Raw genomic sequence first — 72089 nt, 5'->3', positions numbered from 1 at the left:
GACGCCAGCAGACGATTGCGCCTAACAAAAAATGGTAGATGCGCCCAGTGTTGACGGGGCATAAGCATTATGAATATCCGCTATACGCATGTGACCGCCACACTTTCGAGAGCCGCGTTTTTGTATACGGCCGGGCGCCGGTTTTGTTTTTCGTTCGACAACGCAGTCACCCAAAATGTACAACTTATAACGAGCTTCCCTTGAAAAACGAGCGCGAGCATAGGCTGCCATCAAGGGGCACCGAACGGAGCTCAAGACAGCGTGACGAAGCTTGTCCCTGCAGTTTTCCTGGAGCGGATCAACAGACGAAGCTCGCTGTTAATTTTGCCGAAATCATGTGTGTCAGAAAGGAAGCGTACCATGCGAGGCTTATCGAGGTGCTGATACTGTAACAATATCTGCGTCTGTAACAATATCACCGCTGCCACGTCCATCACAAGGGCAGCAATTAATGCGAGAGATGTAGTGGTTGCGTGTGGAGGGAGGCTAGAAGCAGCAGTCCTAATAAATCTAAGAAGTTGGTGCACACGGTCAGTCTCTGCCACAAATCTGATGGCGCAGTGGCGGAGGGTCAGGCTATTCTCTATGAAATTTGACTGCTCGGTACGCTGAAAACAATTAGCGAGGTTTTGCTCAATATCTGCCCCATCTAGGATTCGCGGAAATAAGACATAACTGAACTTGAAAAGGGGCCCAGACAATATTGCCACGCCCGCTTCTTCTTTTATTTTGATGTATTCGGGTTTGACCAGCAAGGGCGGTTATCAACGCTCGACGCTGACCGCGCTGCAGTGTTCGAGAAGCGTCGCGAGTGTAGTAGATCGTTTTGTTAAGATTGCACGCAGGACGCGAATAGTCTACATTATTCCAGTGCTTGCGCGACAACCAGTGATAAGACTGGAAAGTTTGATGCGTGATGTATAAAAGACGGCGCATCCCAGCCATGAGCAGTTGATCGACGGTCGACGCTCTGTTCGCCGCTATCAGTGTATTGCAGTAGTTTCACTTTCAGTTTCCCGGTCACAAGTTCGGCCACATAAACAGTTTCATTTCAGACGTGCTGACTACTGTCTTCATCGACGTCACGACCACGTGACATTTGGTGGAGGTGCTGCTTCATGATCCGGACGCCACCGCGGGGTGCTGACCCAAGCTCAAGCCACGACGAGGACGACGGCAAGGAAAACTCGGATCGTCGAACAAGCCGCAGGGAGAAGGGACTGCAGCCAGAGCACGGGCTCCTTCCCGAAAAAGCCAGGCAGCCGCAGATCCCAAAATCGACCGCAGCGACGATGACCGACCCTGTGCAGCCTGCGCCGATCCTTCTTCGGCAGCCCAAGGAGCCGCCAACCTTCCGCGGATCGTCGTTCGAAGACCCGGAAACCTGGCTTGAAACATACGACCGTGTTGCCGCCTTTAACTGGAGCAATGAATACAAGCTGCGTCACGTCTACTTCTACCTCGAAGACGCGGCAAGAACCGGTTTGAGAATCGGGAGTCCTCACTGCAGACCTGGGATCTTTTCCGCAGCGCATTCCTGCACACGGTCACAAGCGTCGTCCGCAGGGAAAGGGCCTCTTCTTTGCTGAAGACCCGGGTGCAGCTGCCAAACGAAAACGTCACCATCTTCCGGGAAGAGATCACTCGACTTTTCCTTCAGGCCGACGCTGCGATGGCTGAAGACAAAAAAGTTCGCCTGCTCATGCGGGGTGTAAAACAAGAACTTTTCGTGGGACTTCTCCGCAACCCGCCCACGACGGTTGCCGAATTCCTCACCGAGGCTACGACTCTTGAAAAGACACTGGACATGCGGACGAAACAGTACAACCGCTCGCCGCTGTCGGCAACCTATTCCGAAGTGCACTCACTAGCCACCGACGACTCGTGCGAAACCATACGAGCGATCGTGCGGGAGGAGTTTCGCAAGCTGTTACCTTCGCAGCCTGAAGTGGATTCGATCGACCACATTTTCCGCGAGGAAATCCAACAGTCACTGGGTGTTCCTCAGCCGGCACCGCCACAGCTTCAAGCAATGAGTTATGCTGCTGCAGCCCGACGCAACGGCCCCTCTTCTCGCCCGCGTCAAGACGCCGTGCCGCCCCAGCCGTTCCGCCGCAAGGCACCACCGCCGCCACCACCGACGTCAGACCGCCCGCCAACCGGCCAGCGATACACGCCGAGGAAGACCGACGTTTGGCGTGCCCCCGACCATTGTCCACTCTGCTGCCACTGCGGAGAAGCCGGCCACACCTACCGCCGCTGCCAGTATCGACAGATGGGACTGCGCGGGTTCGCCATCGACGCGCCGCGTCCACAGCAGGGTGAACGACCACGTGACATCGCCGACTATCTGGCAGGAGCACAGTGGACCACCCGAGGACCTTCCCGATCGCCATCGCCAGGCCGCTACACCTCTCCCCAACGCCGACTATACACTGGCCCAACCCGGGGCCGGTCACCTAGCCCGCATCCGGAAAACTAAGGGCAGCAACCAATGGAAGTGCGGTTGCTGTACGACGAAATACCGAAGATCCTCCGCCGCCGACGACGACGACACGACGAAACCTTCAGGACAAGACAAGAACCAGACAGAGCCCTGATGACGAAACATCGCGGACCGAAGTAGACCTGACAACGCAACGCGGAAGCAGCGGAACAAACCGACGTAGCCGTGACCCGACGCCACGACCTAACTGCAACGCAAGACGACGAACTAGCGACCTCGACGTTCTTATCGACGGCCACAGCGTCACAGACCTCGTCGACACCGGAGCCGACTATTCTGTCATCAGTGGTTCGTTCGCCACGAGGCTGAAGAAAGTTAGGACAGCCTGGGAAGGCCCCGAAATCCGGACAGCTGGAGGTCACCTCTTAAGACCGGAGGGAATCTACACAGCGATACTCACCATTAACAACAGGATTTATCCCGCGAGCTTCATGGTGCTACAGCGTTGCTCGACAGATGGCATCCTTGGTATGGACTTCTTAGACCTTCATGGTGCAGTCATCGACCTAAGGTCGAAGTCGATAACACTGTCCACGGAAAAGGCACTACCGCCGCACACTCCGCCAAGAAAGCACGCCTTGAATGTGCTGGAAGACCAGATCACCATTCCGCCTCGCTCCAGCGTCATCATTTCCGTCGGCACTCAGAAATCAGCAGACCTGGAAGGCATCGTTGAAGGCGACCAGCACCACTTGATTAACCGCAAAATTCGCGTCGCAAGAGGAGTAGCCGAGCTGCGGGCAGGGAAAGCAACTGTTATGCTCCCGAATTTCAGCAACGAATACAAGCATGTGAGCAAAGGCACGACGGTCGCCTACATCGAATAAATCGTAGAAGCCAGCAATGCTTTCGGCCTCACCAATTCTCCCGAGCCTACTCCGACGAATAAAGCTCCGCAACCAGCTTTTGACGTCAATCCCAGCCTTCCGAAGCACAAACAAGAACAGCTGAAAACCCTGCTGGTGCAATACAAGGACCGCTTTTTGTCGTCATCAAGCATTCGGCAAACCCCCGTGGCAAAACATCGCATCATAACAGAGGAAAGTGCCAGACCACTCCGTCGGAGCCCGTACATTAGACGAGATAACGCAAGGCCGTGAAGAAACAGGTCGACGAAATGCTACGCGACGACATCATCCAGCCGTCGAAGAGTCCCTGAGCATCCCCCGTGGTGCTAGTAAAGAAGGATGGGACTACGTTTTTGCGTCGATTATCGTCGCCCGAACAAAGTCACGAAGAAGGACGTGTATCCCTTTCCCCGGATAGACGACACCCTGGATTGATTACACAGCGCAAAGTACTTTTCGTCGATGGACCTCAAGACCGGTTACTCGCAAGTAGAAGTCGACGAGAGGGACCGAGAAAAGACTGCCTTTATAACACCAGACGGCCTGTTCGAGTTCAAGGTCATGCCCTTTGGTCTTAGCTCGGCACCTGCGACTTTTCAACGGGATATGGATACAGTACTGGCCGGATTGAAGTGGCAGACGTGCCTCGTGTACGTTTCCTAAAACTTCGACGAACACCTTCGGCGCCTTGAAGCTGTACTTCAAGCAATAATGACCTCCGGACTCACCTTGAAGCTTGAAATGTGCCGCTTCGCGTACGAGGAGCTCTTTTTCTTGGGTCACGTGATCAGAAAGGATGGTGTTCGCCCGGACCCGTGGAAAACAGCTGCCATCGCTGCCTTCCCGCCGCCCACCGACAAGGCCGTACGCCGTTTTCTCAGCTTGTGCGCCGATTACAGACGTTTCGTCAAGGAATTTTCACGGATCGCCGAGCCACTGACGTAAGACACGAAGGCCGACGTCGAATTCAGGTGGGAAACGTCGCAAGTTCAAGCATTTCAAGAATTGAAACGACGCCCGTAGACGCCTCCAATACTTGCGCATTTCGACGAATACGCCGATACGGATATCCACACCGACGCAAGCAGCGTAGGACTCGGCGCCGTCCTTGTGCAGAAGACCGACGGATTGGAAAGGGTCATCACTTATGCTAGCCGGTCCCTATCAAGGGCAGAAATCAACTATTCCGCAACAGAAAAGGAGTGCCTGGCCGTCATATGGGCCTACCTCTACGGCCGGCCATTCAAAGTTGTGAGCGACCACCACGCCTTGTGTTGGCTAGCTAACTTGAAGGATCGTTCAGGTCGCCTTGCACGGCGGAGCTTACGACTTCAAGAATTCGACATAACCGTCGTTTACAAGTCCAGAAGAAAACACTCCGACGCTGACTGCCAGTCGCGCGCCCCCGTCGACCCACCGCCGCAGGATGACCAGGAGGATGACTGCTTCTTGGGAACCATAAGTGCCTACGACTTTGCCGAACGACAGCGAGCGGACCCAGAACTCAGGGGCCTTGTGGAATACCTCGAGGGCAGGACCACTGTTGTTCCGAAGATATTCACGCGGGAACTGACGTCGTTTTTCTTGCGCAATGGTGTTCTCCTTAAGATGAACTTCTCGCCGCTTCGGCGAGAAGTTCTTCTAAAGGTCCGAGAAGTTCTTCTTGGCAGCTGTTTTCCACGGGTCCGGGCGAACTTCTCCCTTCTCGTTGTGCCCTCGACATTGCGACCAGAGGTCCTCCAGGCTCTACACGACGAGCCAATGTCCGGACACCTGGGTGTTTCTCTCCCCAAGAATACAGGAAAAGTACTACTGGACGCGCCTTGCCGCCGACGTCACTCGCTACGTAAAGACTTGCCGGGACTGCCAGCGACGCAAGACACCGCTATCACGTATCTCGGGAGCGCTTGCAACGCGGAGTGGAGTTGGGAGAGTGAGAGAGTCGGGAGACCGTGGTGTCACAGCAAACCAAACTTTATCTCACGCACCACGGCAAATCAAAATAAACACTAAGACGCACTCAAAACTTAAACCAAAAGTAACAAGTGCAAACCTACTGTGGTAATCCCCAATTACCAACATTACAAAAACATTCGAGCTATGTCTAGCTCCTCTCAACTCGAGAGTCTGGCCACTATGGCCTTTCAGTCAGTCGCGCTACTAATGGAACGTTCTTACAGATCGTGGTGTCCGATGACTTGATCCAGTTCCAAAGTCGACGCGCTGTCCCGTCGTCGCAGCTCCTGCCGACGTCTCAGGGCCGTCGTTGGTGATCAGACGCCTCGCTGATCATCTCCGTTGCCGATGCCTCGTTCTCCGTCGAGAACACCGGTCCCTCCCAGCTAGGCCTAACTGTCGGCCTCTCCTCAGTGCCACTGGCTCGAACTGTCGACGCGGCTCTCCGGTGATTGTCGGTGGGTTGCCGTCTCGTCGAGCTGGGGTGGTGCCGCAGGTGCCATGAGAACTGCATGATGAGGCTGCCGCAAGCCCGGGAAGCCTCGCTCGATAGACACCAAGGTCGACGGCCACCCTCCCGGGACATACGCAACGCTGCCTCCAGAACTCGGCCCTGCTGTTCACGTCGCGGACGCGACGCTGGCTTGCACCACCTTCCTCTTGGCCAACTCCACCGAACGATGACTGCTTGTTCCTCTGGGGTTCCGCACCTCAGTTCGGGTCGCTTGGCACGCGCCTTTCTCCGGCCAATGGCTTGCGTCGACGTGGTGGGGGTGCACACCATCGGGTACTTTTCCATTCCCCGCACACAATCGACGCATTGCGCTGTCCGGCACGCGCACCGTGCCCCCTTTACTCATGACAACTGCCGACTAGGCCAGCTGGACTTCTGCAGCCTATCGAGCCACCTGGACGGCCATTCTAGCAAATCGGTATGGACTTAATAGGGCCGTTCCCGACATCCAATACCAGAAACAGATGGATCGTCGTAGCTAACGACTACCTCGCCCGCTACGCCGAGACGGGCCCTACCCAGAGGCAGTGCCGCCGAGGTAGCGAAGTTCTTCGTTGAGAACATCGTCCTGCGTCATGGCGCCCCAGAGATCCTCATCACCGACAGAGGTACCGCGTTTACTGCTGACCTAACTCAGCCAATACTGAGATACAGCCAAACAAGCCACCACCGGACCACAGCGTACCACCCACAGACCAATGGCCTCACCGAGCGGCTAAACAAGACCATCGCCGACATGCTGGCCATGTATGTTGCCGTCGAACACAAGATGTGGGATGCCATCCTCCCGTATGTGACCTTCGCATACAACACGGCCATGCAGGAAACGACGCAAATGACGCCGTACAAGCTGGTCTACGGAAGGAGCCCGGGAACGACACTCGACGCAATGCTACCAACCGCCACCGACGAAGACGATCTCGACGTTGCTGCCTATTTGCAAGGCGCCGAAGACGCTCGACAGCTCGCCCGCCTGCGCATCAAGAACCAGCAGAGGGCCGACAGCCGTCGCTATAATCTTCGATGACGCCACATGGAGTACCAACCCGGTGACCGTGTGTGGGTCTGGACGCCGATACGCCGACGTGGGCTCAGTGAAAAACTTCGGCGATACTTTGGGCCATACAAGGTGCTTCGACGTCTCGGAGCTCTTGACTACGAGGTCGTCCCGGACGGCATTACAAACTCCCAGCGACGCCGCGCACGACCTGAAGTCGTCCATGTCGTGCGCCTTAAGCAGTTTTTTGCGCGTTAACAAGCCCGGGGACTCTACTTTTTCCTTTGCTTTTGTAATTCATTTGTGCATGCCTTTGTTCCTTTTTTTTTCTTTTTTCCCCTGCTATGTTCTGTCGCAAGCATCGGGACGATGCCTTTTGAGAGGGGGGCAATGCCACGCCCGCCTCTTCTTTTATTTTGATGTATTCGGGTTTGACCAGCAAGGGCGGTTATCAATGCTCGACGCTGACCGCGCTGCAGTGTTCGAGAAGCGTCGCGAGTGTAGTAGATCACTCTGTTAAGATTGCACGCAGGACGGGAATAGTCTAGATTATTCCAGTGCTTGCGCGACAACCAGTGATAAGACTGGAAAGTTCGATGCGTGATGTATAAAAGACGGCGCATCCCAGCCATGAGCAGTTGATCGACGGTCGACGCTCTGTTTGCCGCTGTCAGTGTATTGCTGTAGTTTGACCTTCAGTTTCCCGGCCACAAGTTCGGCCAAATAAACAGTTTCATCACGGACGTGCTGACTGCTGCCTTCGTCGACGTCACGATTACGTGACAATATTTAGCTCATACTCGAAAAAGACGTACTTGCGGCGCCTGTCAGATGGAATGATTCGCGGTGAAGTATTCCGGAGTTTTGTCAGTGGTTCAACGCACTTACGCCGCCTTACTTCCCCAACTAGACCTCAACGTCTTCACTGCTAATCCCAGCGAACATCGGTGAGTTCTTCTGACCATCGACAGTCTCGGAAGAGGCTTTCGCTGTATCTAGCCTTGTGGGTGCTTCTGCGTTGAGCTGGTTGCCATGGCCCAATGCATTTGATACAAGCGGTGGCGTGAACAGAGCTACAGGGATGCATTTTCAACTTGAATGGAGAAGTACTCGTAGATAACTCAGTAATTGATCGGCTAAAAGGGCATTCGCTGTTGCTGAGGGATGGCACAGGTTCGCATTTGCCGCATCATTGCAAGGAGTGCTCGTGTAAACCTTTGCTGAATAACGCACGTTTTTTACGGAGAAGGAAAGACAAGTTGGCTCGGGAACTAGCAGACGCGACGTACAACCCCCCCCCCTTAATGTTTGCGGTACGCGAAATGTTCCAGATAGCTACATTACCGCTTCGTCAGAGCACGTAGCTCCCCATTAAATGTTCCAACCTGTACTACTTCTTGCGACCTCTACACCTACCCTGTCATGAGTAAAGGGGCATGACGCACGTGACCAATGATGGAATGTTTCGATCAGTGACGTACCAACTTGTTCACGAGTGGGGGGGGGGGCGCTCGAGTGCGCACGCACACACGCACACAGATATATTATTATATATATATATATATATATATATATATATATATATATATATATATATATATATATATATATATATATATATATATATATATATATATATAGATGTGTGTGTAAAATGTACAGGCGGGTTCACGCCTGTACATTTTGTTTTGTGCGGTTTTAGTCCAGCTAGCGATTCTGTCATGTTATAGTTATTGTTAATATATTCAGTGATATTATCAACTAGCCCAACTTCGTATTTTCTGGAACATTCTCAGTGGATATGGAATTAACCTAAATAGTGCGGCGTTTATTATAAAAAGGCCACTGAAATGCACGACGCATTTCACATTGCATAGACTACGCGGTTTTGAAACGGCGCCACTTGGCGACATTTTTATTGGTGGTTATTGCTCGAGCGAGCAATACGAAATATTTATTTTGTAGAAACGGGCCTTGTACAGAAGCGTGCCGACTGATAAGGTACACAAAATAATTTTTTGGGTATAATACCAATTGTTTTACAGAGTTTACTCATCATACTCGTGACGTGTCTATCACATATCATGTGTTCGTCAAGGTAGATTTGTACCAGTTTGGATCTGTTAACCCTTGTTACTAGCTCTGAACCCTAATTTCTCAGAAAAGATAAAGATGCGCCATCTGCATAGATTACAAATTTAGCTTTGCCATCAATGTTTGGGATATGGTAAATCGAGAGTATAAACAGAAAAGGTCACAAAGCGTTTCCCTGTGAGGTACTGCATCTGAGAATTCACCTGCAAACATTACAATCTGAGTTCCACGTTGTAGATACGATGAGGTTCAAAAACGTGTTATGCCTCCAGTACCATAAAATTCTAACGTTTTTAACGAAACGTTGTGGTTGACGAAGTGAACGGCTTTGGAGAAATCTAAAGATAGGCCGTGTGCCACCTTGTGACATTGAGTTTTGTAAGGTAACCTCATGAGTAAGAAGAGCAAGCTTCGTCGTTATGATCTTACGGAAAATGTTATGAGTGGGAAGTGTAAGAATATAAAGGTCAACAAATGGTGCCTTCGGCGTCACACTTTGACCTTTTATTTCTGAGAGCGGGGGCAAGGAGGGCAATACGTGTGCCCTTACCACTCTTTCTCTCAGTAAATATGGCTATGCAAGCGGCAGAACCTCACACTTGTATTGATCCTCTAGTATTGACTAGAGCTGGACTGGCAATACAACAAAGTTGTCCGTTTTTCTTTTTTCTGTCTCGTATAAGCCAATTGCTTTTTTATGATCGGTCGAAGTCTTCCGCGTCATGTCCTCAGCGAATGTTCGTGACGCGATGCAACGAAAGGAGCAAAAACGTCCCATCTCGCAATGACTCCCCACGTATTGTTACGTAGAATATCAATGTACTAAATTATTTCTGATTCTGCCTTTCCTCGCCATTACTTTTTCGCTCTTGGTTAATAATTGTTGGTCGGTGCTAAAATAGCTTGCCTGCCACACAACGTCACCAAACCGGGAAACTTACGACGTCAGAATTACGAGTACGCACTAACCCGCGCATTCGTGTTAATATATCGAGCAAAACTTTATTTCTTTCGTCTTGTTCCGAACGAAATAGAACATGGCATCACAACGATGGTTTAGCAGATGCTAGTCGTAGCAGGCGGCGAGAACGGATTTATTTGCGCATAATTAATAATTTCAGGGCTTGGATAACGTCGTTGAACCGTTTGTGCGTGTATACAGAATCGCTTTATAAACTCTTCTTTGTTGAGGATGCGTTTTTTTTATCGCCCTAACCTAAGGTACGAAGGTTGTTGCAAGCTACAGTGTGATCAGCCAGACGAATAAAATCAATTCGGAAACACAGGCGGAATCTTCATCCACCGCCGTTCCGCGTCAGCTCTGCCCAAGTAACATTCAGCGCATCTGCGCGCTCATCGACTCACTTCAACCAAGGGGATAGGGCAGGCAATGCTGTACGTTTTCGAAGAAAAAACAGATGCATTTCCTGTGAACTGCAGTAACGTTTTTTGACTGAAATCTTCATAAATGCGTCTGGTTCCCGCCTATTACGTTGTGGTTTTTGGTTTCGGACAACGTGCAGGTTCTTTATTTACATGGAATGTCCGAGGCGTCACCTCAAGACACTCCCCAATTGAACGAGACCGCTTGCAACCCACATTTATTAACATCACCAAAACCAGAACACGCACCACTAACAAAGACAGAAGAGTACACTACAGAAATAACTGACTCTCCGACTGAGGCCACGTCATTCAGAACGCATAAGCTACATGCTTAGTTCCCAATCACTCCGTCCCTAGCCTGCAGCTAGTCGCGGGGAGAAGTGAAGGCACGGTGCTGATCTCACCAAGGTCAGTGGTGAAGATGCCACGGAGCGAAGTACGGCAGCCGATGAGGGACGCCGTTGCCGTCGGCGTCTAGCGGCTCGAAGAACTGTTACATCGGGTAGCCTCCCTAGGCTACAGGTTGACACTGGAGTCGAAGCGCCGACACCGATGCTGTGTTCCGGCCGGACAGCCGCGTCCGAGCTCGAGCCTAAAGCCCGACTGCTCAAATCTGTCCACGGGCACAGGAACGTTGGCCCAGGAGCAGCACACGAGCGACCCACAGCCAAGAACAGCAGCTAGCCATGAGTACCCTCAGGTCACTGGTCGAGAGATGTAGAAGTCTTGGCTCGGGTGCGAAACCCGACGGCCAAGACGCGTGGCCTGTCTTCCTCGCTGCTTCTTTGTTTGTTTGTTTGTTTGTAGCCTATCCATATTGGCACATACCCACTCTGGGGGAATCGCCAAGAGAGAGAGAGAGAAGAAACTTTATTGAAGAATTAGAGTACGTGGCTAATCCCGGGTGGAGCCCTCTTGTAGAGCCCCACTGGCCACGGCGGCTCGCCGGGCCTGGTCTAGGGTCACCAGTTGGCTCCCCAGTGCCAGCTCGGAAAGCCGTGCCTCCCAAGACCACGTTGTGAGTATTTGTAGTGAGCGCAACAACCTAGATAATGCATTGGCTGGCCGCTCGGTACATTGTTAAGTGATGTGTGTAAGTGTGGCTGTGTTCACAACACCAGGGGCATACCCCTGTTGTGTATACCTGTGGAAAAATTGCGTGTAGTTTTGATATAGGGATATGTGTTCGTTTGGAGGGAGCGCCAATCCCGGGCTTGTTGGCTGCTTAAGTTGGGATGTGGAGGGGCGTACTGGCGTCTTGTAAGGCGCTGGAAAAGGAAGAAGGAGTGTAAGCCACTCCTTCTTCCTTTTCGCTTCGCTTCCCTCTCTCTCCGTTTGCTTTGGAACGATCACCGTGGTTTCCTCCAATTGGCGTTTCATTTGTTTGTCCTTTGTTGTTTCACGCCCGTGCCATTTTCTTCGTCTTAATCTCCTCCCATCATTTCACGGCGCGCACTTTAAAATCGGCGCACTTTGCCACACCGCCCTAGCTTGCGTCGGCAGTGATGCAAATTTGATTTCAGGTAGAACTGAATAAACACAGGACGGAAGACTCTGACGCCTGAGAGCCCCTGCTCAGCTGTAGCCTCCTCCGCAATGCAAGAGCGCAAGGTATCAAAGCGTTGCATAGGCGACTCGCACCGCGGAGAACTGACGGTGCGTCGTGGTGCGGCACGGAAGATGATCTTCCCTGCAGAAGCTGGGGATACATCTAAATTACATAATCTAATTTTGGTGACAGTTGTGTCGAACGGCAACTTCGCCATAGTTGTTAGTTTGCCACTGCGCAGTAGGCCGTGAACGCTCACAAAAGTGGGGGGGCTCAGGCCCCCCCGACTCTTGGGAGTGGGAGGGCCAGTGCCCCCCTTGCTCCCCCGGTAGATACACCTATGGTTTCGACGGTCCCTTACAAAAATAGAGTTAGACATTCTATAGACAGTCTAAAGTCATTGTTAGACAGTCCATAGACTGTCTACATACATTTTTGTACGGGGTGTGCGAGGTGCGGAAAATGCCTCCATGGTATGCACCGCTGCCACGTCCACGCACGTGATTGGTCGGAGAAGTGCTCGAGGTACCGCAACCCGAGCCGTGGTGAAGAGTAACCCAGGAGGAAAGAACAGGGTTTGCCTGTGCGGCACCGTTCGAAGCAGCACGAAGAAGGCAGAGGCTGACGGGTGACGAGACCGGCGGGCGCCGGGTCTGGAGGTGCAGCACCATGAGTATATCGACCTCGGCGATGGCCGAGAAAGGTTACCACGGACTTGTGCATCTTCCTCACAGCGCATCCCGGAGCGCCTGCAACGCTCCACCTACGTTGGCTGAACTGCTCGGACCCATAGAACAGTCCCCGGGGCACCACGTCGTCAGATGGGCCGCAGACGCACTGGGAACAAGGGACCGAGGAGGCAGCTAGGCCTAAGCCGTCCGCTTCCATGTTTGCCATCACGACGACCGGGAAACCGGCATCAACTGGTTCGTCCAGTTGCTGCTGAGCATCGACGACCGCAGGACCGGAGCAAGAGCATCGACGGCGAGCGCGACTCAACACGCACGATGAGGGAGTCGTCTTTTACGCCGCGCCGACCGTATAAAAAGTAAGGGGGCTCCACTTTGTACGCTACTGCGGGGCCAGTGTGGCTAGACTGCTAATGCAGCCAGAAAATCATTTTAGCACAATAGCTGTGTTTGGTTAGTTTTTTTTACATGTATTTGTTGAGTGTGTGAATTTTGTGTGAGGTTTGGCCGTGCTGTATAAGATAAAGTGTGTTTGCCGTGCCACCTCAGACTCTAGTCTCTCTCTCAATCCCCATCCCTCGCAAGCACTTCCGAGGTAACGTTACATACCCACTAGGTTACATGCGGCGTGCGCTAACAGAGTCGAAATTCGATTTGCAGTGGTGCCCATGGTCTGTGAAATTTTGCGGGCGGGTGTACACTAAGTAACTCGGAGACCAACGTATCAGCGTCCCGTCTTTTCATATTGCTTTAAGCAACTAGCCCGCCAACGCATTCTGTTGTCCCGTCTTTGCCTGTTTTTGAAAATGCTATGATTGTCTAGCCGATAGGTTGCAATACATTTCGAGTGTTTCTTTTTTTTTTTGAGGGGCGAAGCTCCTCTTTGTCTAACCTTGTCCGGCGTAAGGCGTAACCGGCAGTATACTACGACCCATCACCGATCCATCACTTCACCGACCATAAAGCCGTTATAATGAAGGGGGAACGGAAGCCACGTCTAGCTACCACTTACGATTAATAAAATTTTTTGTATAAAAACATACAGTATTTGTCACGTCTTTGATGATGTACTGGGCTATCGCTTTGATAACTGCTGGGCGAAATCAGTGAAGATTTCACGGTGTAACCATGATTGCTTCAGGAGCTTCGCCCAAGCTCTTCATCATTCACGCGTGGATATGCTGTGATTTTTTTCTTTTGTGTACGCATGCGAATAGGCGTTCGCAGGGTATGGGGGGGCAGGTGGACGGCCACACCCCTAGTCACCTAAGAGGGGGGAGTGGCGCAAAGTCTTCCCCATGCATTGACTGAATAGGAAGGGGGGGGGGGGCGCTGCGATGAACCTTCGCCCGCCTCCGCCCCCGCTGAAGGGGAACCTTGTGCACGCCTATGTGCATGCGTAAGGGTTTCGGAAGCTAAGTCAGGTGTGTGTGTGCGCTTGTACGCATAGGCGTGCGTAGGGTTTCCCTTCAGGAGGGGTGAAGGTTCATCGCAGCGCCTCCCCCACCCTCCCCCCCCTCCCTCGTGCGCACACCTATGCTTGTATGTGACTATTCTATCGTTCGTGGTCCTGGTTTGCGCCGATTAATTCCTTCCTAAGTACTGGAAGATTGAGAGGACTGAGGCTCTGAATAGCACATTCCACCATAGAGCCAGGTTTGGGCGCCCCAACTCTTCAATCGAACGCTTGAAAGCCCAGCACAGGGATGAAGGCGGTGATGATGAGCATGTACAGATGGTGCCTATCCATAACGCGCAAAGTTCCAACGCTTCCCCGGGGTGCTATGACATTTATAGATCAGCGGGAAATTTGACGCACCCGCCGCGGTGGTCGTGCGTTTATGTTGCTTTACTGCTGCGCGAAGCTCGCGGAATTAAATCGCGGCTGCTGCGGCCGCATTTTCGGAGGCGAAATGCTGGAGAGCCGTGCGCTTATAATTAAGAGTACGTTATGGAACCTCTGGTGGTAGACATTTCCGCACCCGTCCACTACATAATTTATGATATAATCATATCGTGGTTTCGGGACACAAAACCTTAAGAATTATTATTATTGTGGCGAAGCAATTGGTACTGTTTAACGGTTGCGCTCTCCAGCGGCTCCTAGTGGGTCGTCCTCTTCTAAAGGCCGCTCGCGCTTGGAGCCCGTGCTTTTGCCTTGACTGTCGCCATAGGGCATTGTCGCCGAGTGCCGTCCAATAAACGGCTTAACAAATTGGTGGAGGTGTGGGGTAGAAGACCAAGTTGCTCAACTTGCCTGCTTCGTCCCATTTATTGGGTACGCTCACGAGTTCGTAAATTGCGAGCCAGGCCTCCACGTCGGTGCTATCGGCGCCAGTGAAGATAGGTGGATCGCCGATACGTAGGACACCGGGACATGTGGTCGGTGTTGGAGGCGGCGTTTGCAGAGCGGCGTCTTGAGGCATGGTAGATGGCAGAGTACGGGAACGAAGCTCCAGGGGCATCGAATGGGAGCACAGCACTCCACCAATTTGTTAAGCCCTTTATTGGACAGCACTCGGCGACAATGAGCTATAGCGGCAGTCAAGGCAGAAGCACGGGCTCCGAGCGCGAGCGGCGTTTAGAAGAGGACGACCCACTAGGAGCCGCTGGAGAGCGAGGGGAATCTCTCGGCAGAGTGGAGCCCCTCGAAGACGCACAAGTTCTGGACGCACCCGATGACTCGCACTGCACCAGTTCCCGTACTATCTGTGCCGTTTCCACGTCTGATTCATCACCCGCGGATGTATTTGGTCCCTCCATTGCTGACAACCTTACGTCGGTCCAGCGTTCCCAGCTTCTGTGCCTGTTGGAAGAATTTCGTTCTTCTTTCGATGGCGGGGCAAACTTCTCTCGGCCGCACGTCCGCTGTTACGCATCGCATCGACACTGACGCCCAACCACCACTGCGGCAACGTCCATATCGCGTGTCTCCCACAGAACGTCAGGTAATTAATGAGCATGTCGACGATATGCTTCGACGCGACGCTATTCGACCCTCCGACAGCCCATGGGCGTCTCCTTTTGTTCTCGTTGCCAGGAAGGACGGTTCTGTGTGGACTACCGAAGGCTCAACAAGATCACTCGGAAGGATGTTTATCCGCTGCCACGAATCGACGACGCGATTGACAGCCTCCAAGGAGCAGAATACTTTTTATCTCTCGATTTGCGCTCGGGGTACTGGCAAGTATCCACGGCTGATGACGCTCGACCGAAGACAGCCTTTGTCACGCCTGACGGCTTGTACGAGTTCAAGGTCATGCCGTTTGGTCTGTGCAATGCGCGCGCGACCTTCGAGCGCAAGATGGACACCGTTCTGCTCAACTTGAAATGGCACACGTGCTTGTGTTACCTGGACGGCGTCGTTGTTTTCGCTCCGGACTTGTCCACGCATCTTCAACGTCTGCGGCATGTTTTACGCATTTGAGCAACACCGGCCTCCAACTGAATCTGAAGAAGTGCCGATTTGCAGCACGGCAGCTGACAATCCTAGGCTACGTCGTGTCCAAGGACGGAATCCTTCCCGATCCGGCCAAGATTCGGGCCGTGGCCGAACTTCCCAAACCTACGTCCGTCAAAGAACTGCGCAGTTTCGTAGGACTGTACTCATATTTTCGACATTTCATACGCAACTTTGCCACCATCATATCGCCGCTGACGAAGCTCCTTGGCAGTAATGGTCCCCTACATTCGTGGTCGTCCGAATGCGACAATGCGTTCGCAAAGCTCCGTCGTTTGTTGACGTCTCCTCCCATACTACGCCACTACGACCGTACGGATCCAACGGAGGTACACACGGACGCCAGCGGTGTAGGCCTCGGCGCTGTTCTTGCACAGCGCAAACCAGGGTTCCCCGAATATGTCGTAGGATACGCAAGTCGTACGCTTACTAGAGCCGAGACCAATTACACCGTCACGGAAAAAGAGTGCCTGGCGATCATCTGGGCCCTTACAAAATTCCGACCTTATTTCTTTGGTCGCCCATTTGATGTCGTCACCGATCATCATGCATTATCTGGCTATCGTCACTGAAGGATCCCTCAGGCTGTCTCGCCCGTTGGGCACTTCGCCTGCAAGACTACGACATCCGCGTGCTGTACCACAACAGAGGCCAGCATGCTGACGCCGACGCACTTCCGCGCTCCCCCTTGCCTGACGACAATGCTCCCTTCACAGTACCTAACATTGTTGTTTCTTCCATCGACGTTCACACCATCGCTACCGAGCAGCGCAAGGATAAATGGATCGCCTCGCTGATAGACTTGCTCAATAATCCGTCGGCAACACCAACCACTCACGCGTTGCGTCGTCAAGCCCACCATTTCGCCATTCGTGACGACATACTGCACCGACGCAATTACAACGCCGACGGCCGCCAGTGGCTACTTGTGATACCCCGAAGTCTGCGTGCTGAAATATGCGAGTCCTTCCACTCTGATCCGCAATGCGCGCACTCTGGGGTATCCAAACCTTACCACCGCATTCGACAACGATACTTCTGGCGAGGGATGTACCGCTACGTGCAGAAGTTCGTCCTCTTGTGCCTCGATTGCCAACGCCGAAAACCTTCAACGCATGTGTCACCAGTCGGTCTACAACAATTACCTTGCCCTAACCGTCCGTTTGGGCGCGTGGGCATCGATTTGTATGGACCACTTCCTCTGACGTCGGCTGGTAACCGTTGGGTCATGGTCGCTGTTGACCATCTAACGCGATACGCCGAAACCGCCCCCCCCCCCCACAGCGGCTACAGCACGCGATGTTGCCTCCTTCCTGCTACACCGATTCATGCTGCGTCACGGTCCGCCCCAGGAGCTTCACAGCAATCGAGGCCGTGTCTTCTTGTCGGAAGTCATGGAAGCCATTCTCAAAGAGTGCCATGCTGTTCACCGCAGAACTACTGCTTACCACCCGCAGGAGAATTGCCTAACCGAACGCTTTAACCGCACGCTCGGCGACATGCTCTCAATGTACGTCGCCGCCGATCACACAAATTGGGATGCCATTCTGCCCTTCGTCACCTACGCCTATAATACCGGCCCTCAGAGCACTACTGGTTTTTCACCCTTCTTCCTGTTGCACGGAAGGCACCCGTCGCACACCATTGACAAGATACTACCCTACAAGCCGGATCAATCTGACTGTGCGCCTATTTCTGACACAGCCAGGCTTGCTGAAGAGTGTCGCGAGATTGCAAAGACCTTTACAACGCACGAACAAGAGCGGCAAAAAAACCTTCGCGGTGGCACCACAACTTCTGAGTCCACGTTCCTCCCCAGAGCGCTCGTATGGCTCTCAGTCCCTACCACTGCAACCGGCCTCTCTTCAAAACTACTACCGAAATACGAAGGCCCCTACCGGGTCGTCGAGCGCACAGCCCCGGTCAACTACCTGATCGAACCAATCGAAGCAGCTTCGGACATGCGCCGTCGAAGGCGCGACAGTCAACGTGGAGCGCCTCAAGGCTTACTATGACCCACTCACATTGACGAGCTGTTAGGTCGCCGGACGGCTTTCTTTTCGTACCCGGGGTAATTGTTGCGAAGCAATTGGTACTTTTTAACGGTTGCGCTCTCCAGCGGCTCCTAGTGGGTCGTCCTCTTCTAAACGCCGCTCGCGCTCGGAGCCCGTGCTTTTGCCTTGACTGTCGCCATAGCGCAGTGTCGCCGAGTGCCGTCCGATAAACGGCTTAACACTATCATTAAATTCGACACGCTGCATAGGTCTCTTACATGAAATTCTCTTCAGATGATTCGATTCTCGTGTCCTCGTTCGGTGGAGTCAGTCCAAAGAAAACGCCGTAGTCGGTGAGCTTCAATTCATGAAGGCGTCTGGCCAGCACCTGCGAATTGACAAAAAAAAAACAAATTATTGCGATGTCGCGCGATAATAGGCTTTTACTAAAAGTAACGCGAAAAAATAACAATGATCATTCACATCATCTCTCTCGCGAGCCCACTGCACAGCAACAGCCTCTCCTATCTTTTGCGAATTATCCCGGCCCTCTGCTTGCGGCGTCCGCGTTATCCCCGCAAGCTTAATCTCATCCGAACACTCTGCCTGCAATTTGCGCACTCGCCTTCTCCTGGAATCCGGTCGATTAGCTTCAACAACCAGCGGTTATCTTGTCTTCGCGCTACATGACATGACCATGGCCATTCCTTCTCAGTTTCGACTAAAATGCCCTTCACTCCGCTTTATTCACTTACCTTTTCTGCACTCTTCTTGTCCTTTAAGGTTACATCTATCATTTTTCTTTTTATGGTTTCCTGCGTCGTCCTCAATTTAAGTTACACCCTTTTCGTAAGCCTCCAGTTTTCTGCCCCGCAAGTAAATACTGGTACACTCTAAGAAACAAGAGAGTCAAAAGAGGGTCATGGAACCGTGACTCTCTTCAGGTGTCCATCTGACCACTTTTGGAAGGTACAGGCAGAGAAAAAGAGTTCGCATTTGGGAAGGAGTCACTGGACCCTCCTGAAGCGCGTTTCGATTGGCTTCGGTATACGGAAGAGCCGCCGTATACGCCATACATATCGCACGCTCGCCCTTTGGCGCCGTTGTGGCGCCTTGCTCGGCAACGTATAGACGGGGTTGGCGCCGGGGTGGCGCGCCGCTCTCCTCTCTCAGTTGCCTCAGTCTCCTGGTCTATTGGAATGCGTTGCGTGGTTGCGCAGGTTGCGCGTCTTCGGTGGTGTTGACGCCGGCTCGAGCCGTGCACGAAGTGACGCTTGGAGGGCGGAATATTCATGGAGCTGCGGACACCGACAACGGGCGCCAGTTAACGGTGAGTGTACTGCTTTCGAAGGTACTAATTATACAGCTTTAGCTGGGCGTCTGCAGCGGCTCTGCGGAACCTGCCAGCCATTTCCAACAGTAGCCTGTATCCGCGGGGCTGTTGCGGATGCCCAACTAAAGCTTTCAGTTAACGAGTTGCCACCGTTATGCGCGTTGCTGTACAAGCTCCCATAAAGTGAGCGATGGAAACAATAATCGAGGGTCATTTCTTGCTGATCGCACGTCGTGTCTGCACTACTGAAGGTGCAAGATGTCGTTTTGAGATGCGCTTTAGTCTACGTCATAATAACATTTCCATCGACCTTGAGTGTGCAGCGTGCTTCCACGCGTGGGAACGTGAAGAAAAAAAAGCCTGTGTACAGAACGCTCAGACGCACTATATGTAATGGTTTTTGTTGGCTTAAAGACGGTAGTTTGAGGTGCAGATATAGTACGGTGGCTTCCAGAACGTACGCGGTAGTCATTCAAGTTGGACACGCCTTGCCGGTAAAGTGAAAAAGCTCTAGGCTTTCGACGGCGCGCGTTGTTGCGGCCGCCGGCGTGCACTCTTTTCCCTCGTTTCTGTTTGCTGTTTTCGTGGTTTGCACACACTGCGATGACGTTGGGCGCTATAACAGAATCGAGTGAGTGTACGTGATTGTGGGAGTTATGTGCGCTAATTCTAGCATATGACATGTCTGATCTCGACGTAGACGGCGTACGCACGCGCTGGGTGTCGTACGGGCCCTAGTACTCGCATCTGTTTATCTGAGTATTTAAGGATGGGTTACGTTTGTAAAACATGCGGTCAATAACCGCTCACGGCATGCCCCTGGCTGCCGGAGGATGTGTTTCGTTGTTAGCCTTTATTATGTCTGTGTGAACCACTTATTGTGCAGGTTTTGCAAACCTTTACTGCAATTTCATTTTCTCATCATAATATCACGTTCTGCTTTTCAGATACCGTTTTTCATGGTGCTCACGCTGGACAGGAGCGACAACCTAGCAAGCCACAAGTCTGATGCCTCAAGCCGTCACCACTTTTTGATTTAGTCTTAATCACAAGTAATAAATATGGAAACATGATGGTGATTTCTGCTGTTCACTTAGCACCATATGACACTGTGCACATCACAGTCACACATTTTAGTTGGCTATACTCATAGAAGCATGTAAATGAGGAATACCCAAACTTCTTCATTGGAAATCACAGACCATCTTTTCGCGCTCTCTATATAACTTTGCTGGAAAATATGTGTTGTTTTGACGAGTTTTATTAAAATAATGCTAAAACTGAACTATTCTTTTTTTTTTGCAGTCGCTGGGCAGAACGGCAAGTATTATTGGACTTGCTTAAAATGAATACTCCACTATTTTCAACAGTAGTCGCGCAAAAGTAGAGCAAGGATCAAATGAGTAGCTTAAGATACTTGTGGAGTCGCTTGATGCTTCGGTGTGGGTCCCTTGACCCCCCAGGAGCGTTACCGGCAAGGGTCGTTTGACTCCCTATAAGTGGTAACGTGATCCTCCCGAAGAGAGTCCTTGCACTCTTCCTAGAGGGTCAGGGGACTCTCCTAGAGCGAGCTGACCCTGACCCACCAAGTGAGTCACCGTGACTATTTAAAGAGAGTCCTATACGTGGCAAGTCAGAACTCCCCGAAAAGAGTCACGCATACTCTTTTTTTTCTTAGAGTGTAATATACAGCTGAATAGAACGCGTTGCTGGGCGACTTGGTGCATTGTCTACAAATAAAAGCAGAGCGCGAAAAAGACGGGACACAAGAGACAAGAAGACGGGACGGGCGCTCACTACTAACTGATTTTATTACGAAAGAATTGGGGAAAAATATAGAGAGCGTACGTCACAAGCGCGCCTGCGCACCAATCACAAAGCTAATCATCAGAAACTCTACTGCATACTTCGGCAAAGCAATTGAAATTCCCGCTCCCGCAAGCACACTGACGTCTGGCTGACGCAATCTGCGCCCTTCTTTTTCATGTAAAACGCCTCCAACAGTTCGCGTAAACCGTTTCTCTGCTTCGTCCCAGTACCTTCAAACGAGCAAACAGAGGCACACATCCACACATTGAGCTGTGGCAAATCTTACATCGGCCAAACGGGCAGGTGTGTCAATCAACGGGCCCGTGAGCATGAGTTGACAGTCACAAATGATAAGGGCGCGCACCTTCCTGCGCACTGTGCAATGTGTGGATGTGTGCCTTTGTTTGCTCGTTTGAAGGTACTGGGACGAAGCAGAGAAACGGTTGCGCGCGAACTGTTGGAGGCGTTCTACATGAAACAGAAGGGCGCAGATTGCGTCAGCCAGACGTCAGTGTGCTTGCGGGAGCGGGAATTTCAATTGCTTTGCCGCAGTATGCAGTAGATTTTCTGATGATTAGCTTTGTGATTGGTGCGCAGGCGCGCTTGTGACGTACGCTCTCTATATTTTCCCCCAATTCTTTCGTAATAAAATCAGTTGGTAGTGAGCGCCCGTCCCGTCTTCTTGTCTCTTGTGTCCCGTCTTTTTCGCGCTCTGCTTTTATTTGTCGAGAATATACAGCTGCTTTATAATTTTCTCTTGAGGGATAGTGGCTAACGGCGACTCATGATCGGAGAATGTTTGCGCTATGCGCTCCATCTCATTCTTATTCTTGAGTTTAGTGTCATGGTTCGGACGTGCGGTAGACGTATTACATTAACATTTCTAGTGGCTCGTTACCGATTGTTCAGCATTACATTTGATTTTTCCAAATTAATTTAGAACCTATCATTCTGCTTTCTCTTGTTAAAGGGACACTAAAGAGAAACAATGAATTGGTTTAGATTGATAAAGTGTGCTCGGAGAACTCTTGTGTAGCTTATTTCACCACTATAGGTTTATTATTAGAGGAGAAAACCAAGTTCAAAGTTTCATTTTCGAATTTCGCGCCGAACTTTGTAATTCATGACGTAAAAGGTTTCAAAGAGCATATAACGTATTTTGGCGCCACTGGCTCGACGAAATTTCCACAGACTCGTTATGTCAAATCTCTGGCCCGCTCAGAGGACAATGTACTTCGATTTAACCGATTAGGAACTACGTAGGGCCAAGCAGGCGCCGTCAAAAATATGTGACGTCACGGCAAATGGTGCGGGAATTCCAAGGTGGCGTCGCCACCTGTATTTTCTTTTTGCGCGTTTTCTCGCTTATTAAGTGCCTTCTCGCAACAAGCGTGGTGTTTTTGGTATCGTGGAAGACTACTTTACTAATGCGAGAAAAATCGTTTTGCTGTTTTGTGTCCCTTTAAATTCAGTAATCATGATTTACCCTGAGTTACTCAGCAAGGCAACGTCATCAGCGGATCGCACGTAACAAAGGTACTCTCCATTAACTCTAATCCCATGCTGTTCCAAATCCAAGGCTCTGAAAGCATCCTTAAGTGCGCGGTGAGTAGCATTGGAGAGATCGTATGTCCCTGCTTTACACCCTTCAATACGGGAACTGTATCGCTTTTTTTTTTATGGAGGACTAACTGTGGTGGCTATGGAGTCGCTGTAGAGTTCTCCTATAGTTTTTATGTAATGTTCGTCCACACCCTGATTAGTGGCTGCATGACTAAGATTTCGACCGAATCAAACGCTTTCGCGTAATCTATGAAGGTTGTATACAGAGGTTGTTATATTAGGCGCATTTTTCTAACTCCTGATTGATTGATGGTCTGAATTCGGTCTATTATCGAGTAACCTGTAGAAACTTCTGCTTGGCCCTTTGGTTCATTGGATGTTAAGGTGACCCTAATTCTATTAACGATTAGCTTTGTGAACATCCTATAGAAACAGACCATAAGCTTCAAGTCATGACGTCCCCTTTCTTGTGACTTCAGTTCACAGATTCCTTCAAAGATTCTGGTACGCTCACGGTGAATAGACACTTCGTATGCACGGTAGCCACATTTCAAACACAACCAGTTCACCATATGTCAGAAGATTTGATGTGACGTGACCCTCTACAGGCTGTCTGAATTCCATTCATTATTTGCGTCCTAAACTTAGTTTCACGAAGGACCACATGTGCTGGATGTATAACCTTAGGACTAAGAAAAGCTTTTTACCGTTTTACAACGCACATTGTAAACTAATCGAGAAAGAAGTAGATATCACGTGCCTCTGTTCGGCTTTAATGAGATCACGGGAGCACCGTCTTTTTACGGGATTCAGTAATCAGATTAGCAGACTGGAAGACGCTCGATTTCCTCCTACCGTTATCACGCGTGTGAGCGAAAGCCCTCTTGCAGAAGTTGAAACGTGGCAATAAAGTGCAGGAGCCAAAAGAAAAAATGAGTACGCACGTAGTACATCACGTTCGTCGCCTCTCGCACAATATAGAGAAGGTCGCAGCCAGATACAGTGTACACACTGTGTTATCCGCTCCATGCAAGCTAGCCAAGATTTGCCATTTGATGGCAATTAAGCAGCCGGCGGCACGCTCCAACAAGTGCGCCATGCGATACACCGTGTATGTCAGCAATGTGGTGTACAATATTGCCCTAAGCTGCGGTAGAGTATCCAGGCCCGTAGCCAGGGGGGGGGGGGGCAGGGGGCCTGGGCTCCCCCCGAAATTTTGATGACACATGGTGTTTTATCGAAAAAAAAATCATGAGAATAGGCGTTTTTCTCAAATAGTCAAGGTTTTCAGCAAGTGGGCCCCCCCGAAAAAAATTCCTGGCTACTGGCCTGGAGTATCCATATTGAACTCCTAAGCAAAAATTGGCCGCGTATCTGCGTGCTTCGCTGCAAATGTCGGCTACAGACGATAGAAGAGGCGCTGCGTCAGATATGGACGCCATCTGGCAATACGTCTGGAAACATGAGTGCTGTGTTGCGGGCTAGTAGTCCCGGCGCAGCAGCAGGCGAAGACCGGCGGTGACCAATCCGACCAGCTGGGACGCCAGCCAGCCCGAACACGCGGTTTGGCGAGAAGCGCTGAAGCAGAAGAAATGTCCGCACTCAACGAGTACTCTCCACACACTCTTCTATTTACACGTCGCCTGGGTAAAACAGGAATGCCAGAGGCAAGTTTCAGCGCAGTCGCAGTTTCAGCGCAGCTTAAACTAGGGTCTTTAGAATTACGTATGTATGCATTTTCTATTAACGGAACACACCACCTAATACTTGCCTACCCAGGTAGCACACATGGTCTAGAAAACGTTTTTTTAGGGATGAAACGGATAAAACGGATTCTAAACCAATTTCGACGTTTTAAAAACGTAATAGAAAATCCGTATTATATCCGTTTTTGATAACGTCTAGAAAACGCATTTTTTAAGACCATTTTGGTGTGGAACGTATATTTGAAGACGTTTGTTCGATTCTAAACCAATTTAGACGTTTTAAAAACGTCACAGAAAATCCGTATTACATCCGTTTTTGATAACCTCTAGAAAACGCATTTGTTAAGACCATTTTGGTCTGCAACGTATATTTGAAGATGTTTGTTCGATTCTAAACCAATTTCGACGTTTTAAAAACGTCACAGAAAATCCGTATTATATCCGTTTTTGACAACGTCTAGAAAACGTATTTTTTAAAACCATTTTGGTCTGGAACGTATATTTCAAGACGTTTGTTCGATCCTAAACCAATCTCGACGCTTTAAGAACGTCTTGTTTGTGACGTCTAGAAGACGCACTTTATAAGACGTTTTGTCGCCCAGCAGCGGACCGCGCGCCACTTGGCCCATGCATGCATGGGCATGCATGAACCACCGCGAATTGAAATTTGAACTCGACCCTGCGCGCGCCATCTCTCATTGCGATAAAGAAAGTAGCGCGCAAAAGGATAAAGGCGTATGGCGTCTACATTGCATCAGCAATAATGAGGACTTCAAAGTTCGTTAACCAGTAAACTTTACGTCATTTACTGTAATTTACTCGCAGCGATAACCGCCTAACTTCCGCACGAAGGCCTTAGCGCTGACTGTATCCATCCGCGCGGCCGTTGCTTCTGCAATGTCGGTTAAGCTCGCCGATTTCGCATGGGCGGTCGAGCTCACCGGTCAAGCACTCTTTTGCTATATTTCGTGCTTGTGTCGTGGTTCGTGGAGGCTATAAACGCAGCTGTGAATAAACTACTTCGCTGCGTGTTAAACTTGTGGACCCGAATGCAAGTATGTCTCTGTGGAGCGACTGTTACGCTGAATGACGGTTAGAGTCCCGTAAGATTCTCTGCGGAAAAATTCACTCATCAGCTTGCGCGCGGAACGCTCTCGCAACTTCCTTTTAGATGCGAAGTATCTTAAGGCGGAGCTCAATCCGGTGGTGGTGGTGGTGTGCGGCGTAACCACCCTTACTGCGCATGCGCATACCCTCCCCACACCTCCTCTCCACTCCCCTCACCATTCCCCCTGTCCTCTACCTCTCTCCCTCTCCTCTCTCCACTCACCCTCTCCCTCTCCAACATTCCCTCTCCCTCCCCATCTCCACTTTCCCTCTCCCCCTCCCCCGCTCCCGTACCTCTCTCCACTTCCCCCTCCCCTCCCCCTTTCCACTCTTCCTCTGAAACGCGGGCTAGACATGCCAAAATTATCTCCTGCGCAACGCTGAGATGAGCTCGAGCGCATGCGCGTCCCCTCCCCTTCTCTCTCCTCTCCTACGCTGCCCCCCTCTCGCCCGCCTGTCGACCGCGTTCCCCGCTCGCCCTGTGAGAATTAACGGCCAGGCTAGATGGAAGATACGACGCGCGTAGCGTCCCTCTTCGCGTTTCCACGACGCGAGGTCGGTAGCATGCCCAACGAACGCCAACGGAACGCAATCGTGCAGGTGCTCTGGCTTCGCATCGGCTCATGGTCCCCTTTAGCGGGAGACGGTGTAATTTTCTTCTATGCTCGAGGGACGGGCGTGGACCGTGGTTACTTTGATGTGCGATTAGTTTTCTGTGGATTTGCGGATACTAAACCACGAGCTTCTGTCATTTTTGAAGGTAAGTTCATTTTTACTGCATTTGCGCTCAGTATTTCAGAACTATGGCAATGAAAAAGCGTGTTCCATTGCATCACGGGCTGCATGTGCGACATGTTTCAGCAGTACGTTACTGCGGAATTTATTAAGCTACATGATAAAGCTGTCTAAACGTAAATGCACGTCGTGGTTGCCGTTCATGCTCGAAAGAACATCCGCGAAAATCATATTTATATTTGTTAACCGAATTTCGGTAAAACGACTGTCTTTTCTTGGCCTCTTGATGAGTTTCAAGATACACATTAGCTTAAGCTACGTGTGCCGCGTAAGAAGCAGTTTTAGAATAGGGTACGCAAAGATAGCGTTCGTTGGGCGCATACGCTATTTCCGCCACTTAACGTGAGTACGCAAGAGGATGGCGTACGACGCATGCGGAGTAGCCAGTTTTACAATGGGATACGCAGATAGCGTTTGTTGTGTACGTAGCGCATAATGCATGCGCAATGGCAATGAGCGAACGCAGAGCTTCGCGCACCCAATTTTAAAACTGCATTGTTGGAAGTTACGGCATGTGTCACCTGTTTTATTGTGTCACTGAAGTTTGTGGATGAGAGAATCTTTGCAGCGACAGCGTACTGGTTCATGGTTCCTTCCACAGTACTGGCTGCATGCAACGAGAGGCTGGGCACGCTTTTCTGTTAGTTGCGAATTTCTGAGGGCATGAGAGTCAAAGACGCGTTTCACGGGGAGGAGTTCGGCATTTTTTCTCAGTGCTGCCTTGACTATCTCGATGCGCTTTCGGACTTGTGATTTGTTTCCCCTACTCTGTTAACCTCCTCCTTTCTCGGTAAAGCCTGCAGCTCTTAGCAGAACCAAGAGGTTCTCTTGCGCGTCTCTTGTGCCTGGTTAAATATAGCAGGCTCGCTCTCTGTCGCCGTACGGTGTTATCGAGTTTTCATCTTTTCACACCGTCTTATAGGATAATAACAAATACTGAAATGATCTTTTCTCCTATTTATTGCAGATGGTATTTGCCCTAGATGTTTAGAAACAAAGGCTACACCAACTAAATTATTACTTTCTTCTTTTGATGGCTGACTGACAGGTTTTAATATGAAAAAAGATGGATGTCTAGAGATTGACATTTTTCTCTTTCCCTTGGAAACTTTCAAAAACAAAAGGTCACAGTTTGTAAAGCAGTTAACCTTTTTGAGCGTCTGTGTTTGTCGGCATCTTCAAGAAACCTCACTAGGGCTGTTGTGCTAAATATCTTTGACGTGGAACGCTGCCCCATGCTGCTAATGGCACAACTTTCGTGTGTATGCTATTTGTAGTGTTCTTTGCAGACTTCCGGATGTGCCTAGTGATTTCCATCAAGCACCTGTCATGAAGCCATGTGTTCAGACTGACTTGCCACACACTGCGATATTTTGACACTGAGCAATGTGATGTACTAAGTGCAATACCCTGATCTGTCTCTGACAATCCTGAGTTTACAGCTGTGTGCTTTTTGAGTTAAAAATGGGGAAGAGTCCCAATTTCCTTAGCTGATGTGTCTTATCATTATATTAATTTGTTCTTTAGCCTGACATTTTCTAATACTGGGCATCATGAAAGAAAGATGTTTTTTTATCAGGCTGGCATTTTCATATTCCTCATTTTTAATTATTCATTTTATTAAGTGGCTCATTCATTGTAATTTTTGTGGTCGTTTCGATTAGTTTTCTGTTCATACATTTGTTTTCGCGCTACAATTGGTTTAGTTGTACTTTTTGGTTATATGTCACTGTAATTTACAGTGTTCATATTTTCTGCTAGCCATGGCACATTTAAGCTTAACAGTGTGCTCTCTAGGGATGTCAGACCATGATTTCTGGGATACGTTTTGTACGCTGCATTCGAAGCCTGAAACCGTTACTTCTTAGTGGGCGCCGTTTGAAACACGGATGCTGCATCCACAAATATTATTAGCTAACGTCTAAAATGGCGCCTTTTGTTCACAACGTCTAGTCTTACTTCTGTAATGATGCCAGAGTTTTTTGCCAACATTTTTTCAGTGAGAAATGTTCCAACAGAGGCATGTTGTAAGAACGTTCCTAAAAGTTTCATTTTGTGAGCAATACACTTCAGCAACAGTGATTTTGCTAGCAATTTACGTTCTAATTTCATTACGCATTCTTGGCTGGGTGGGCCAAATATTATTTTGCAGTTTTGTTTTGCTATTAGTGATTTCAACACATTGGAGTCGATTTCCACTAACTGTGGTCTTAAGTAGCGCTACTGAACGATTGTTTTGAAACAAAAGGAGACACACACCAGGTGCTTGATGCATGCCTCCTTTCCTGCTTAGAATGCTGTGTTGGAGCAAGATGGCGAGTTGGGCCTGTTGGTTTACGTTCATGTTTGGAAAATTAGGTTGAAGCACACTGAAAAAAAAAACGTGGACAGTAGAAGTGGACAGGAGTAAGCGCTGTCCTGTCCAGTTCTACTGTCCACGTCTTTTTGTTGTGTTGCTGTGGCTCGGTGTAGGGTCTTCTAACTCATTCACCTATCAGATTGGTAGGGCAGATTCATCAATGTGCGATAACTGCAACTGTGTAGGGACTTTCGATCATTTGTGCCGCTGTATGCTATTTCAAACACATCGCCGGACTCTCCAGTGTGCCAGTGTGCCTTCAGGAGACTTGACGGTCGGCCTTTTCCCGAAGGAAAGATCTTGGGAGTCTGTCTTCATAGCACAACAGCGCAGAGAACCATACGAGCCCTCCTGCAGTACTTCAAGGCAACAAAACTGAGTGACCACTCGTGATACGCTCCTCTGTGTGTGTGTTTGTGAAATGTGTCTCTTTCTCTCTATTTTTACTCCCTCATTCTCCTCCCATGAGTAGGGTAGCAAACTGGACGCTATTTAACCTCCCTGCCTATCCTCTGTTCCTTCTCTCTCTCCTTCCTACAAGAAAAAAGTTCAGCGGAAGATGAAGCGTTGAGGAAACGTTTCATCATGAATGCTTGTCTTCGTCAGGGCCCTGACGGCAGGGGCGTAGCCAAGGGGGCGGGTGGGGGTGTTCAAACCTCCCTCGAAAATTTTCAATTTTTGCTCGCACGTTTATATACGCGCACACATACAAACGCACGCACGAGCATACATGAAGTATGGTTGAACCCCCCCCCCGAAAAAAATTTCTGGCTACGGCCCTGCCTGACGGAAACTAGTCCCCTTGTCGAGTCGTTGGGTTCAGCGACATTCCCTTTTCGACGGTTTCTCTTCACTTCATCCTTGCGTTTGATTAAGTAAAGCTAATGAGACGACGCTTACATATTGCAGAATGGCTGTGCCAGATCCTAAATTTTGTCATATTGCACTGTTAGTTGTTTGACAACAGTTCTGCGAATGAATTGTGCAACAAAAAGTGTTCTTGAAGGTTGGATACTATATAGCTGCACTTTAATTACCGCGATATATATTGCGTTCTTTTGCCGCTTCTGAATAATGTTATATAGTCGCATGCTATATCTCATTTCGTGGTTTTTACGTTTCTATGATGTACAGGAGTCGTTGCCGTTTTACATAATAAATTATGACACGACCACTTTTGTCTGTGAATCGACTGAGCTCTCACTCTGTAATAGTTATTGCCGAATGAAGTAACTGTAATTACTATAACAGAGAGGGCTTCCTAAAAATGTGCAATAATATAATTGCATGCGCAAAAACAAAACAGCTAAAACAAAAGAGATCCTGCATGACGTCTTAAGAACGTTTAGAAAACGTCTTTTCAAAGATGATGCGATGAGATATTTTTATTTTAAAAAAGGGAAGTTTGCGACGTTTTTAAAACGTTTTTTAGATCGTCTTAAAAACGTTTTCTAGATGGTCTTAAAAACGGATTCTAGCCGGACATTAGACGAGATATAAAACGTTTTCTACACCTTTAGCTTCTTTTCCGTGACGTTTTCTAAACGTTTTTATCGTCTCGGATAAACGTTTATAAACGTCAATTATCCGTTTTGTGCTACCTGGGTAGTGATGTTGCGCCTCAGATATGCGTAATGTTTGCTTTTTGATCGACAATATACACAAGTATTAACCTAGTCAAACGTTCAAGATGGCTGGCTCTTGGGCAAGTGGTTCAACTTTGGCCGAGTGGCTGAATCGAGTGACGTGCCGACAGACAGAAAGACAGACCAAAATTTCTCCGTTTAAGTATCCCAATAAAGACTATCGTCTTTAAAAACCGGAGCGAGAGTGGAGCCATGGGCTGCGTTGCTCCTTCTGAGCAGCGACTTCCTCCTTTGCGGACGCTTCACCCGTCGCGCTTGCTTTCGGCAAGCGCCAGGGGAGAAATGTTCATCCTCAACCACGTGGTCTCGCGCGCGCGCGCATGCGCACGCCGAGTTACGTAGCGATTTCGTGCTGCGGAGAGCGGCGTATATTCGCCCCCTCTCCCCTACGAGTATATTTCCAATCCTTTCGCTCATTCGGCGGTCTGAGACTATCCAGCAGTACCCTACCTCAGCCAGTCGCGTGCGATTACTTGTATTCGCAATGTCCACGAACTATAGGTGGCGCGCCGTGCTTTTCAAAATGGCGCCAGGAGGAGGGTCAATCCGTTTGTTAGCATAGGAACAGATAGTACGTGCGGACGTATGGCCCGTGCCACTTTCACCGGATGAAGTCATGAGCTGTGCTGAATTGGATATGAGACTAAACTACTTTCCCAAACCACGGAAAGTGCTAAGTACTCGCCATCTAATTATTTGCTGTGGCGTGAAAGGTTATATTTCAGCTCCGTTACCGTGCATAACGATGCTTTGCGAAATCCTGTGCGTGCTACATAAAACTGCATGAACTAAAATTGACGTATGAGCAGAACGGCACTCCGAGGTAGCACGTACCGAGCCAACGTTTATAGATACGTTGTACCGAGCCTGCCTTACGGATTTGCCGCAGTAGTAGGCCGCCAGCGAGTAGCGCCATCGCGGCTGCACGGGACCGCACGTTTAACGTGGTGATGGTTTGCAAACATAATACGCCGTCGTCATTACTTGTGCCTTCGGGAACGCGGAGTTACGTCTTCAACGGAACACAAGCATTTAACTTCCCATTCAGTAGCGCTTGTGTCACAGCCATGCTGAGACTCTGGCCGTGTGCAATTCACTTCACTCGTATGTTGCAGGTTCGATCAGCACGATCGAAACGTGAATATCGAAAATAACGCACACGTATGGTTTTCGCAACGTCGAAGAAGTTAGCCGAGAGGCGTGGATTGTGGCTGTGACTGCACGTTCCAACGCTCTAACCATTTCGCTTCTCTGGTCGAGCTCGAGCGTGTTGGCGGCATGCGGCGCTTCATAATATCCACAATAATTCATACATGCAATGCACAAGAGGAACTATGCTTTTATTTTGATCTCGCTCAAAGATATCATACAATAAATACAATATAAGTGACTTACGAGCGTGAAAAAACATTAACGCACGAGGGGACGTGAAGTGCAACTCGCTCCTCGTGAGTTAGCAGCTGATCGTTCACCGTCGCTGTCACTCTCGGTGCCTTCACAGTCTTCTACGTCCAGTGAAAAATCCTCGTCGTCAAGATGGTTTCTTTCAACGTCACTGCTGAAAGCAATCTGAAGAATTTCCTCCGCCGAACAACTTCGACCACTCCGCGTCACCACGTTTACAATTACAGAGAGTCAGAGACGTCTGGGCGCGGAGAGCATTTCGCTCTCAGATCGGTGAACGAGCAAATCGCTTGCAGTGTGCTGCCACCTATCAACAAACGTACAAAAACAAGCGGCGCAGCGCTGGCTATGAAACGAACACACTGGCGAAGGACGGCGTGGAAAGCGTTCGCGCCACCAAAGGCGTGGAGCAGACGCGTCCTCGAATGATTGAAACGTCGCTCGCACGATTAGTAACACCGCTTTGCTGACAAAGGATAGAGGCATATTTTAATGTATTGACAACTTGAGATCGCTCAGTTTTACAAGAGCACATCGCGAGCCGGCGCGACCTCCCGCATACAGTGTTATGGGATTCATGCACTACAAGAAACACTGACCAATGCTATGTGCAAGTAAAACAGGGTGAGCTTCGACTGAATATGTCAGACGATAACATTTAACTAACCTACGTGGCTACAGAAAGCCTCGCGAAGCGGATTGTATGCGTACGCTGTGGGCTAGCATTGAAAGCGCGAGTCGCCACGTATTTTCACGAAAACTTCGCGCCTCGCAAGAACGAATCAGATTTCTCGTGTCACGGAGGGCCCGGTTTGTTCACTGATGCACGGAACATGCCAAGTCGTAGTGTTCCTTCCTTGCCAACGCGTTAACACTGAGGTTAGCACAGCCGAACAAGGGAGCGACTGCGTAGTGCTGCCATATTGTCGTCTACTAAGCCTCCTCGAGAGGACGCTCCTGAATTCCGCTTGGCGGCGCGACAGTCTATGGGCATTGCGAATACTCTCGGCGCCATATGAAACGCGAACAGCGGAGCGCTGCCACAAGCATTAGCGACGGTGTAGTCCACGCCGACCAATCATCACGATTGAAAGGCGCGCACATCCGGTGTGGCAGCACTGCGCGATTGCCCTGTAATGAAATATTTTTGCTTCTGTTCAAGTTCTGGCATTTGAAAAGAAAAAAAAAAAGATATGAGCCAACAAAAAAGTGAAACAGCCAAAAGCGCAGACACGCCCACGCCGGCCGCCTTTATCCCCATATCAGAACTAGAAGAGAAGCGAAAAATCGCACAATCAGGGGATCGCGCAGTGCTGCCAAACTGGTTGTGCGCGCCTGGCAGTGACTGGACGGTGCGCACTAAATCTTTGCTAATGCTTGGGCCACGCGCTCCGCTATTGGCGTTTCATTCGACACGGATTGTACCTAGGATTGATGCGAGCAATGCACGAGTGACGATTGTTCTTTTTTTTTTCACAGTAATGTCTGTGCCGTCTTTCTTTTTTTGATCGCTCGACGTGCGCGCGATGCACCGTATACTTTCGTGGGTCTCGTGTTTTTTATTGTATACGTTAGCGCCTTATCCGTTTCTCATAAATACAATAAGTCCTGCTTCACAAAACAGTCTTGTTTTATTGAACATCTTAGACTGTACACCAATAATGGATTTTTTCGGCTTTAGTATACTTGGCAAGCGAACGCATTTCTAGTTTGGCACGGAAATTATAGCACTTATCAATACAACAAGCAATATAAAGAAGCATCAACGTTAATTTTGTAACACGAAAGTGTTTTATGCCGGGGTCCACCACGGCTCCACTGACGCATTTCCGTCACGGATATGACGTTGTAAAATATAAAGACTAACAGTGGGCACAGCGCGCCGCAGCGCGCCGCGCGAAACGATTCGGCCACGGACGGCACCTTCTTCGCATTGTTAACGGCGAGCTATTTATGTACACCATTTGCCGGCGGCGGTACTCAGAGATTGGTGTTACAGCGTGTTTTCGTTATCACTAGCGAGATGGCGCGAATGGCTCGAAGAGCGAGAAGAGCGCGCCTGAAAGGTCGTCGCCGTTGCGACGAGCGCCCGCGTCTACAGGACGTGGTCGCTTGCGCGTCCGCTTATCTCGTGATCGCGGTGGTTTGTACGTCTCGCGTTGAGAGCACGAAAGTCACTTGGCTCACTGCAGCGGCCGCTTTTGCGAAAGGAGCGCGATGCTCACGCAGAAATAAGTTACAAATGTGACAGTTAGTTCGCTCTCATCCTGTGTATGTTCATTTCGTGCGTCCTTTCTGCTTGAGCAGCACGTTGCAAGTTTCCAGCTGCTTGCCGTTCTTCGCGTGACATTACAATTTGATGCTGCAGCATTCATTCCTTCGCGCTTGGCGCGAAAGAATGCGCAACAAACGCTCAACTACGTCTGTGAAGACACGCTTCACTTTCGTGTTATACCGATTCCTATGACAGAGGGATCAGTCATGTTTTTTTCAACATTTTAGCAAACATGATACCACTGAACAGTGCATGCGTGAAAGTACGATATTGTAGAATTGCTGGTGTTTTACTTGTCAAAACCACCATATTGCCACACAGGCTCCTTTCTTTCTATGTTTTCTGTTACCGGCCCATTGCACGTGTAGCTTCTGCCTTGCGCAAACAGCGCCGGAATGTATGGGAACATTCGAGATTATTTAGGATCATCTGTTCGGCTTGAACGCGCAATCGCGAAGAGCTGAGTTTGTTCTCGAACTAACGCGGCCACCAACGATGTTCGCTGCCGCATGTATAAATGCCGACGGGCCTTGCCGCGGTTCAATTTATCGATGGCCGACGCTCTGTTCGCCGCACTGTATGTACGTACAGGCTGTTTCACACTTACGGGAAATCTCGGAGCGCGTGGCATCGTGATGCGGCCAGCGCCGCAACCACGCGCCGTCAGCAGCTCGCGCGTGCGCTGATGTAGAACTCTACACCCTTGAAGCGTCTGCGCACGCGCGAGCTGCTGCCGGCCCGCGATTTCAGCGCTAGTCGCATCGCGATGCCAGGCGCTCCGAGATTTTCCCTAAGTATGAAACAGCCTGTACAGTGTGTATTGCTGTAGTTTGACTTTCCGTTTCCCGGCCACAAGTTCGGCCAAATAGAGAGCATCATCTTCGACACGCCGACTGCTTCCTTCGTCGACGTCACGACCCCGTGACAATATGATTATGAGGCCCGCCGTAGTGTGGCACTACGGATTAATTTCGACCAAATGGGGTTCTTTAACGTGTACCCAAACATATGCACGCGGGTGTTCCTTGCATTTCCTCTCCATCGAAATGCGGCCGCCGTGACCGGGTATCGAACCCGCGTCCTCGAGCTTAGCAACGCGACACCCAACGGCTAAACTACCACGGCTGGTGAAACGACAAAGGGAAATGGGCGGAAAAGTTTCACCGAGCGTTTATTTGCCGGACTAGATTACAATCATCAGAAACACTAAACTGCATAATAATTGCACATTTCTGAAAAATAAGCGAATGACATCTGTCAATTACGACAAAATTCTCAATCACATGCGTTTTCAATTGTGCACACCATCGTTCAGCATTAGGACGAAATTATGCACGCGTGCAGTATGTATCTCTCGTCCACAGGATTCTGCTTTGGCGTGCGAAACTCGAAACAAAATGCACTTCTAGTGACAGCTTTGCACAGTAGGTAATTACTAACACTCTCACTGACCTTTGTGAAACGAGTATTCCAAAGCAATATTAACCTCCGCCACAACGATAACGACAGAGTTATCGCGGAATGACCGCAAGCTGACACGCCAGGCGAATACCGTGACGTAACTGCAGAAGAGCAACGTGTAGGTACCGCGTACTAAAATTTAGAACACCTAGTATGGGTAGCGTTCTTATCCATAATTCGCGCGGTGTAGCGCTAGTTCCTCTGCTCATGTATAATCGAGCTGCCGTGAAGCCAAGAGCCACTGAGAACGCTCACGAAAGGACACGGTCCGGTGCCAGGCCATCTTGCCTTGTTTCTTCCCACGACCCACGAAGTAACGTACAGTCGAGCGCGATATGAAAGTTATCGCGCGAGCGTCGACGGGCCTAGCGTCCCATGGGTCTAGCGGCACGTTTCGGAACAAGGAAAATCAAGATTATGCATACTTCTCGCCCTCGTTGGCTGTTCCAAGTTGCAACAATCGCCCCTACGGCCAACTCTACACCATTTCTCTCTATTTTTAACTTTCCATTCATTGCAATGAAGTGTATTCTTTGTTGGCTGTTATCCCCGCGGACGGTAATAAATTTGCTGGGAAAGGTCTGGTAACGCTGGTGCTTGGCACTGCTTCGTTAGAACGGCTGGTTAAGTTGAACAAAATATATCGCGTTGTTGCAAAAAAATAGTCACAGTCTCACCGCAAGGGCGAAGCAATGAATGTCATAGCAACAAACTGTTGTGTTATACACGGAGTGAGGCTGGCAGCTAACTGTTTTCTATCCGATCTCGCGTAACAAGACACTGGTGTAAGAGAATACGGCCGCTCCAGGGAGCGATGCTCTCCGTATAGTCACTTCGCGTTTATAGCGCAGCACGTAGAAGGGTATACGAGCCGCCCGCTGTGATGGCTTTCGAGAAAGCGCGCGCGCCAGCGATCGCGACCGCGCCCTTAGATTCAAAGTTCAAAGTTGCTCCTCGCGCGACACTCCCCACCGCCCCTCGCGTCTTCGCGCCTTTTAAGGCTCGTTAAAGACGGGCGGGGCGTTTCCTGCCTGCTGGGACGGCAGGCCTCCCGAGCTGGGTGATGTTATCGCATAGACCCTCCGAGCGACGGGAATGGGCCGGCTCGTTTGAACACTGTCTCGGCCGCGTTCGTCGCCCGCGCTCGCGCGCTTTTACCCGCGGTAGAACATACAATTCGCGGGGAGATCTTATCAATTTGGACTTCATAGCAGAAGGACACGACGGCAATGGCGACGGCAAAAACCCGTCGAGACTGTTCATATGATTGCTATCGCAATAACATGAAAATGTGTCTTCCTCAGACGGGAGTAATCGCTGCTTGAGGAACAGCAAAATAGTGAGTGAAGCTTGCTTGATACCTCCCTCTGTTTGAAAGGGTATTCTGGGACGCAGCGCTGTTGTAGTTCTTGGTCGACGCTCCTGCGAGCACGATGAAATCGTTTCGACTGTACGTACACTCAACTGCCGTCACCGCATCAGAAGCATTTTCATTGAAGGGCTAGCATTGAACAAATCCATGGCTTATTGTCAAAGTTGTGGTCAATGTGTAAATAGAATGTTAACGGATATTACCGCCAAACACTCAACGAAGTCTACGTGACGAAGGCGACAGAATCTGGCGAGATCAAAGGACTTTAAACACTTTAAATCTGACCTGCATGTTGCGCCCTATCACAGTAACAATAAAAAAATTAAAAAAAAATCACAGAGGGAAATTTTATCTGCGGCCGCTGTCGAGAGATGGCGCTACTTTCAAAGTGTCGCTAAAGTCCCTTAATATATAGAAAGTAGCGACACTCTGCTCCATATCCTCTCCAAAATGTCCAACCCTCCTCTCCCAAGTGTCCAAACATTATCTATATCTTCTCCCAAGCGGCCACCGTGCGGGCGCCGGCCGTATAACCCGGCTCGTGCCACTTTCCTATCAAGAATGCTTTGTCACGCTGATAACGCGCGCGTTTCCCAGGCGACGGCCCGTGAAGCGGGGAGGTGGAAGGCGTGAGAGGAGGGTGCTCGGCGTGGCGGCTCGGTTAAAAGAAAGACGGTACTTTCCCAAAAATATCCAGGGACTTTAACCCCCGTATTCTTAAACGCACCTTCACTCGAGCCTTCGCCCCGACTTGACCAAGTCAAGGCGAAGCGCCCTCCTCCACTCAAGGAGCCGCTGGGTTTAAAGAACGCTCCTCGGCCTTTCCTTCGCCAAGGGACACTTTGCCAACGCTGCCTTGACTCGAGTGGCATCTGATAACGAGTATATTCCTAATGTGGTTAGGAAATAGCTGTTTCTGCTCAATATTTATGTGCTTTTCTTAGTTAATCTTCTTTATCAGTCGACGTTACGGCAAAATACACGCCTTTAAATCTGTAGTGTAGCTTCCGTAAGCTTGAGCCGATAGAGTAAGCGAAACCCCCGCTTGAAATCTGGCAACAGTCACATCCCGGCTGCTGAGAGAACAGCTGATTCCGATGTGTCTGCTGCTGATCGTTTCCACGCGCTTAACTTCTTTTATGCCGCATGCGTCTGTTAATCGCTGTATATGATTACGGCAGTGTCTACTTGTGTATTGTTCGTGATCCAGCTTTCGCCATGGTGACTGACGAACTATTTGAGTGATAGCGAAAAGCAGGGCCCATCGCACGGACGATTTGTCGTTTTGTTTAGCTACTGCTGCTGAGAGCCTTCTGTTCATTGATGCAGCTGCAGAACGGATAATGCGGGTGAGTCATTTTTACATACGATCACATTATACTGATGTGCTTGGTGAATTCGCCACCGCACTGTGTGCAAGAATTACTTATCGTAGGTAAATTTGCTCTCGATGCGGAGTGCTAGCATAGTTCATAATTACAGAAGCCTGTGCAATTGTTATTTTTTCATTTCATTTCCTGAGACATTTAACGCGACACTTGTAGTGGTTCCGCTTCGTTTATTTTACAAATGCGGTAGAGACTGCTCGTAGCTGCTACTCATAGTTATCCCACTGTCGCGTTAAGGAGTACGTAAGCTATGCATGTGGTAGAGCGTTCAAATTAGACTGTAACGCAGGTTGAGGAAAGCATTCGCTTGTGTTTTCTTCACTATCGACGGAAGCAGTGTTTTAAGGTCGTTTTTTTTTTAAATTGGCAGCGTACGTTGTCGGTTAACTTAGACTGATGTGTGTTTGGTTTCTTCTTAACAGCGTTTCTTGACATCAGGTATACTTTATGCAAAGTTTTAACATTCGGATGATGCATAAGTTTGCAGTTCATTACTTCCATAAACGTTTTTCTATTCGCGGTTCATTTGTCGATGTACCTAACGTGACTACTTCTAATGGACGCAACGGCCATATTTTAAAATGTTTGTCCTGTCTTTTTATTTTGGAAGCGCAGGCAGCCTGTAATTACTGCACGAGTGCCCTGTGGACTGATGTTTTGGCATTCATTTGCAGTTTGTGACCCCTGGGAATACCTGCTGAGGAGGGCATCGGCGTCTGTGCTGTATGGGGACGCTTTGGCATTCCAGAGCATCTTTTGTTATTCTGCACATCACGAGACTGAAGCCGTTTCTGCCTTTTACTGCTGTTCTGCCTTAACGACGACCGTGTGGACGCACTCAACCAGGGCGGATGTGTTGCAAAGAAACAGAGTAGTTTACTCTGCTGATTCAAGGAAGACGACAGCACCGAAATGGTGAAAGATTCTCAAGGGCCTCGCAGTCATCGCAGCTACTTCTGGTCACAAGAACCCTGTAAATATTTGTAAATATACGCTATCAAGCAAAATCAGCTTGCCTACCTGTTGGAACCGCGCCACCTCCCTTCCATGGAAGAGGAGCAGTGCTGAATTCTATAGAACGTGTTTGATTGTTGTAGAACTGCTTTTTCTATATAAGTAGAGCAGATGAGGTTTTTGCGATCCTGTCCGAACACGAAAGAACAGAGATAGCTCTAAATCAATTTCAAAGGGTAAATGAATTTTTATTATATGTGCTTGATGAAGAATAACGTAGGTGACAAAATACAGGTGTGTAAAGCTGCAAGGTGTCCGTCAATAAAGCATATGCAGCCTACATACTGTCATGAAATTCGAGCTTGTAGGACATCATAAAGAAGATACAGGTAGTAGCCACACTAGTGTGACTAATCCATGCAGTGCAGCTATTAACTGCAGCTTTTCTTCCTTTGTATACAGTCATGCAAATGCTGCAAATACTGCACATTTATAAAGAGTGTTGGTGTATCTTCTGGTCTCAGCAGCCAGGTTCCTGCACAAAAGAAAGGGGTTATAAATAATGACCATAGTGGTACATCAAAGCTGCATTTTTCTTTACTTCTCGTTCTACACACATTCTTCAGCACTTCTCGCCTTGAAGAACAGGCATGTCTTTTGTTGACTTAATGAGCTTTCACTATTTTGATACATGTTTGGGCCAGGCACTTGCGCATCTGAACAGACGTATGGCTATCCAACGCCCATTAGCTTCATTATATAATGGCTCAAACGTCTACAATTACACTGCGTGTGCTATTGTTTTCTTAAAATTTGCCGTCATTGCTTAATTAGAAGCAGTGTTATTAAGCTTGAAAATAAAACAGTCATTCATTTCTCTGCTGTATCTTTTGTGTTTTGATACGTTTCACGCATTTTTGCATACATGCGGGTTTCATACTGCACCACCACCTAGTTAATTTCATATAGCTAGGCTTGGACGTCCATAGATATTGTGGGCTACATAAATACTGTAAAACGAAGCTACGAATTACGTAGTTATAACTATCAATACTAGCAACTGCACACTCGTTGTACCCCATTACATTGCCTTTTGTTTTCCATAAACCATCCCAAATATGGATCTGATCAAACACAGGGAAAACGTGAAAAACAAAATAGAAGAACGCACCTTCACGTTGATACAGAAGATCTCCTTGCAGAGGTATGCTTCTTCGTATATCGGTTAGGGTAGTGAAGATTTACATGAGCGAAAGCCGCTCAGGTGTGCGGTGAATGCCGGCGCATGAATAGTCAGGTACACACCCATGAAGCTATAGCATGAATAATTCACCCATTAATTGGAGAAAAGTTCGCTCTTTCACTTTCCTTTCGCTATCGAGCAGTCTTTCGCACCGGGCTTGAACTGATGCGGCGTAAGGTCTTCAACGAAATACACATGAAATCACTGGCGACCATAGTGAGACTTGGAACACTCGCACGATGACTATCCGAAAGCAGGTAATCCATTGGCTCATGCACGGAATGCAACACATCACGGCACAAGAGCGCGGTCCTCTTACATCATGCCCGCCTCTCTCGGAGCCACAGCAGCCAGCCGTTGCCGAACCACTCGAAGACAGCACCATAGTAAATGCGCACCTTCACTGTCGAAAGCAAAAAGGCAGCGGCAGGGCGGCGGCTTGATCCATCGGGAAATGCAGAACAAGTGAGCGACGCACCAGACGCACCGCATGGATGCCACGCTGACCGTGGCCTCCGAAATGGCGAGCGCGTGGCCCGCTATCTCGGAGGCCACGCGCTGACGCCGAAACTTCACTCAAGGAACGATTCAAGGTAGCTCCCACGCTACCTTGACAGTCTCAAGTGAAACACTCGAGATTTCCTCAAGTCGAGGTGCGTTTCGAGTGAAGGGCGATTTGTGAATCGGAAAACGGCCCTCAAGGAGCGTTTCGAGTGAAGGGTCGAGTCGAGGAGCGTTTGTGAATACGGGGGTAAGTGTCGCTAGAGTGTCTCGATACTCGCGCCCCCGCTAAGAGTGGTGTCAGCTTTTGAAAGGGCAGATGCCGCCTCCTCGGTCTTGGCGGCAGCGTGGCCGCCATTTTGGCTCCTCCGCCCGGTCGCTTGTGCGTGGTGCGCGTGCTGTTGTTAGCTCGGTGCACGTTTCCCGTCCAGTTTCATGAGCTCGCTACCGTCACCATTGCCGTGTGTTGCGTGCCGCAGCGCACCAATCATTCCAGGAACGCTGAAAGTTGTATTCCAGGAGATCAGAAAAGAAAGCTTCTTGGACAGTAAACATCAGACGTGACAAGTGACATCCGACGAACACATCATCCATTTGCAGCGTAAGTTTCCAGCCGGTATAGGCTTCCAAAGCAACGTCGAGCGTCGCCACTGCTCTTACCGCAATTGCGACTATCCACGGTGCGTCTCCTTTCGCCAAAACACTGCCGCCCCCGCTTCCGCGCACGCGCAGAGCTCTCGGATTGCATCTGTGGTGCGTCACTATGTAACTACGTATTGCTGACAAGCAGTGATCGGGCCGAAAAAGGAGCGCATGCACGCACGTGTCCTAGCAACCGCCGCTGCGAAATCCGGCGACAAACCGCCTTCGCCGGCAGCGTCTATCCCGTAACGCATAGCTCGGCCGCGCGAGCGTCGCGCCCAAACTTCAGCTTGGGTTACCTATTTCGAATGGACATGCAAGCAAAACTTGTGCCGGCGCCAACCTTGCGTAAAAAATGGACACACTGCAGGCCCATAGCCAGGAATTTTTTTCGGAGGGGGGCCCATTTGCTGAACACCTTGATTATTTGAGAAAAACGCCTATTTTCATGATTTATTTTCGATAAAACACCATGTGTCATCAAAATTTCGGGGGACGGGGTGTGGCGGGCCCCCTGGGATCCCCCCCCCCCCCTTGGCTACGGGCTTGACACACTGATATTATCTGTATGCTTAAAAGATTTTGGCTCATGTGTGCATGAATCGTGCATCTTACTTCGTAAACATTCCTTACCGCACTTGGTTGATCCTGTCTCTGCCTTTGATTTTTGCTTTCGCTTTTTTATGTTGTGAGGGGTATTATGGAATATATTATACGTGTTTGTCTGCAGATGATATCCTTCTTTTTTTCTAATAAGAATTATTTGTGGTAATTTACGTTCGAAAACAACGATATGATTACGAGAGGCGCCGTAGTGGAGGGCTCCGGAAATTACGACCATCTGCTGCTCTTTAACGTGCACCTAAATATAAGTACACGGGCCTCTGGCATTTTGCCTCCATCGAAATGGGGCCGCTGCGGCCGGGATTCGATCCGGCGACCTTCGGGCACGGAGCAAGAATTCTTGAGGAGGCGAAACTGCGCTCGCTCGGGCGCCCTAATAAAGTCACGAAATCGGGCGCAGCGCTCACGCGCCCTCTGTCGTTAGCGTCCGCTAGCGGAGAAGGAAAAATGCGCGCGTCCCTCTCACCGCGCTCTCCAACGAAGTTCGTCGGTTCAAGGCCATTCGTCGCCGATTCCCCGTTCGCGCTTCACGCCCGAATGGATGTGTTTTTGTGCGTCCTCGCCGGCTTCATACTATAACGCGACAGCGTTAAAGAGCCCGTTTCGCAGAAGTACCGGTGTCCGCGTCCGTGTCGGTGAGGCTAGCAACTGAGAAGGCGATGCGCACGGGGCCCGATTACGCTTTCAAGTTGAACGCTTAAAGGCGAAGGTCAAGCGCACTCCAAGTGTTTTCGATAAATTAACGAGAAAAATGGCGTCACATGCAGGAAAATACCACCGGGTCTTTTTTAAAAATTACCACATTGTCTTTTTTTTTTGAGAGCAGCAGACAAGTATCCGGAACAGCGCGCGGAAAGATTGAAGGCACGGCGTCTCGTAACAACACTAGCCGTTTCGGTTTGTCAAGGAGTAATAATAATAATATCTGGGGTTTAACGTCCCAAAACCACGATATGATTATGAGAGACGCCGTAGTGGAGGGCTCCGGAAATGTCGACCACCTGGGGTTCTTCAACGTGCAGCTCTAAGCACACGGGCCTCAAACATTTTCGCCTCCATCGAAAATGCAGCCGCCGCGGCCGGGATTTGATCCCGCGACCTTCGGGCCAGCAGTCGAGCGCCATAACCACTAGACCACCGCGGCGGGGCCGGTTTGTCAAGGAGAACTTCGCCACCAAGTTCGCCATAATAGCGCCGCCTGTCTATGTCACTGTCCGAGAAGTGCTTCTCGCAAACGTAGTCACGAGGCGTCAGCTGTCGGTCTTTTCTTGGTTTGGCGCGAGCCCACGCTTCCAACCTCACTGAATCACTAGGAACTTTGAAGGTAAAAACCTTCTCCTTGCAGGACGCGTACCCACTGCTGCAGTTCGGCACGAAACATATCGGCCCCATCCTGAAGAAGCACTGTTCGAAATATGCAAAAGCACTCTCCTTTGTCGCGGCGTGAAAAGCGCGCACAAACATCGAGGAGTCGGCGCCGCCGGCGCAGCGCGCGGAAGCCACTGAGAGCGCTAAAGAGAAAGAAACCAGCAAAAGCGAAGGGAACTTTCCGTCCCAAGGCCACCTACGCATGCGCGCGCACAACATGCGAGCGAGGAGCGCGTGCATGCGGCGGCAGACGTCGTCTGCTCTGGGGCCACTACTAGCCGTTCGTTCCAAGCGCTGTGCAGCCTTTAATTCTGGCAGTATCGATTAGGAACTGCAGCTCAATTATCTGTCATATCTACCGATTGATGTTGCAGAAAGAAATCTTAGAAATTTTACAATGTACGAGGCGCTATCACGATTTTTATGCGTCGCGTCCATAGAAGAGCATGTAAAAGATGGCAACAGGCCGAAAGCGTCATCTGTCGTGCTTCGGCGTAACCGCATTCCGCCGTGACGCTATCGCGCCGCCCTCGCGAGCTGCCGCGGCCGAGAGATTCTCCTCCTCAAATACTTCTTTCTCCGTGCCTTCGGGTCAGCAGTCGAGCACCATAACCACTAGAAACCCACTGCGGGTTCTTGTTTTCTATATTTCTTTCCTTGGTTTAAGTACGCCTTCTGCGTTGCCTCTTGCCCATGTATGTATGTGGGCAGTTAAATCGTTTTTATTCTGAGCTGTTTCTGTGTTTTAAGCTTACCTTTTCGTCCTGTCCTAAATCAATACGCAGTTCTTGTTTTTAAATCATGCACGATCATTGTGAAGCGACTAGTGGCAGGCCTTAGCAAATTCTGCCATGGAGCACGTTATTTGTGTAATTGCTTCTGTCAACGTAGTATTAGTGCGCACAAATAAATGACTTGTACACTGGATAGGGGAACGGCAGGCGTTGACACACACACGCGCGCACGCACACACACACACACACACACACACACACACACACACACACACACACACACACACACACACACACACACACACACACACACACACACATTCAGTATTTAAATTCTTTGAGCAAGCAAATATTTATTTATTTATTTATTAATAATGTGAAACATGAAGGATCATGCAGGAGCGCACATACAAACAGCACTCGCGAAGCGTCTATACAAAGAAGCCGGATGAAAACAAGAAGAAGACGAGGCAGTATTGTCTACGGTAGACACGATGTGAGTAAAAAAAAATACAACGAACAGTGAAGTTGTACAGTGAGTACCTCATGGAAAACCAGTCAATGCAATAAAAACTCATAGGGTTCCTTATGCATTCACTTAAGACGACTCGAATGCGGAAGCCATCTTCTCATTTTTTGCGCACCTAGTGCGGTATTGCATTGCCTCCAAGATCGGAGGCACCTCACCTGGTTTTGCACTGCCTCCGTGATCAGCCCACTTTTGACCAAGCTACGAGGTCATGCGATAACAGCATCATGTGACGTCACGCCAAATTTGGTGAAGTCATGATGACGTCGTATGGTGACGTCATCACGTGAGGATTTCTCGTCCGCGACGCTGCGATACGCTGACGCCGTAGACGCAGGACGCCGACGGTCAAATTTCGCGTTTGATGAGACATTTAAGGCTTTCGCCTTAAAAAATACGTCCGCCACGGTGGTATAGTGGTGACGGTGCTCGACTGCTCAGCCGAAAATCACGGGTTCGATCGCGGCCGCGGCGGTCGCGTTTAGGCGGAGGCGAAATGCTATAGGCCCGTGTACTGTGCGACGTCAGTACAGGTTAAAGAACAGCAGATAGTCAAAATTCATGGGGCCCTCCACTACGGCGTGCCTCATAATCATATCAATGTTTTGTGACGTAGTACACCAGATAGTATTATGAACTAGAAGAGAAAAATAAACGACGCCGTGCATCTGCCGCGCAAAGTGGAAGACAGTATTCGAAACACTCAATAATATGTGGATGCAATTGGGCACGCAAAAAGAGAGAAGAGCTGCAGATACAGAAAAAGAAACTGCAGATGCGAAAAAAAGAAGGAAAACGCGGACATACTGCGCGTATGCAAAGCTTTTTTGATAAGGGCTCAAGGTGAAACTCGAGTGCCGATACAATAGCAGCCACAGACTGTGAGCAAGAAATGGCAGCAATAAAACGATAAGGAAGCGTCCATTTCATTTCAGCAGGACACTTGCACCATATTGCCCCTCGGCACTTTATTCTGCGTGCAATATATATGATGCCACTTATGATAAAGGAGTAAATTGTTTGTAAATTTAGCAAAATCAGCCACCTTAATCGCGCTCAGGTAGCTTCGCAACACTAAAATGTGTGCGTTGAGGTACATATACTGCTGCTGCTGCTGCTGGCATCTATGTAAATACTTTAAACGATTATTTGTGTATTTGGAATGCAGAGCATACGAGAAAATTAAGTAAGGCTTTAGACTCGTTTCCAGCGTAAGGAAGACGATATCGTTTTCAACATAACGGATTCTACGTCTACCTCTAGCACATAGCACATGAGGGTTGCAGAAGTTGCGCCGCGCCTTTTCGTTTGCGCAACCTCTCCTCCTCCTCATAGCACATGCACAGGCCGTCAGCTGAATGTATTACATGCTCCCTTAATAACCATTTGGGCAACAACAGCAATAGAAGCTGTCCAAGCTTCAAAAAAGTAAAGAAAACGAGAAAGCTCACTGGCGTGCACTTATTTCCGGACGTATCCGCACACTGCAAGCGCGTTGTGTAGCGCGTTTCGCATGCTGCCGAGCTGCGGCAGGAGGCGCAATGGCGGCCGTCGTAGCAGACGACGCGGCTGTCCTCACCCTCAGCGGAGCGCGTGGGCATCGAGGCACCCTAAGTGTCGCCGGAATGGTATGCATGATCTGGGATAGTCGTTTTCACATCAACTGAATCAACCCTGTAATTATAACGTTCATTGCTATGCGGCTTTAGATTGAATAATGAGCTTGGCCAAGTGATCGCTACAATATAGTAATGTCTGAGTGTCTTATGATGCAGCCATGAAATGTAGGGAGTTGAACAAGTATGACGCATCAATCAGCCCATCAGGGTCGTTCGTTATTCAGTGACGATGTAAGCGTCTGCGCTTCGTAATACGGCATGTGTGAGCACGGCTGAGTGTACGCGGGTGTAGTGATTTGTTCATGCTATGGGTTGTATATATATGAATGATTTGTGTATTGAACCCAGTGAGTGTGCTTGTATGTGTGTCGCATACCTGGCAGACGTGTGCGTATTAAAAAAGTCTGCATGTTAAGGCTCTGCATGAGCCTTCCTGACCTTGCGTACTGCATGAATGGGCCCACCTTGTCAAAAGGCTATTGTGTAGTATCAGCATACGCCTCCTCAGGCATTTTTTAGTATCCTCGAATCCTTCCAGATGGCACCAGCTACCGCCTTCACGGCTGTGGCGCTCTCACAGCTCCACCTAATTATATTTTGTTGAACATGTCTCTCAAAACTATGCTCTGCTGCTCCGGTATTTGTTTTGCTGCCATCGGGTGTACATTTTGAGGCACATGTCGGGGCCTTTTGCCCCGTAAAGGCGTGGATAACGTCGCCACACCGTGTGATGCTTCGAGAAATAAAGACAGCAATCCTAACAAGTCTCCTGGTGAGAACTCATTTGGAGTATCCGTCTCTTTCAAAGCGAACGCCGTCTCGCTGGCCGAGCGAGACGTACGAGTTCCGTCATTCCGTTTCGCGAGGTTGTCATCACCACAGGTTTGCGTGCTTGATTTTATTGTCATATTGTTCGATATCAAGCTCAGCGAGACCGTTTTAAATGCGAAGCATTTCTTAGCGAACTTCTGCGACTTCGAGCGTATCTATCTATCTATCTATCTATCTATCTATCTATCTATCTATCTATCTATCTATCTATCTATCTATCTATCTATCTATCTATCTATCTATCCAGGGCTGGGCAAAGATACTTTGAAATTGTATCGCGATACGATACAAGATACTCGGGCAAGAAGTATTTGAGATACAGATTCAAAATACTTCCAGAATTATTGTATCCGATACGATACTTACCGTTTGTATCTTAAGTTACTTCGATACATTTGAAAATTTGCTGTTATACATCTATATAATGAAGCAGCCAATGCCTATCTACAAAACTGTTTGCTTGAAACTTTCTGTCATGAGTAAGGAGAGGACGTATGGACGACGAAGACGACGAAGTAGGAGGAGAAGCACGCGGAACAGGCACGAGCGCGTGCAGGGTAGCACACGGCGCGATGCGCGTGACACGAGCCGTAAACGAAGGCAGCAGTTCGATGAGCTGGCATTGTTTGCGTGGCTACTGAAGAAGAAGGTCGCATTGGCAGCTACGTTCTGTCAACGGGAAGGCAGCGAACGTTCGATACCGGAGGCCGTGACGCTGGCACTCCGTGGCGTGGCCGTTGACCTCGACGACGCTCGGGCGAGGCTCCTCGGAGGTGCTGCAGCACCTTGCGGCAATCCCGGACGCACCAGCAGCAGTCCCCCTTCAAACTTCGGCCAGCAACAATCCCCGGGACGCCACGTCATCATGTACAGCAGGGGCCGAGCTCGTACTTAGGCCTAAGCGGCAGCGACGCCTGGCCACGTCAGCGACCGGGAAGCGGCTTACGGCAGCGTGGCCAACCGACACGTATCGGAGCGACGATTGAGGAGGATCGTCGGAAACATCGACTGCGGATCCAACCCCACGGAGGCGGGACTCATGGAGTTTGACGGAACCAAGTAAGCGTGTTCCATCCAGACTACGACTCGACGGCGAGGCCTACGTGGCCAGACACTCCAGTAGCGACGCTAGTCGTAGGTCTCAAAGTACTGAGAAGTGTGTTTGTTAACTTTCGCATATTTCTTTTGTGGTTATAAGATTTTCTCTGTTAGTTATTTTGAGTGTTTTCTTATAGTTTTTCTTGTGTGTAATTAAATTATGTTTGCTGTGCCTACCTGCGCCTTCTCAATCTATCTCCAGCGCACACGCCTCCGAGATCGGTGACAAAACAATTGGCGAGCCTGCCAGGATTCAATCCGGCCCAGTCACCGATTCTCAGGGGGAATAAGTTGGTGCGGAGATGGATTGGGAGCGCTTGGCGGCGATAGCTAAAGATCTAGGAATGACTAAAGAGGAGACCTTGAAGTTTTTTGATAATGCCCAAGTAGAACATGAGCGCGAATTTGAACGCGAAAAAGAGCTTCTCGAATTGAAGTTGAGACTAGCGCAACTTAATATTGTTCCGCAAGACGACCAGAGTGTCACATCAGCATCCTCTTGCTCGCAGTCACCCAAAACCACCCGCATATGTCCGAGAAAGTTAATGGCTCCGTTCGATGAAAGACGTGATGACTTGGATGCCTATCTACACAGAGTTGAACGGATTGCCAGGGGTCAAGGTTGGGACAGAAGGGAGTGGGCAACAGCACTGAGCCTTTGTCTAGTAGGAGAAGCCTTAAGTGTTTTTGGCCGAATGCCCGCTGATGACTCCATGGATTATGATAAAGTCAAGAAAACACTGTTGCAAAGATTTAGGTTGACGGCGGAAGGCTTCCGGGAGCGGTTTCGTGGGTGCAAGCCAGAGAATGCAGAGACAGCGAAGCAGTTTGTGTGCCGCTTGTCAAATTATTTTGAAAGATGGATGGAGATGGCGAATGTAGAAAAACATATGAAGGCGTACGTGATTGCATGGTCGTGGAGCAATTCTTGAATTGTTGCAGTAACAAGTTAAGTGTTTTCCTGAAAGAACGAAAGGTAGCCTGACTTGATGATGTAGCAGAGCATGCCGATCAGTATTTGGAGGCCCAGGGATTTAGAAACATAGGGAAGGCAAATGAAGGCTGTGACAAAGCAAGAACAGATGAGACAAAGGGTAGACCTCAGGGGGTACCGAAGACGTCACAGCGACCACTCAGGTGTTTCCTGTGTAACCGCATTGGGCACCGAGCTATGAATTGTCGAACTGGAGAAGGTCGTTCACAAGTAGTGGTGTGTCAGTTGTGCAACAGAAGGGGACACCGAGCGAACGAGTGTAGGTCAGGGACTACAGACAAAGTAGCCTGTATAGTGGACTCCCAGGATGGTAGCACAAGAGAAGTTGGGACTAAAGACAAAGTAGCTTGTATAGTGAACTCACAGAGGGATAGCGTGGAAGAAGGGCAACAGGCACAGAAAGAAGAGTCGGGTAAGAACGAAAGTAAGCTGTACTCTCAAGGAGACGGGTTACCGGTCGTAAACGGAGAGGTGCATGGACAAAGGGTGAAAGTTTTGAGAGATACAGGCACAAATATTGTTTTGGTGAAAAGGAGCTTAGTAGACGAGTCGAATCTAACAGGGGAGTACGCAACAGTCATTTGGGTGGATAGTTCGGTGAGAAGGCTTCCAGAAGCTCGGATAAAAGTTGCAAGTCCATATTACACAGGTTGGGTGACAGCAAAGTGCTTGGAGAAGCCCATGTATGACCTGATTTTGGGTAATGTGCCGGGAGTCAGGAAAGTAGATGAGCCTGATACGAACTGGGAAAACAACAGGGACGTGGTAGATGAACAGAATGCAACCAGTGGTAGAGTAGCGGAACCAAAGGAGAGTGGTAAAGAGGAATCATGCCACGACAGAGTAAGAGAAGTGCAGACGCCAATAGCAGAAGTGGCATTGGCAGCAATTACGAGAGCGGCGGCAAATAGAGAAGCAGAGGCCACAAGATTGAAGGTGGCGACCATGCAGAGTATAGATGTAACCCCTACGGAGTTCCGAGAAGAGCAGAAAAGGGATGAATCGTTGAAGGGTTGTTTTGAGAAGATAGGGAAACCATTCGAGAAAGAGCGAAGCAGGAATGTATTTGAGTTCCAAATACATGATGGACTATTGTATAGAAGATGCCAGTTTAGTTCAGGAAGGGAAGTACTACAGCTGATGGTACCCAAAGCTTTCAGGAAAGCGATACTTAGCTTGGGGCATGACAGTGCCATGGCAAGGCATCAGGGAGTTAAGAACACGCTTACTAGAGTTACTGAAGAATTCTTTTGGCCTGGGATTCAGTCAGAGGTTATAAGGTATGTGAAGTCTTGTGATGGGTGTCAGCGCACAGTAACAAAAGGGAGAGTAGGCAGAAAGAAATTATTCGACCGTGGAAAAGAAGGGCTTGGCGTTAGTATGGGCTGTCAAAAGGTTCCACATTTATTTGTTCGGAAAGAAATTCAAAGTGCAGACGGATCATCAACCGTTAGAGTTCATAAACAAGGCGAAGTTGACAAATGGAAGAGTAATGAGATGGAGTCTTGCACTGCAAGAATACTCATTTAGTGTAGAATACATTAAAGGGAGAGAAAATGTGGGGGCCGATTTTTTGAGGAGAAGTTGTTGAGCGGCCAAAATAGGTGTAGAGGGTAAAACAGGGAATAGCAAAGCTTGATAGCACTAGGAGGATGAAATTGTGCATCATATATGGTGATGTATTGATGTGTGTGGTGCATATATAGTGCGATAGGGACGATTGACTTATATAGCAGTGTTGTGAAGTGACCAGCGAAGTGTGTGTGTGACAAGTATGTGGTGAAGGGTCAAGCGGAAAGGCCTGTGAGGGTGACAAGAAGACAGGCATTACGACAAAAGAAAGAAGAGTAAAGTTTTTTTTTTAGAAAAAAAAACTTTCGGAAAAAAAGGGGCCTATGTCATGAGTGGAGGTACGCCAGGTGGCGTCGAGCGGAGCAGTCGGGCGTTCTTTCGGCTGCCGCTTTCGCAAATGATTTTTGTGGTTTTTCTTGTGCTGTGCCTCAGGATTTTGCTACGCATCGACGCATAAGCCGCCAAGGATCACGTCGGTACCGGACTTTCCCCGGTAGGTCGATCTTTTAGCATTTTATCGGACTTTTACCTCTACGGCCTCGCCGCGCCGGCCAAGACGAACGACCAGAACGCATTGTTGGCGTCTGCCGGGCAGGACGCGTCCTTCGCTCTTCCGGCTTGGCCGATACGATGGAGGGTGCGGCTGTTGTTATGGAAGGCGACGACCTTCGCCGGAGGATTTTGGAGAAGAGCACGGCTGGCGCTCCGCCGCGGTCAAGAAACACTCTAGGCGCACAGACGCTAGTGCTACAGAGCGTGCCACGACATGCAGCGACGCCGGCGGTTATTTCAATGCAATAAGAAAGGACCTAAACTTGAACAAAGTTATCAAATCATCAAGAATGCCCCGGCTGCCGAGCGAGCACTGGAAGATTATCGTTCGCCCTAGAGGTGGCTTGGATGTTCAGCAGACGGGCTCGGCTAGACTAGGCCGGGCGATCGCGGTGGCGGCCAGAATTGCGCCTGAGCTAGCCGGTCAGGATGTTGTCTGCCCGAATGCAATGCAAAATATTATAGTTATCAGCACGGCGTCCAGGGCGAACGCCGACTCTTACCTCAGGATGAGATGCCTTACATTGGGAATCAAGCAGTATGAGATCAACACCTATGAGGCTGCCCCGCATGCGACATGTAAGGGGGTCATTCGAAAGATTGATATATCAGAGAGCCAGACGGATCTGGAGAAGAGTATCCTCACTGACAGAAACCCTTCGGCTTTGGGAGTGAAGCGCATCAAGAACAGTGAAACGGTGGTTATCGTCTTCGACGGCTACAAGGTGCCAAATGTTGTTTATTTCGGCACGGCGCTGGTCAGATGCACGCTCTACCATCGTCAGCATGACTGCTGCTACGCCTGTGGCAGACTGGGGCATAGGGCGGATGTTTGTCCGACACCGGACGAAGCTGTGTGCAAGCAATGCGGGATCAGCAATCCTGGTGAGAACCATACGTGTTCCCCGAAACGTGGGCTCTGTGGTGGTCCGCACGCTACGACTGACAAAAGTTGCAAGCAGAGGTTCCAACTTCCTTTTATTGTGCGACGGCCGAGAAGAGAGCGCCGTGCAGAATCCGAGCGCCGTAGCCAGCCATCGGAACCTGCCAGCGCCGACGTGGGTCTGACCGAACACGCTGAAGCCCAGGCGGATGACTGTGACTCGTCGCAACGGCCACGCAGCCCATCCAGATCCAGCGCACGGTCCAGGAGTCGTTCTCGAGGCCGGAAGGATGGAGGCTCTTCTGAGGGCCGACCCCGGTCCCGATCCAAGAGTCGTCGGTCCAAGTCGAGGGGCCGATCTCGCTCGAGGAGCCGGACTGGGGACCCGCAAGGAAAGGTCCATTTCCAGGGTGAATCCGAACCGGCGTTGCAAGGTGGCACTTGGGCTGATCGGGTGCGCAGCGGCGGAAGACCCGGCGGAAAGGTAACGGGGGGCACTGCGCCAGAGCAGGGTCTAGAGGAGTTAAACCAACTTCGGAAGGAGAATGCTGAAATGCGCAGCATTATTGAGTCACTGAGAGCCGAAATGGCTGAGTCAAGACGTACCAGTATATCTCAACCGACTCCATCATCTGCTTCTCAGCTCTCAGGTTCTCCCTCTCCTCAACCCACGGAAGTTCCCATGGTCGTGGAAGCGGGCCCCTCCGGCAACCCAGCCAAGCGAAAGGCTGTTAGCAGTTCAGCCGAGAATGTGCAGGCTAAGGCTAAATCTGAAATTAAGGAGACTCTCAATTCAATTTGCCTTGAGATTCAGAGACTTAATGAGCGCCTGTCGGTGATGGATCACCGTCTCACGGTTATGGACCAAAAGATAGATGCTCAAAATGTAAGGATTCAATGCGTGGAGTCTCAATTACAGAACGCCGACCCTATGGTGCAGAGCCCCGATATCAGAGTAGCAACTAAGGTCCACCCGGATTTCTTTCACGAGGGAACGCCATTGTCGACGCCATCTCTCGTGGGCATCCAAAGTTCGAATAGTAGCCCTCCTACTGTAGAGAACCTGACCAAGGGGTCAGGGAGCCCCTCTAATGATCAAAATGGCCTCGCACGCTGAATTTCGTATATGGCAATGGAACTGCAGGGGGATCCTTAGCAAAAGGGGCACCTTGCAGCAATTTGTCCGCGCTCACAGCGAGAAGCCACAAGTGATCCTACTGCAGGAGACGCTGTCCGATAACGTAGCCCTCCCGGGTTACAAGGCACACGTAATTAAAGGGGAAGGTAGGGGCATTGCAACATTGGTCAGTAACAGATTCACTTTCGTAACACGTGATCTCGGGGTTAGGCCTAGAAAAACGGAGATCTCCTTGGTTGAGGTCATTCCGAGCGCTGCCAACCTTTCCAGTATCTTTATATTGAATATATATAGTAGCCCTAGTGATCACAGTCAGCGTTTTAAGACCATCATAGCTAAGGCAACGAGAATGGCTGGGCTCTCCCCTCTGGTTGTAGCGGGGGATTTTAGTGCGCCTTTCCATGCGTGGAACTACCCTTATGATTCTGTTAAGGGTAGGAGCTTGTGGCAAGAGACGGGGGATGTGGGTCTAATATTAATGACGGACCCGGCATTTCCTACTCGACGCGGCACATCCACCACCAGGGACTCTACGCCGGATCTAGTCTTCGTCAAAAATGCGGGCTCAGTCGGGTGGGAAAACCTTCTGACAGATTTAGGCAGCGACCACTATATTAACGTCACTAAATTACAAATGGAGGCAAAATATAGAAGAAAGTTCTCCTATCTGGACTGGGATAAGTTTAGAGAGTCACGCACGGCTCGAGCTGAACGAGGGGAAAAACCAGAGTCTCTGGAGCAGTGGACAGAAATGCTGCTGCAGGATGTTAAGGCAGTCACTAAGACGATTGAGACAGAGGTACCGACCGACAAAATGGACAGTAGACTTGCGCATTTATTGGAGGCCAAGCAGTCGCTGTTAGAACGATGGAAGGGCCAGAGGCTTAATCGTAAGCTTAGGAAAAAGATTGCAGAGATAAATAAGCAAGTTGAAGAACATTGCCAAACATTATCCAGGCAGCAGTGGGATGAAATTTGTAATTCAGTCGATGGACAAATGCGAACGAGGGGTAAATGGAACCTTCTAAAACATCTTCTGGATGAGTCGGGCACAAAATCTAATCAAAGGGGGGTCCTTGCTAAAATACTCCATCTTGCTCAAAAGTCCTCCTCGGTAGCGGAGATATTAGAGCAGCTATGTAATAAGTATCTACCGCTAGCTCCCGATTCCAACATGCAAGCCTATCGGGCGTATGAAGGGACACCGTGTCCTCATTTGGATGAACCCTTCGGAGTAAGTGACGTGCGACGAGCCCTGCACGAACTCAACGGCGGATCAGCACCGGGTCCGGATAGGGTTAGCAATAAAGCACTTAGAAACTTGGAAGATGACTCTGTTGAATATCTCACTGACGAGATTAATAAGAGTTGGAAGGGAGGTGATATCCCGGAGCAATGGAAGCTGGCCAAGGTGATACTCATACCCAAGCCCGGTAAAGCGCCGAGTTTGGATAATCTCCGTCCCATCTCTCTCACGTCATGCGTGGGAAAGGTGGCGGAGCACGTTATCCAGAACAGAATTGCGGCTTACATAGAAGACAATGATATCTTTCCTCATTACTTAATTGGCTTTAGGCCGGGCCTCTCCACCCAGGATGCTATGAAAATCATTAAGACTCAAATTTTAGATAATCATACTAGGGATACCAGGGCGATCCTGGGCTTGGATTTAAAAAAAGCTTTTGATAATGTCCGTCATGATTTCATTCTGAATGCAATCTCTGGTCTCAACCTAGGTTCCTCGTTTCATGCGTTTGTCAGATCCTTCCTGAGCAGTCGGAGAGCCATCCTTAAAGTTGGCGATCTGGAAGCGCATGTGAAAGTCCTGGGCGATAGGGTCACCCCGCAGGGTTCTGTTCTTTCACCCCTACTTTTTAACATTGCCATGGCTGGTCTCTCGAGGCAGCTTAGTGGAATTCAGGATGTTGGTCACACAATTTACGCAGATGATATCACCATTTGGTGTCCGGGAGGTAGTGATGGCGCTGTAGAGGCTGCCCTGCAGGAGGCAATCGACACTACCGAGTGGTTTCTGGAGGGCACAGGTCTTTCCTGCTCCCCGGAGAAGTCTGAACTTCTCCTGTATAAGCCGGTCAGGAGGGGCCCCCGACCGAGAGGCTGGGTGCCACCACTAGAGACCGACATCCACCTCCGTACCAAGAGTGGTGGTTTAATCCCCAAGGTCGCTTCCATTCGAATCCTAGGTATGACGCTGGAAGCGACGGGCACCAATAACATCCCGATTGAAAGATTAGCGAAAAAGACAGATAGTGTTATTAGGCTAATTAGGAGGGTGGCTAATCGACGGGCAGGGTTATCAGAGGATAACTTGGTCAGGCTTATCCATGCCTTTCTGTTGTGCCATTTTACATATGTGGCGGCAATGCACGTATGGAAGAGAGTGGAAAGGGATAAGCTTAATGCGATGATTAGGAGGGGGGTAAAGCGTGCCCTGGGGCTCCCCAATTATACCCACACGGATCGTCTCCTGCAGTTGGGAATTCATAATACATTGGAGGAAATCGCGGAAGCGCAAGAAAGAGCACAGGTAATTCGACTCTCTGGCTCAAAAGCAGGCAGGAGAATTCTCGCGGATATAGGTACCCCACCGGCTCAGGTTGATGCTCTGTACCAAGGGTTGACGAGAGATCAGAAGGAGAACATTATCGTCTCGCCTGTCCCGAGGAACATGCATCCCCAGCGAAATGTAGGCAGGAGGAGAGCGCGAGCTCTGGCCCTTCTCCGCGACGTTAAGGGTCTCCAAGGGGGTGGCTGCTTCGTAGACACGGCACAATATGACGGCAACAGTGGCAGGTTTACGGTAGTTGCAATTAACCACCAGGGGGTTACCATTAATGCGGCGTCGGTATACGCCCAAACTGCTAATGCAGCCGAGCAGGTTGCCATCGCCATGGCTCTCCTCGATGAAAATCGCGAAAATATATATAGTGATTCTAGGGCGGCCATTCGCGCTTTCACTGTTGGTGCTGTGTGTAAAGAGGCCAAAGCAATACTCGCTGAGAGGTCAATTAGAACTCATACCCTTACATGGTTCCCTGCTCATATGGGCTCCATGGTAGGGGGGATTATCAATCTCAATGAGTTGGCCCACTCCAGGGCGCGAGGGTTAACTACCCGCGACCATGGAGGACTTCTGGGACAACCTGGAGGATTGGTAAATAGGGATCAACCGACCACGTACAATGAAATTACTTTACATTTCGCTATGGGTAGGAGAGTCTTCCCGCCTCCAGCTCGGAAGTTAAACAGGGCGCAGGCTTTGACACTGAGATTGCTGCAAACTGAAACATATCCTAACCCTGCCTTTCTGCACAAGCTTTATCCTGATGTTTACTTAACTAACTCATGTACGAAATGTGGCGGTTTAGCCACCTTACACCACATGCTCTGGGAGTGCCCCTCAGTACGTGGCACTGATACAGCATCGGCCAGCAAGTGGGGCTCCGCTCTGAGGAGTCCGGACATTCAGTCACAACTTTGGGCTGTCCAGAGGGCCCACGATGCGGCGGTAGGTCTCGGCCTGACTGTCCCGTCGTGGGAGCGGCCCGCCGCGTGCTAAGGCACACGCCTCCGGACTGTGTTAATAAAGTTATTCCAATCCAATCCAATAGCAACATTCGTGTCACGTGGTAACTACTTCTCCCTGAACACGCTTGCTCTACAGGCAGAGCACGCTTTACAGGTACGCCAGAACTTCAGTTAACGCAAGCCGAAAGGAAAGTAGCAAATTCCTCAAAAGTTTTCAGTTCATCACTGTGGTTGGCTTAATCATAATTTTACAACCTGTTGTGATGTCATATGTCACAGCAATATTCCAATGCAAAACTTTTAATCGCTTAACAGTAACATTTATGTCGCATGAAGGCTACTTCTCCTTGAACTTACTTGCTCTACAGCCAGAGCACGCTTTACAAGTATATCGCTATCACGTTCACTCATTGAGAACGGACGAGAGCGTTATTAAAGAAGCAAATGGGTCCAAACAGTGCCTTTGTTTCTAAGAACAAATGAAGAAGCACCCTTCCTGGAATTATGCGGCGCAAAAAATATTACCGTCCACCATCCGAACTACGTCAGGAATTGTTATCGTCGAGCCGTAAGGTTTACGGGGCTCAACATCGAAAAGCGACTAGGGGTATGAGAGACGCCGCAGAGGAGGGCTTCGGATAATTTCGACCAGCTGGTGTTCGTTAGCGTGCACTGGCAAAGCCTAGTACACGGGCCTCTAGTATTTCACCTCCATCAAAATGAGACCGCCGCGGCAGGGACCAATCCAGCGTCTTTCGGGTCAGCAGCCGAGCACCGTAAACCCTGAGCCCCCGCGGTAGCCTGAGCACTAACACAAAAATTTATTAAGGTGAAGCCCTTAGATGCCTCATCAAACTCGAAAACTGACCGTCGGCGTCGGCGTCCGGCGGTGTAGGGGACAACGCGAGTGACGCAAAAAATCACCATCCCGTGATGACTTCATCATGACGTCACGGATCGCCAAAATTTATGACGTCATTGTGACGTCACTTCACGCAATATCACGTGATGACGTCCTTACCTGACATCGTAGGTGGGCTGGTCGGGGAGGCAGCGCAAAAGCAGGGGAGGTGCCTCCGATCATGGAGGCATTGTAAAACCACGTTAGGTGCAGAAAGCTTTCGGAGGGTGGCGGGGCAGGATCAAAACATCGAATGACAAGAAAAGAAGATGGCTTTCTCCTTCGAGTCGTCCAAAGTCAATGCATAAAGGACCCTTTGAGATTTTTTTTTTCACTGTAGACTGCAACCCCTTCGTATTTCTTCCAAATCCCCGCAAAGTGTGAGTTTCCTTTTCTCCCGTGAGGTAACCCGTGTCCAGTACGACGGATCAGACCACACTGGAACTTCCTAGAATTGTGACTGTAGATTCCATGTTTTACTTTCGGCTCCGACAGAGAGAGACAGACGGTAAGACAAATGACGGAAAGGCAGTGAGGTTGACGCTTAGTTTGCTGCCGAGAACTCCCATGCTCTTACGGGTTGCATCGACACAGAAGCATTGCGGCGCCTCGCTGCCGCTACATGTGGAATGCAGCCATTAGCGAAGCCGCCTCATATGCCAGATGGAAGGGAGGAAAAAGCGTGGGAGTGGCTGCTTGATGAGGGACAGGAGCCGCTGTGCACCGACCTGTCAGCACGGCTCATTTCTCATCCGCGCCTGCAAGTCCTTCTCTGCGCGTGACTAATTTACCCGGGGAGACGAGCGCGGCGCGGCTTATCTCGTTCGCTAGCTGGGACGTTGCCCTAGAATTCATCTGCGCTCCCTGATGTTTTAGGGCTGAACACTCATTACGGTCTCGCTAATCTCTGAGTAGCCTCAGTGCTGCCTTGGAAATAAAGAAAATTACCTCCCGCACCTTCTCTTGGCAAGAGAGTCAGAGCTGATTGATTTCAAGCGATTTGTTATAGTAGTTCGCACTTTCCCCGGGGCGACTGCGAAACTTCAGTGAGAACGAAAGCGCTAATCAGAAGTGGCGAGGTAGTTCGTTGGTTTACCGACTCGTACAGCGAAAACATTATAAAACAATGCCGATGCAGAATCGCGTTCTTTGAAGATCCTCTGGCTCTCTGGGTGAGCTCTTTCATGTCTCTTGGTGACCTCGCTAACCGGATACGTAAGTAAATAGCAGGCGACAAAAAACCTGTTTTTATAAAAAGTAAGACCGACGTTATCTTAAGAATACCCCAACACGATTCCCGTCATGAATGTTACCTTTACATGTCATCACCTGTTGTGTTGCGCCGTGTTGTTAGTTTGCTTCTTTTAAATGCGAAGCATTTCTTAGCGAACTTCTGCTAATTTGAATCTATCTATCTATCTATCTATCTATCTATCTATCTATCTATCTATCTATCTATCTATCTATCTATCTATCTATCTATCTATCTATCTATCTATCTATCTATCTATCTATCTATCTATCTATCTATCTATCTATCTATCTATCTATCTATCTATCTATCTATCTATCTATCTATCTATCTATCTATCTATCTATCTATCTATCTATCTATCTATCTATCTATCTATCTATCTATCTATCTATCTATCTATCTATCTATCCGCCTACGACGTTGTGCTCTCCTGGCCGTTTCGTTTATGGGGTGTATACCAAAGCTGGTATGGCATAATATGAGCGCATGGCGAGCATAAATGACAGGTTATAACATGAAAATCATGACATGCATGTCATGAACGGCATGATTTACATGCCACGGTGTTGGCGGTCTTGCGTCCGTTTAGTTACGTTGACATATACCAAAATTCGTACGGCATGCCTAGAGTGCATGACAAACATACGTGACAGGTCCTATCGCGGAAATCATGACACACATGTCATGTACAACATGATTTACATGGCATGGGTCGGGGTGCTCGCGGCCGTTTAATTTAAAGGATATGTATCAAAATTGGTGCGACGAGACATTTCTCTATGGCGAACGTAAATGAGAGGCGGCAACATGATAATCGTGACAGGCATGTCACGTATGCCATGACATACATGCCGCGCTCATAGTGCGCTTGCGGCCGTTTCGCTCTCTTGATGTACATCAAAACTGGCATTGCGTGACGTGACTGTATGACGAAAATAAATGACAGGTGGTAACATAACACTCATGACATGCATTTCATGTACAGCATGATTCACATGCCGCGCTCGTGGTGCGACCGCGGCCGGATCGCTAGCTCGGTATACGCCAAAAGTGGTATTTCGTGAAGTGACTGTATGACGAACATAAATGACAGGTGGTAACATGAAAATCATGACATGCATGTCGTTTAGGGCATGATTTATATGCCATGCTCATGATGCGATCGCGGCCGCTAGCTTGATATACATAAAAATTGGTATTGCGTGATGTGACTGTAAGACGAACATATATGACAGATGGTAACATGCCAATGATTATATCCCTGTCGTGAAGGGCATGGTTTACATGCCACGCTCATGGTGCGCTCGCGGCCGTTTCGCTAGCCTGATGTACACCAAAAGTGGTACTACGTGACGTGACTGTATAGCGAACATAAATGACAGGTCCTAACACACAGATCATAACATACATGTCATGTACGGCATGATTTACATGACACTGTCTTGGTGCGCTTTCGGCCGTTTTGTTGACTGGGTATACACCAAAACTGGTATGGCATGACATGAGTGCGTGACGAACATAAATGCCAGGTCATGCACTGTATATACCAGAATATAAGTTTCATTATATAAAAGATCGTGCATGCATGTATGCATGCATGACAAACATGCAATATATAGTGAACTATATGTCATCACATGAATGACTTCATTTGCCTCTAAGACAAACGAGGTGATATATGCAGCTCTATGCTGGCTACTTCGCATTACGTCGATTCCCACAGTGCGTGGGATCTGCCGGATTTTTTGTCCTTGCCTAGTGTTGTGCTGTAACCGAGTTCAAGATGAATCCAAACCAACTGACCCAACTTGCCGTCTTGCTGCCGTGTAATAGATTATCAACGTATCTTCTTATGCACCGAACAAAACGCACCTATTGACTCAGATTTCTTAAGTCAGAGCTTTTTAAAGAAACTGCAGCGCAATATCTCATTTTTGAATAAACTGGGTCTGTAATACAGTTTGGTATATTGATCTTGGGGCTGATTTGCTTATTCGGATCCAGAGATCCCGAACACCTGCTATGAGACACACATATTTTAATCGAGGCAGAGTAAAATGTTTTAAAGGTGGAACACCCACAGTGTCGTTTCACACTTCTGCATTTTTTTTTGTGAAGCGCATAATTACTCCTAATTGTCTCAAACGAACTCGCACGAGTTGTTTTGCCTACAACACAGCGCGTCAACTCCGCTTTTTGCGCTTCTTTCTCTCTATTCCTAACCACAGAGCTATCGCGACCGGTGTTCCTCGTGGAGCCTCCGAACCGCGTGGTGTTCAGCAATGCCACTGGAGCCCACATTTCTTGCTCAGTGTCCGGTTCCCCGAAGCCCCTGGTCACGTGGCACACACACCAAGGCCACGCAGTGGACTCTCAGAGCGGTGTCGTATCCAAAGGCAGCGCTGCCACGGCTTCCGGCAAGGGTGGCTCGGGGGACGTCCTGGTCGCCTCGGCTACTCCGAACGGATTACGCCGCGTGCTGCAGGACGGCACGCTCATGTTCCGGGCGTTCGGAGAGAGCGAGTACGCCGCTGACGTTCACCACGCTACGTATCGCTGCTCGGCCACAAACAGCGTTGGCACCATCGTCAGCAGGGATGTCAAGGTTCGAGCAGGTAAGCCCTGATTTCGATCTCTGGGATATGAGTGCCTTCACGCCCATACGTACAGCTTGCTTTGGTCATCTGCTCGTAGACTGTTATTTAATTACTCTAAATAACTAACAAAATATAAAGGCCGTCCCGCTACACTATCAAGAAACTGTGAGTACAAATTTCCTCATATATTATTGCGACAGCAATCATATAGACACCGCAGGCGCGTCGCCGTCGCCGTGATGTTCCCTACAAAGTCGAAATCAATAACTATAACACTGCCGTGCGCGTCATATGTTTTATGTGCGAGCGAAAGCGCGCGAGCGCAGCCGTGTACGGCTCGATTACTGTCCAACCTTCACCACCGAAAGAGAAAACAAAATTTTGACAAATACATAAAAATAAACAACAAGAACTTAAAAGAATATACATGAAGAAGATGTCCGCTTGGTCGCTGTAGAACCTTCGTTGCCGAAACAGAAAATAAAAAATAGAAAACAATAACAACGAAAATGACCAAAACATAAATTAAATCAAAATTAAACAACAGGAAGTTACCTAATAATGAAAAGCAAAGAAGAAAAATAATGAGTACTTTGTAATTGTGCTTGCATACCTGCATGCCTCTTTTCTTTTTCTTTTTTTTTTACATCAATAGATGGCGAAAGGAAAACACGCATGCAGCTGCGCTCACACTTAGCATTAGAGAGTATCGTCATCGGTGGTAATTGTTTTTTTTTTAATAATTGCTGATTATCGCACTGTCAATCCGCCCTCTATGTCGAAGTTGATATTTAATTTAGAACTTCGACAAGACAGAGCGTGCAACTACAACATTCAAGCAAGTGAAAAAAAAAAACAAATAAAAACCTCTAAACAACCGTTGGAGGCAAAAATTTGGCGAGCGCATTTGATCACACTCATCGAACGCGTCATCATCTCAGTTGGGCGAAGTTTCTTCCGCGTCATCTACGCGTCTTTGCAACAATCTGCGACGCCATTAAGGCACCGCGCATCAGTAACGGCCACACTTATCCCGAGCACTGACGCTGCAAACGACTTTGTCGCATCGATGAGACAATGTTGTAATCGATGCCTACGAGATGAGCGGTATCGCTGAAAGAGCGAGGGAGAGATACAAAGGTAAGTATAGCTCATCTTTTTTTTTTTTTCGCAGACGGAAATTATGACCAGGAATTTGGGAGCAGCGAACGGATAATCAGCAAACGCGGTCTCGTTAACGCCCCAAGAAACGGTGTCCCGCGCCTCTAACTTAGTACAACGACGCGCATTGCGTCCTCCACTCCTGTTTGTGCGGTGTTCGAGCATGACTGCAAGCACGCTGGAAGACTTCCTTCCTGCCTCCCGAGTAGAAAACCGACGAGACGAACAACGGTGGTGACAATGGCGATGGGGAAGAGAGAGGTATCTACATAATGACACCGGTCCCGCTAATCACCCGAGTTCCGCACTGCACAGCTCGCACGAGCGCGCCTAGGGAGAAAGAAATATCGACGACCGGTTGGCTCTTGTCATTAAGAAAGCATTAAACAGCAGCCGGTCATTAGGACCCGGTCGATTAAACTGGAACAACCGGCCGAGGGGGATCTCTCTTGGCCGATTACTGGGCTCCGACTCGGTGCGATAGTGCGTTCGACTCGGCAGCAGCAAGGAAATATTTATGAAGTGAGCGCGAGCAGTGCGCACGTGCGCTCTTAGGCCGCGAGCTTCGTGAATTCTCGCTTTTTCTTTTACCGGGTGTACTCGGAGCGCGCTAACGTTTTGTGGGGCCGTCCTTGTGTAATCACTTAAAATAAAGGAAGCAAGACCAAGAAGAGATAGGTAACGTCTTTTGCTGTGTCTCCGCTACTCACGAAAATAGAATACAGATGTTGTTTCTGTTGTCGTTATTTGCTAAATACGTATGGCGAGCGATCGCGTGATGTAGCAGGTGTATCGTCGACAACGTGGTTCCTGACGCTGTACCTGACGCGTGCTATCAATTGTTGCCTGTTTTACTCCTTGCGGCGAAGACGACGACTGGTCGTAATTTTCTGCCGTGTTCGCTCGTGTGAGCTAAGGTGTCCAGCCTGGCTCGCTGTTTGCGTATGGAAAGCTCGGGACGCTGTTTGTTTCCCGTAACGAGCCAGTCGTGTTGCAGGTGAAGATGAGATACGATAATGCGAGCCGAGAACTGTGTACTCGACGCAAATGACTTTACCGCGCTTATTAGAAAATCAGACATTGCATTCACGGCAGGAACGCGTGGAAAAGAACTTATTCGAGAGGTTCATCTTTGAAAAACGGAACAAACACTTCAATCTTGTCGGTAAGAACTGCATGTCCGAGTGAGTTGGTAATTTGAAAGCTTCAATCCGCACGAAGCGTTACTTACGAGGTTCAAGGAGAAGCTCGCATCAAAATGGACGTTTTATAGTGCAATACATGACTCGCTTAGCGAACTATAAGACCTGCCAAGAGTGTCATAAAGACTGCGACTTATTTGTTTGGATTTCTAATTGCAATCAATTTAACTCTGTGCGAGACAGCTTCATAGAGCAAACTGCAAGACTGCGGATTGAGAAAGTTTGGGAAGAATTGAATCCGTAATGCCAAAAGAACATACAGTGTCAGCGCTAGGTTAACAGAGGACAGAGCGGCGAAAAGACAGAAAGGGGCCCGAAAAACAATCAGGTCGCCTCTGCCGGCAAGTGAAATCCCAAGTAAACAGAGGGCGACTGGACACGGCAAAATCTAATAAGAGCCTGGCAGCAGCTGACGATTACATGCTTTCGCTGTCGACTTTTCCTTACAGAGACCGTTATGCTGTCACAGAGGCCGGGAGACATTCGCTGAGAAATGTGGCCAGCCACAGAGTTATCAGTGCAAAGCCAAAGAGTGTTAGAGCGTACGCGGCTAGACCGGCAGCAAACGTAAGGGAACAAGCAAGGGAGCCCAAAGGAAAAGAACCGTAGAAAAGCGGCAAGGGCTGTCAAGATTTAGGGTGCTTTAGACTTGATTACATCCCCGACGTGTGGCGGACAGCGCAAACACAGCGGGGCCACGAGTGACCAACGCGGACCAGCCTGCCGAGCGGCTGACGCAAACTGGCAACCGCGTCCATTTTGTCGCTAAGCGTGTAGTAGACCGCGAGTACAAAGACGGTTGGAAAGCGAGGTGCCAGAAAAGGAACACGTAGCGCAAAGACGCGAACGTAAGAAAGTAATAGAAAAGGTGAGCGGATAAAAACGTGGACACACGCGGACACAGAGACGTAACAACAGTCGCGAACAAAGCGCCGCGGATTACCGGGTCCGCTGCCCCCGTGGCGAAACGCTGCGCAAAGGGACAGCGGTGCCCGCTCTGACAATGCGTCTGCGTCACTGACCAGGGGGCGTCGGATGAACGTGGCGAAATGCGGGTGACGGATTTCTTTCTCCTCACTCTGTCGAGCGGCGGCGCACTAACACTCTCACATTAACAAAGTGCTGGAACCTTATAACATGGACGCCACCTTACACCGCTCACACCTTCCCACCTCTCTCTCCCGGCTTTCCCCTTCGCAAGAATAGATGCTAGATCGAGCAAAGCGGGCGAGAAAGTCGGCAACAGCATCAGCAGTGTAGCATCAGCAGTGTAGCAGCAGCAGCAGCAGCAGCAGCAGCAGCGAAGCGCATCCTCTTGCGCTACGCTGCAACCGTCACTCACTCGCCAGACAGACGGTGTTGGAACAGTGGGTGAAGGGAAAAGAATGTAGCTGCGAGCACGAGGAAGAGGAGGAAAGTAACGCTCTCTCCTTTTCTCCTGATGGATGCTGACAGCAGAGGTGCCGCCGCCGCTGGCAACACCGTTAGTAAGACCAGGCGCGTGCGCGGACCGCCTCGGGGGAATTGTGCAAGGCGCTACAGTTTGGAGAAAGGGAAGCAAGAAGCAAGCCGCCAACGAGAAACAAAAAAAGATAACGCTGCTCAGAAGGAACCGGATAAGGGAGGTGAAAAAAAAAGAAGAAAAGAAAAATGAGAGCGGGCAACGAAATGCAAAACAAAGAGGCGAAAGGAAAGGCTCAGAGATGTGTTCGTTGTTCTCCAGTCTTCTTTTTTTGTTATTCGTGGTTTTAACCTGTATTTTCTATATTGAGCTTAGTTTACGTTTACACAGAGAAAATGCCAAGGAAGCGAACTCTAATGAAACCTCCTTTGTTCTCGCGTACTTGCTACGCCGTTTTCATTATCAAAGAAAGAAAAGAGAGAAAGAAATGGTGATGAGATTCTTCCCTTCTTTTGTAGTTGGTTGTCTCTTGCTCTTTTATTTCGCATTCTCTTATCGCAAATAACTTTTTTTTTTCATTAATTTCCTCGCAGGGATTCTAGAACCTGGAGAGCTGGGATATTCTGCCCCGTCTGCTCAGGAAATGTGTTTCGTGCTTTTCGGGAGCTGGGTTGAGTGGCTCCGCTCTAATTCGCTGCTTGTTTTTTTTTTCTGGCTTCTTTTCTTTTTTCTCTTTGAGCGCTCTACGAAAGTTCGCTCCCTAAAGTCGGGACCAAGGAGATGAGTCTAAAATTTAATAACGCATCTTCATCGCACCGCTGGCTACGAAGTATAAAAAAAATAAATTTTCTCTTAGAAGAAGGACTGAAGTAAAAGTGGATAGAAAAATGCGCGTAACCTTATGAGAACTCCTAACTAGCGTTGCTTAACAACCAGGAACGTTGGTGGCCACGCTGCCATCGGCACGGCTATCGGAGAGCTAAAGCACGTACTTGTGCAAGTCAGACCCTCAATTTAACGCGAATGTTGTAAAATCTCATTAGGACAACCCGTGCATACACGTTTAGAACTTGCTACCTGAACACACATATATATATATATATATATATATATATATATATATATATATATATATATATATATATATATATATATATATATATATATATATATATATATATATATATGTATATATATATATATATATATATATATATATATATATATATATATATATATATATATATATATATATTGTATCAGGTGCAGTTGGAGAACCCTTGTGAGGGTCACGTTGGGACCTACACGAGGGACTGATGCCACGACCCAGTCTATAGCGATATGGCTAAGTAGAGCAAGAAAGCGAAACTTTGCGAAGCCCGAGTTAATAATTGCTGGCGACGAATTAAGAACATCACAATGAAACCCGCTATGGACGGACGCGCGTTTTGTCCTTCGATGACGAACTAAATTCCTTCCAACTCGCATTCGAACGTGGTTAGTACATCAAAAAGATTGAACAGAGCACTGATGTGAGGAGAAACAATCTCAGAAACTTCCTCGAAACGGAAAACGAATATTTTAGGGGGAAAAGAAGTATACACCGAACGACGTCTCCTCGGGCTGAAGTTCTTTCGCGAGCTCCCCCTCTAAACTAGGGTCATTTTTTCACTTGATAAAGCCTTTGTCAGTTGTTTTTTTTTTCATTTTTTTCGCTCGCTAAGACACCTTTTGAGAGAAGCAGATTCGTCTAGGATGCCTCGAGACACGCTGTCGAAGTCAGAAAATGGAGGGAGCGAAGATGTGAGATAGGCGTAAAAAGCTGGAAAAAAAAGAAAAAAAAAGACTAAATCCCAGACGAGTACGGTGCAAGCGCGTGCTGAAAGGGTTAGACTCCCGCGTTTGAGGAGCCGGACTTCTATTAGCTGGCCCAGGAAAGCGGAAAAGGGTGCCGCCGATGCTCCGAGGACCAAGAAAGAAGACGGAGGAAAAACCCGCCACCGGCGGTGGAAAGAAGGTTCTCGCCGTTATAAATGGGCCGGATTTGATGAGGATTGAGAGCAGAGCCACGTGCGGGATAAAAGGCGCGCCGCACACTTTATAGCCCGAAGGGCGCGCTCAGTAGAAGGCGAGGGCGAGTAGCGGAACTGTCCCGCCATCTGGAACCCCATTCGCGTGCTTTTCGTCGCCGCCGCCTCCCGCACGCGGTATTCATTACTACCTTAACGAGGTGCCGGATATTCGCCAGTCGCAATTCGTTCCGTCCGCGTTTTTCTTTCTTTTTCATCTCTCAACTTTCTTTCTTCGTTCCTTCTCTTTTTTTTACGGAGAATTATGTTACAATTTACTGCCCTTCTTACGATGTCATCCTTGTTACCTGGTCCTCGTACAGGCTGGTGTCGCTAAGCACCGATACTTGGGAAGGATTATTATCACGTCATCGTTCAGACGATTAAATTAACAGAAAGTGTCGCACTCGATGTCAATCCTGAGAAGTTATCGTGTGAAGACTATAAGATATGCAGCTGCTATCTCGCAAAAGACATCTATAATGGATATCTGCTTATTTCTGTTTTTCATGGTATAACAATACCTAAGTTCCATAGTCCTTAGTTGAAATGCGCATGAACTTTAAAAACAATGCTGCATTCTGTCATAGAGTTTCCTACAATACTTACTAGAGGGAACTCTGGCGCTAGTGTCTATGGGAGCTGCAATGCATCGCGCTTCAGCCAGCATGGGAATCATGGGTAGTACACGGATTTGTCTAAACTTCGTTCTTTCGGCTCCGTTTGGCTCCGCGTCGCCTGCATCCGCTTTGTCGCAAAACGAAGTTCAGCAAAAATCAGCAGTTTCACTTCACCACTTTAACTTCTTTAGGCTCACCGATTCAAATCTGGTCACGAAGTTCACAACGATCCATTCTTTTATCCGAAAGAAAACCAAGACATAGCAATAAACAAAGCCACAAGTGCGTTCGAAGCCCACAAGCACGAAGACTAGGCAAATCCGTGTACTACCCATCATTCCCATGGTGGCTGAACGATCGCAGCGCCAGAGTTCCCTCTAGGTCATTTTAGGAAACTCTATGCATTCTGTAACGTCAAACATAATGCTGTTTAAAGTTACAGAAGTAAGAAGCTTTAAGCAGAATGTTGCAACCTTATGTTTAACGCTCGAATAGCCCCCTTGTTACTAAACACTATGTGCAACGCGCTGGAGATATTAGGGGCGTATTTCTTCTTCTTCTTTTTTTGCGTGGTGGCTTTCTGATGCCTGGAAATCAGTTAGAAGCTGCAAGCGGGCATTGTTACAAGTATTCGTCAGTAAGCAGTTCATGTTTCAAGGGTGAAGATGGGGCTTCGAGCGAAAACCCCGCCATGCGCCCATCGGGAATGACAAACAAAAAAGTGGACCGGGATGCTCTCAGATAACATAGTTCATAGGAAACAAAACCCGTTTTTTTTTTCTTTCGGAGTCTAATTTCAGGAAAGCACACGTGCACTTCAGGATTTGTGAAAATAATAAAGGCAGATAAACACGATGTTAAAGTTTTGTGTTTCACTATTGCTACATGGTTGTTGGTGCATTCAGGCGAAAAAAGCAAACAGGAATCTCTTTTCTGCTTATAAGCCATAAAGCTGAAAAAGGACGGACATAGGGGACGCTTCGGATGTAAAGGCGCCCAGAGATGTTTTTTTTTATTTCTTTTTGGATTGAACAGTCACTTGGCTTTCGTGGCGGTCAAGCCACTCTCACAAAGGTCTGGAAGCAGCTTGGGCAGGGAAGTGCTGGGGTACAGATGTCCCCTCTCTCTCTCTCTCGCACTTAAGCACACACACACACACACACACACACACACACACACACACACACACACACACACACACACACACACACACACACACACACACACACACACACACACACACACACACACACACACACACACACACACACATGCGCGCACGCAGGCAGACAGGGGCGCTCATGAGCACTATGCAAGAGTTAGAAAGATTCATGTTTAGAGGAGTTTTACAGTAGTACACATCCCTTGTGCGCATTGCTGCGAAGCTATTGTGAGGAACCGGCATAGAGTATTTACTGTGGTTAGCTCGCGCGGCTCAAATTACGTGGCTCTAATGGGTCTGACGCGATACGCCGCCTTCAATGCGCAGCCGAATGCCATCGTAGGTCATCCGAACGTCTTAAACGGAATGAACCTGCGCTAAATACGTTTAATAAACTTAAGAAAATATTGCACAAATAAAGCCAAATTTCGGTTGATATGCTTCCTAATGTAAGCTCCGATATTGTGCGGTATCAGCGCACCTGTAACTTGTTCCCTCTTGAGATGTTTGTTCGCACTGTTTATTCTAAGTATGCGCTAATAATAAAAGGTCCGCCTGACAGTTTGCTACTACTCTGGAAACGGACATCAGGGAATTTCGCGAAATGTGACGCAGATACGTTACGTTAAACAAATATATCGAATCTGCAGTCTATTTGCTACGAGAACGTGAAAACTCTTGATGCAATAAGTATTTCTACTAAGTTCAAATATAAAGCTACAGCAAGTGGACCGTAATCATTCACAAAATATTGAACTAAGGAAGCTCAAGTTCTTGATAGGCATTACTTTCGAGTAAATTTCGATGCCACTGAAGTGAATATTAGACTCTGCCGAGTGATATGCAGCCCGTGTACTTAGATTAAGGTGCACGTTAAAAAGCCCGAGGTAGTCAAAATTTACGGGGCCCCTCACCACGGCTTCCCTCGTAATCATATCGTGGTTTTGGCATGTGCAACTACAACAATCTCTATTAAAATGGTAGGTAATGGTATTAGCACCACTTTGACGGACATCATGTAACTTTTTGAAGATTCGTGTGGCATAATCGTGCACACCGCTATATTTTGTTATTGCGTCGCCAGTCAGTTACGATCCGAACTGCCACTACTTGCGGAAGTGTATATTTCATTCTGCTTGTTGGTCATACACTTGTCACTGAAAGAAAAACAAACAAACAATCATAGCGATAGGAGACGATACACAACTGAAGAAGCACACACGACGAGCCCTGTACCTTCGCTTGTGCCTCGATCGTCTCCATTTGCGTGGCTTTATTTCTCTATCGCTAATGTCACTTCTTGCCTTTCAAACAGCGGCGACACTGTGCAATGATTTCTTGCTTATTATTCAATTACCTGAGGGAAAAGAAACGAGCTGCGTGGACATAGAACGTGTATAAATTATTTAAAAATACAGAAAGAAGTGCATGCAGTCAAAACGGTATTTTTTTTTTTGCTATAGCGTTGCCCTCTACAGCAAAAGAAGAAGAAAGACTTCCGAACTAAAAGCGAAGGCAACTAGGCTACAGTTAAAGGGCGGGGGGGGGGGGCCTCTCTTGCAAATGGGCGGGGCATAATCGAACGCCATCGCTTACATCGGCGACGACTTTCGCAAACGCTCCCCACTACGTGACTCTTTTCCCAATTACGGGGAAAACGGCAGCGCCACGAATTGTCACGCCATCTGAATAACGACTCTCCCGTTTTCTTTCTTTCCCTCGAACGCCCTCTCCCTGAACTTTCGATTGCCCGTTCCCCGATTTCGCCCTCGTTCCCGAAGTACTCGCCCTCCTCGCTTCTAAATAAGTTCATTCATTAGCGGCGCGCTTCCAGTCGTCCCACTGACGACGACAGGGAACATGTTTCAACGAACGAGCGAACACAAACGCACACACCACTGCGAACCACGTTTCCTCCGATTGGTTACACCACCCTCCTTCCTTTCTTCCCCGCTTTCCTGCGCAAAGCAGGAGTGCGGGGTGAAGTGAGCCCGACCCAACTCGGGGTTGTACACAGTGGTACAGCGGCAGTGTACACTGACACCTCGGTTCCAGGGGCACCAAGATAGAAAGGAATTGACACGGCAAGAAGTAGGAGAAGAAAAAAAAAGAAAGGAAGAAATACGAATGCTGGCCGCAAAAAAGTGGATGCTCGAAGAGAATGAGTTTTGAAACCGAATTAACGGGGAGTCCGAAAAAGTACAAAAAGAAATATATAGAAAGAAGCGTCCTACCAGCGGCGCAGGATGGCAGACAGAAAGGGCAGGCGAGTGGGTCGAAAACTGGCGCTACATACATTGAAACGCGTAGACGCACGGCCAGCGCGTACTCGCAATGGGCCAATTTGTGTGCCCTCTGTGAATCCAATTACGCGCATTTACCACGCCGGGCGCCGAACAGACCGGTGCGGGATATCCATTTCGCCTCACGTGCTGAAGGAAAGGCGTTCTGTTCAGCGTCACGGAAACTGGCTCGTTCGGAGGCAGCGACTACGGTGGAAGCGACGACATTACTGGAATGAGAAAAAAAAAACGGTAAACAGGCGTACGACTGAGAACTGCGTCTTAAATGGGTAAAGAGGCACTTTCTCAATGTCGTTTGTGTGTAAGAACTCCGAGTGCTGTTGTCTTCGCGTTTCGTTGCCTCACGTGCGAAACAGGAGAGAGACAAATTACCGT

At 49.0% G+C, this 72089-nt stretch overlaps 1 protein-coding gene across 1 annotated transcript; it reads left to right on the top strand.

Moving 5' to 3' along the window:
- Window positions 1-54667: 54667 nt before the first annotated feature.
- Window positions 54668-61813, top strand: LOC125756640 (uncharacterized; the record flags this gene model as incomplete). The annotated part of the gene is made up of 2 exons (XM_049411538.1): window positions 54668-54926; window positions 61427-61813. Coding segments are annotated over exons 1-2 (646 nt in total), but the record flags the coding sequence as incomplete, so codon positions are not given.
- Window positions 61814-72089: the final 10276 nt, after the last annotated feature.

This window comes from Rhipicephalus sanguineus, unplaced genomic scaffold, assembly GCF_013339695.2.
Source record: "Rhipicephalus sanguineus isolate Rsan-2018 unplaced genomic scaffold, BIME_Rsan_1.4 Seq354, whole genome shotgun sequence".
NCBI classification, from domain to species: domain Eukaryota; kingdom Metazoa; phylum Arthropoda; class Arachnida; order Ixodida; family Ixodidae; genus Rhipicephalus; species Rhipicephalus sanguineus.
The sequence above is the reverse complement of the archived record's forward strand: the minus strand, read 5'-3'. Positions and strand labels throughout refer to the sequence as shown.